Source organism: Loxodonta africana, chromosome 3, assembly GCF_030014295.1.
Source record: "Loxodonta africana isolate mLoxAfr1 chromosome 3, mLoxAfr1.hap2, whole genome shotgun sequence".
Classification (NCBI taxonomy): Eukaryota; Metazoa; Chordata; class Mammalia; order Proboscidea; family Elephantidae; genus Loxodonta; species Loxodonta africana.
The window spans coordinates 191,921,453-191,983,751 of NC_087344.1; the positions used below are offsets into that span (position 1 = coordinate 191,921,453).

The 62,299-nt window shown below is 39.6% G+C and overlaps 1 protein-coding gene across 5 annotated transcripts; it reads right to left on the reverse strand.

The window, feature by feature from the left end:
- Nucleotides 1–25,090: 25,090 nt before the first annotated feature.
- Nucleotides 25,091–58,173, reverse strand: LOC100674167 (Fc receptor-like protein 2). 5 transcript variants are annotated; one of them, XM_023554130.2, is made up of 12 exons: nt 57,887–58,173; nt 56,378–56,398; nt 40,281–40,541; nt 39,748–40,032; nt 38,591–38,875; nt 37,732–38,010; nt 37,164–37,280; nt 29,866–29,893; nt 28,687–28,823; nt 28,374–28,439; nt 26,516–26,547; nt 25,091–26,434 (listed from the first exon to the last, which is right to left on the reverse strand). In XM_023554130.2, the coding sequence occupies exons 1-12, from the start codon at nt 57,915–57,917 to the stop codon at nt 26,396–26,398; spliced, it is 1,581 nt and encodes a 526-aa protein (XP_023409898.2). In that variant the 5' UTR covers nt 57,918–58,173; the 3' UTR covers nt 25,091–26,395. The 5 variants fall into 5 exon arrangements, with proteins under 5 accessions (XP_023409898.2, XP_023409900.2, XP_023409897.2 ...); XM_023554132.2 differs by having other exon boundaries at nt 25,092–26,434; nt 28,687–28,835; nt 38,660–38,875; nt 57,887–58,171; XM_023554129.2 differs by having other exon boundaries at nt 25,092–26,434; nt 28,687–28,835; nt 57,887–58,166.
- Nucleotides 58,174–62,299: the final 4,126 nt, after the last annotated feature.

Sequence of the window (62,299 nt, forward strand, 5' to 3'; positions counted from 1 at the left end):
TTACAGAGTTTGTTTTATGTATTTTGGAGCCCTGTCATTGGGTGCATAGATATTTATTAAGGTATGTCTTCTTGGTGGATTATCCCTTTAATCCTTGTATAATGTCATTCCTTGTCTTTTATGGTGGATTTTGCCTTAAAATCTATTTTATCTGAGATTCATATTGCCATTCCCACTCTTTCTCAGTTGCTGTTTGCTTGATATATTTTTCCATCCTTTCATTTTTAATATTTTTATGTCTTTGTGTCTAAGTAGTATCTCTTGTAGACAACATATTGATGGTCTTTTCTTTTTTTTTTTAATCCATTCTGCCACTCTTTGTCTCTTTACAGGTGTATTTAAGCCATTTACATTCAGCGTGATTATCAGTAAGTGTGAGCTTCTTGCTGTCATTTTGTTGTGCTGACCTTTTCTTAGTTCCTGTTATTTTCCTGTGCTAAGTTCCTTTTGTTTGTGTGATTTCTTTCATTATTATAGCTTTTGTGTTTAGTGAGTCTTTATGTTTTTCTTTTTTTATATATTTTGGTGAGTAGGTTTGTTAATTATCTTTGTGGTTAGCTTGAAATTTTGCCTTTATCTTTATAAATTTAAACCAGATTTTCATTACTTGATATTGCCTTGACTTCCTCTCCATTTGAGAGTGCTATAGGGTTGCTGTGAGTCAGAACTGACTCAATGGCAACAGGTTTTGGTAGCATAGTAGTTAAGAGCTACAGCTGCTAACCAAAAAGCCGGCAGTTCAAATCCACCACGTGCTCCTTGGAAACTCTATGGGGGCAGTTCTATTCTGTCCTATAGGGTTGCTATGAGCTGGAATAGACTCGACGGCAGCAGGTTTGGGTTATTTTAGTTTTTACACTGCTTCTTCACCTCTTGACATTGTCGTCATTTACAGATTGATGCCTCTGGTTCCCTGTTTTAAATCTTTCAGCTTTATTTTATTCTTGAGAGTTCTTTACCTAGGTTGGTATCTGGCTGATGTCCTGTGACCTAGACTCCAGTTGTTGTCTGATTGTTTTTGATTCTCTCACCAAAGGACTCCCTTTACTATTTCTTGTAAGTTTGGCTTGGTTTCTACAAATTCCCTCAATTTCTGTTTATCTGAAAATGTCCTAATTTCACCATTGTATTTTTTTATTTGAGACAGAGTTCTGCAGGATATATTATTCTTGGTTGGCAGGGTTTTTGTTTGTTTTTCTTTTGAGTTTTATATATGCCGTCCCATTGCTTTCTTGCCTGCATACTTTCTGTGGAGTAATAAGAGTTTAGTCTTATTGTTTTCCCTTTTTCAGTTTTCTTGAGCTGCTCTCAGGATTCTTTCTTTGTGTTTGGGTTTGGCAAGTATAATTATGGTATGTCTTGTTGACTTTCTTTTGGGGTCTATCCTCTATGGGTTTAGTTGAGCTCCTTGGATCATCAGCTTTTTGTCTTTCATGATATTAGGGAAGTTTTCTGCCATCAAATCTTCAACAATCCTCTTTGTGCTTTCCATTTTCTCCCCCTGTTCTAGAACTCTGATCACATGCAAATTTTTGCCCTTGATTTTTTTTTACATAATTCTTAGGTTTTCTTCGTTCTTTTTTCTGGTTTTTCCTCAAACAAAATGGTGTTAATGGATTTGCCTACAATTTCACTGAGTCTGTCGTAAATTTGTCCCTAAAACCTTCTATTGAGTTATTCATTTTCGTTCATTTTTGTTTATCTTTTGGATTTCTAGTTGTTTCTGTATGATTTCTAATTATTTATTTTGATGTTTTGTTCTTGTATTATTTTCCTAAATTCTTCTATTGCTTTGTGTTTTCCTTGATTTTGGCTATGTTTTTGTTGATTTTGTCAATGTTTTCTATGATTTTGTCTATTTTTTCCTTAGTTTTGTCTGTGATTTCCTCGATCTCTTCCCTAATCTCTTGGGTAGCCCTGAATATGAGACTTTTGAATTCCATATCAAGTTGTCCCAAGGCCTTTTCTTCTTCTGGAAAGTTATCTGATCATTTTGGTCACTTTCTGGAGTCATCTTGTCCTGCTTTTTTATGTTTTGATATTGTCTGCTATCTTTGAGACATTCAGATATTATTTTCTTTATTTATTGATTGTATATTTCATTCAGCTTTTTTGTTTTGTTTTGCTATGTCAGGGCAGCAGGCCAGGCATGCTTTGTTGCTTGCTCATGATGATGGCTCTCACCACCGTGTCTTGATATATTGCCTAGATGGACAAAGCAGCAGCAAACAGTACAGTGGTTTGCCAAGGTGGCTGAGGGTGGACTGGGTGGGCAATGTCTGCCTCCTGGTGTTCGTCCAGCGGTATGGGAGTCTTCACAGCCCCTTGCCAGATGGGCAGGGGTGTTGAACAGGGAGTGGTACAGGCTCCCTTCCCTCCATTCGGTAGCTGGCTTGGGTGACAGGAAGGGAGGGGCAGTGCAGGCCTGGTGCAGCAGTGATCCAGTGGGAAGGTTGGGAAAGCATGTTTCTCTGGTTGCCGGGTGCTCTGTCTCTCGGTGGGAGCTCTATGAAGTTGCCTTCCTGTATTCCCTGTCTGGGATTGGTGCTGTCTCTGTTTCAGGATGACCATGGAAGGGCAAGGCTGGCAGGAAGCGAGAGGCTCAGCATCCAGTTGCTTAGCTGCGGCACAGTTGGGCAAGGCCAGTAGGAAGGGAAAGGCACAGGTTTGGTTGTGCAGCTGCAGCACAGCTTGACAGGGCCAGCAGGAAGAGAGGGGCATGGGGGCAGGTCACTAGGCAGTAGCACAACACTACAGGGCTGGTAAGGAGGGCAAGATGTGAGGCTGGGTCACTCAGCTGCAGCTCAGTGGAGTGGAAGTGGTGTGGGTCATTCAGCTGTGACACAGCTTGACTGACAAGTGGGTGAGAGGGTGGTGTGGCCAGGTTGCTCAGCTGCAGCACTGTGTGGTGGAGCCAGTGGGGAAGGAAAGGACAGGGCTGGGTTGCTCAGCTGTGGTGCAGCTAAGAAGAGCCAGTAAGAAGGGAGGGGACATGGGGCCAGTTCACTCAACTGTGGCACAGCTGGACAAGGCTGGCAGGGAGAGAGGGTCATGGGACTGGGTCACTCCGCTGTGATGCAGTGGAACAGGGCCAGTGGGAATGGAGAGGCATGGGGTGATTCTCTCAGCTGCAGTGCAATGCAGCTGGCAGGAAGAGAGAGGAGTCGGGTGGGGGTGGGGGACGGCAGGGTTAGATAGGGGAGAAAATGGGGGGGGGTTGTGTGATCCCTAGCAGTCAGGACTGATGGTATGGGGTTGTTCATGCCACTACTTGCCAGAAGAGTGGGGGTTGGAGGAGAATGCTCCTCTGGTTATTTGGTAATATTGTCTGGGCACTTCCTTGAGCTTCAGCCAGCAAAGGGACCTCACTTTGCTCTGGGTGTGTCCACACTGTTCTTCTATCTCCTGTTGAGAGTTCTGTGAAGGTGTCTTTCTGTACTCTTTGTGTAAGATTTTTGGCTTTATCTCAAGATGGCCGAGTTGTGCCATACCAGTTGACAGAGAACCTCTGCTCCATATTTCTACTCATTGGCTGTTTTTGGTCAGTTTCTTCTTTTCAGTGGCTTCTGATCTAATATTTTATCACATCATTTAAAGTTCAGGTTTCCAGGACTGACCTCCGTATCTGTTCTACTTGGTTTTTCAGGAGTTTGTTGCAGAGAGACGGCTTGGTACAACTGACTAGTCTGCTATCTTGGCTCTGCCTTCCCACTGTTTAGCTTCTTGTGGCCACACTACCATGTTGCAAAGGCTACGTTATCTCTGTCCAATGCTGGGACCTTGAAAATATTTTCTTTATTAAGATTTAAGGCTTAAAGGGAAGTAGCTTTTCTTATTCTCAGGATAAGGTCAGTCTCTGAGTTCTTTTATCCTGCCCCAAGTCTGACCTTTTTACAGGATGATTACAATGCTGACATTAATTTCTTCATAGGAAACTGAATACCGACTAACATGGGTGTGATCTTGCCTTTGGTTTTAAAAGTATGTCTGAATCCAGTAGCCCACCTTTAGCAAAATTCTGAGACAATTTGGTCTTACATTTATAGTATGTGAGACATTAATAGTCTTATGTAAACTTCCAAGTTATGTTCCTTTTTATCTTTTTCTTCCACGAAAATTGATTAGGCTTGCAATCCATCCAGGACTCCAGGCTCCTGATTCCTAGTATTTTATAGGCAACTGATTAAAAAATGACACAAACTAATGTCCCAACAACAAGCAGGCATAGTGTAGATCTACAGTTGTTGTTACCACCATTGAGTCAGCTCCAACTCATGGCTACCTTATGTATAACAGAATAAAACATTGCCCCATCCACAATTAAGAAAAGTATTTCTTCAAAAAAGGCAACACAATATTCTGAGTTGCAACTCTTCCCATCAAAGTAAAGCTGTTTATACTGATCTGAAGAGTAATTTAGCTTCTTACGGCCACAACCTCTAAAATCTCTCCATTCCAAATGATGGTTATATTTTCAAAAGTCCAATGAGATGTTCTTAGAACAAACTGATGGTTTGAGCAAAAAATAAGGTCAACATAACATGGGGGCTATAGGCACAAAGTCTAAATCTATTTCCAGGGCCACTTCATTCCTCATGGTAGGAAATGCTTCAGGTGTCTCAAATCTCAGAGCCTGTGACAAACTTCCAGAAAGGGGAAAGAAAATGAGTCCTCGTTTTCTGTCTCAGGACTGTTCTCTTTCCAGATTGATTTATAGTAGGCATATCTATATCTTTCAGTATTTTTATCATATCCTATTTAGCCTTACTAAATCATCCAAAATCAATGTATTTCCTTGAAAAGGCTCAGTTAAACATCACACACAAGCATCAATAGCCCAATCAAAACTGGACTGCACCAAGCTTCATCCAATTCTTCTTGTCTCTTCATGACAAAGGTTGGGGTTTAGTCCAGCCAACAGCTTTATTTATATTTGCTGTGAAAGCTTGAAAGGCATAACTACTCTTCTTCAGTTGGCTTGACTGTCCCCATCTGAAACCTATGGAGATAGTGCTCGGCTTCACTCAGCCTGCTAAGCGTAGCTGAGCACCATGTCCATGCCCTTCATGTCTTGATACTTGAGGCTTCTCTTAGGCTTAACTGTCTATTTGACAGGAATGCCATCCTGCCAGTGGTCTCCGAAACCCTCTAAATCTTCCAAGCTCAGAGCTTAGTGGTGGAGATTTTATATATATATATATATATTCAGGTTTTTCCTGGGCAGTGTTGACCTTCCTTTACTTGCTAGTGGAATGTCTCTCTATATGACCCCATTTGCATTGTGTTATGCAGAAATTCCTCCTTGTCTGCAGCTTCTTTATTTTTTTTACCTCCTTAGTTTTACTGTGATGAGGTGGATTTTTCCTATTTCTGTGCTTCTTTGGTCATACTCTCCAGGAAACACATATTAGAACATTCATTGAAACATCATTCATTGTAACAAAGAACTGGAAACAACACGTTGTTGTTGTTGTGTGCCTTCGAGTTGATCCCGACTCATAGTGACCCTATAGGACAGAGTAGGACTGCCCCATAGGGTTTCCAAGGAGTGGCTGGTAGATTTGAATCGCTGGCCTTTTGGTTAGCAGCCTGAGCTCTTAACCACTTTGCCATCAGGGCCCCAGAAACAAAACTACCATCTACAAAAAGTAAAGAGGACAAAAGTGGTGACCTATCCATACATGGAACACTAGATAGAAGTGGAAAAAATGAACCGTGGTTTCATAAAGAGCATACGGATATCTCAAAAAATAAGTCTGGACAGTAAAAGCAGTTTCAGATGCATATATACTGTATGATTTCATTTATATAAGATAAACAATAGCAAAATAAGGTTTTATTTAAGGATATAGAAGTGATACAGCTATAAAGAATATCAAGGCAAGAATTAAAAACTCAGAATAAGAAACTACCTTTAGCAGGAGAGAGATGGGTGTAATTAGAGAGGAGCATATGAGGGATTTCAGGTTACTCATAATGTTCTATTTTTAAGCTTCTGTTCATTTTTATCAGTATTCTTTAAACTGTTTTATACTTTTACATACATTCATAGCAGCATTTTAAAAAGAAGCATTTCTTTCCTGTTTCTTCTGTCCATCAGAATTATTCTCTACGGTTCACGAAAACTTCATTTCTGTATAAACTGTTGCTGTTGTGTGCTGTAGAGTCTATTCTGGCTCGTAGTGACCCTATAGGACAGAGTAGAGCTACCCCATAGGGTTCCTGGGCTGGAATCTTTACAGTAGCAGATTGCTAGGTCTTTTCTCCCATGGAGCAGCTGGTGGGTTTCAACTACCAGCCTTTTGGTTAGCAGCTGAGCGCTTAACCATTACACCACTGGGACACCTTCCGTGTAAATTAGTGGCAGGATACAAGGCTATCGTCATCTGTGACTGCTGCCCAGTGAGTCATCATTGGAAGAAAGGAGCTCACGCAAACTGCCACCCAGGAGTAATCTGTGGATTGTCAGTGACCACTTGTTGATATTGGTTGTTCACAGCTATTTGAAATGTCTGAGGCATAAGTTTTAAAGAGAGAAATTTTAGATTGATAGTTACATATAAATTAACTTCCCACAGTAGTGCAAATTCCTTGATCATTTAATTAAAGTCATGGAAGGTTCTAGAGGCTGCAGTAAAAAATGTTTGAGGTGTTCCAACCAGGGAGATTTTGAGGTTTGAACTTAAAGTTCTTAATTTAATAAAATTGGGGAAGAGCTTTTCTATTAGAACTGAGAACTGTAAGGCTGTGAGCATAAAATGTATTGCAAGGATTGTCTCAGGATATTTTTATAATTTTTTCTCAATGTTACAAGTTGGTACTCTTGACATTAAAATACACAGGAACAAAACCTGGTCGGTAACACAATGTACAGGGTAAGTTGAAAGTAGAGGTTTCTGGGTTGTTTGAGAAGTGAAAGCGCATCAGAAGCTTTCACTTTAAAGGTCAGCATTAGATAAAATAATCAAGTCAGCCCTCTCTCCAGAACGTTCCTCATATTTGGTGACATTAGGTTGGTATAGCCTCAAGATCTTCCATTCCTCCATTCCTGGGAGCCCGAAGCCACTGATTCCTTTGAGTACCCCTTGGTCAAAAGAAAGGGGAGAAGGTCTGCCTCTGTGCACGGACTCCCAAGGGGACACGCAGAATGAGGCTCAGGCCCAGCCCTCTCATCCAAGTTCAATCTCTGGCTCTCCTGGCGAAGGTCTCCAAGAACTTTGCTTGCTTCACTTCAAAAGAAGATGGGAGGACTTTGTATTGTTTACTGTTCTATGCTTCCCCTCTCCCCCATCACCCAGTGCCCAGCACTGTTCCTGGGACATGATAATCAATCGACCAACCAAGCAACCTTACCAATGAACCAGTTGCCATTGAGTTGATTACTCATGGCGACCCTGTGTGTGGCAGAGTAGAACTGTGCTCTGTAGGGTTTTCAATGGCTGAGTTTTTGGAAGTAGATCACCTTTCTTCTGAGGTGCCTCTCGATGGACTGGAACCTCCAGCCTTTTAATTAGAAGTCAAGTACATTAACTATTTGCGTCACTCAGGAAAATGGTAAGTCGAAAACACTGAATGAGGAGCCTAAGGAGGGAAAGCATATGGATAAGTATGGCAGAAAATGAGTGACCAGTTGGGTCCCCCAGGGTTCATTCAGGGGCTCTGGGTCTTGCCATTCTATGACGATGGGACATTCTCATAATTTTCTCTTTCTGCATGTTCAGGATGAGTTGGCTTTCTCACTGTGTCATACAGCAGGTTACTTTTCTTCACCTTTGAATAGATGACCAGGGAGTCCTAGAGAGACACATAAGGGCAAAGATCTACGAAATGAAGTGCAAAAGCATGGAGTATTGGTATTGTAGGAAGTCATCTCATAAAGTATAACTTACCTTATCTTTCTTCAGTGTTCCTTGAGAGTTTGTTGTGGGAGAAAGGAAATCGTTGAGTTATGGGCAATAATGGGTCAACACCCTAGATATCATTCCTCAGGGCCCAGAACAATTGAGCCATCTGTATAGATTTTCATCTTCCTTTTACATTGTTCTGTATTACCTAGCCTTTCAAAATTCCATTTCAGAAATCTCTCAAGGTCTCCATGAAACCATAAATCTTTCCCACGAGTACTCACCAACAAAAATCCTTTTCCTTCCCGATGTTCTGACTATTACAACTCTCTGAAAAGACCAGCTACTCTGATGCTATGCTACTCTCTGGTGTTCACCTCACATTACACAGGGAAATTGGGAAAATGGAGAGAGAGTAGATAGTCTTACAGAGTCTTACAGAGCAATTTTCCACAGAGAAGCTCCTCAGAAGTGTCTTCCGATTTCTTTCTTCCTCAGATGGGCCTAGTAGGGCAGAACCCAGCCTTTCTTGGGAGGTACCTCTGGGTGGAACAGAACTACCAACCTTTTGATTAGCAGCCAAGTGCTTAACCACTGTACCACCAGGGCTCCAAAGTACAGGTAGTTCCTGATTTACTAAGTATTTGAGTTACAACATCTTTTTTTTTTTTTTTTTATAACTTATCATTAATAGTGTGTGTTACATACAGTGTTGCAATGTGGAATTTGCTGATGTTATCATTCACTCACAGATGTTTAATTTTATGATTTATTATTTAAAGCACTGCCTTATAGGTTTAGTTTTCGAAACTAATTCAGGGGCTTCAGATGCTTGCAAACATGGACCCAAACACTGATTGCTTTGCTAAAGTTGGTAGGCAGATTTGTGAAGCAGAGAGGTGGTGCCAGGAAATATATGAAGAAAAAAAGAAAAGAGATCACACAGGCAACTCTCACTGACTTTCTGACTAGAAATGCCATCCCCATTCCCAGGGATAATCCAGATGATCCAGAGCCTTCCACAAGTGGAGTTATTACCACAACTGACAAAATGCCAACATTATCCAAGTCTTCATCATTGGAGGAAATTTTTTATGGTTTATGTATTTTTTTATTTATGTATGTAGTAAAATATATCTGTAAGTTTATATGTAATGTTTCCAACCTCAACGACAACTAGAGATTGGATTTATAAAGATATTGATAATAAAAGGCAGTAATAGTGAAAACTTAAAAAAAAATGAAGTATTCAACCTACATCAGGACCGACTTTCAGCGGGGTTGTCAGAATGGAATCCTGTCATAAATCGGAAATTACCCGTAGAAAGAAGGAACAAGAAAGACAAAAGTAGAAATAATAATTTTTAAAAAGCTATGGTAAGCAGAATAATGATCCCCCCAAAGATGTCCATGTCCTAATCCTCAGAATTTCTGAATACATTATGCTACATGGCAAACAGGCATTGAAATGCAACTAAGGCTGCTAATCTGTAGACCCTCAACTGGGAAAACTATTCTGGATTGTTTGAATGGGCCCAGTGTAATCACAAAGGTTCTTAAAAGTTGAGAACCTCTCCTGACTGTGGAAGAGGAAGATATGACCACTAAAGTAAGGTCACAAAACTGCAGCACTACACGCTTTGAAAATGGAGGGAGAAGTCCTCTAGAAGCTGGAAAAGGCAAGGAAACAGATTATCTCTGAGAGCTTCCAGGAAGGAATGAAGCTCTGCTGACACCTTGATTTTAGCCCAGTGAGACCCATGTCAGATGCCTGATGTACAGAGTTTAAGTTAATACAGTTGTGCTGTTTTAAGCCACTAAATTTGTGTTAACCTGTTACGGCAGCAGTAGATAACTAATGCAAAAGGTAGACCAGTAAAAACGAAAGTTGGTTCTTTAAAAAAAAACAAAAAAAACTAATAACATAGACTAGCTTCTGATAAGGCTGACTGAGTTAAAGAAAGAGTTGAAAGCATCAATAAACAATATTAAAAACGAAAACTGAGATATAGCTACGGATGGAGTAGAAATATAAAAATAAAAAGGTAATGCTAATGTTTGTTAATAAACTGGAAAACTTAGGTAAAATATACAGTAGAAGCATATAACTTACCAAATTGACACCAAAATAATTGTAAATCCTGAACAGACATACAATTGTTAAAAGTTATGTTGAAGAACACAAAATTCTTACACTATATCAGAAACATTTTTTTTTTCCTTGCCTGCTCAGAACTTCTCTGTGGTGAAACTTTGAGGCTATATTGTTATGTGAGTATATGATTGCATGTTATATGCTCTTGATTTCTTGGTTTTTTAACCAATATTTATTTGAAATATGAGTTTTTTCTTTATCTTCAACTTCTCTGATTAGTTTTAAATGTTAAAAGAACAGTTTTGACTAGACATCATGATTCAATTGCTATGAAATTCCAAAATGAGATGACAAATAATCATATGTAACAAAGAAAATTCTAAGAATTTATTCCATGAGTCTTGAACTCTCTCATTCACTTGAGGAATGTAAAAGGGTTAGGAGAGAGTAAAGAAGAATATATTGGTGAATATATTTCTTTGAAAAGAGTTGTTGTGCTGGATTCCTCTCCCTACTTCCGCTGTGGAAGAACTGTGGGGTTTGGGTGGATGTCTCCTTTGCCTTGGGCTTGATGAGCGAGAGCTTTTTGAGATGACTCAAATAACTTTTGTATTATGTTCACTGTATTCAGAGGGGCACACTAGACTGATTTGACTCCTGCCTGAGAAATACAGAGGGGAGGGCAGAGAAGTGCTTTGGTGGTGGCCTTGGGAAAGAGCTTTCTCAGTCAGCATTTGCTGGCATCGGATGGGTGAGTTTTTCAGAAGGTAGCCTCACAGGAGAGGGAAAGAGACAGAGAAACCCTGTGTGTAATCATCTTAGATTCCGTCCAGTAGGGCCGCCTAGAGGTGTGGAGACACCCTAGCAGTAAGAAGGTGCAGAAGGGCTGGAGAAGAAGTCACAAGTAACCGCTGAGACTAGAGATGCATTTGTGTGCATTTAAGCATTTCAGGAAACCCCTGAAAACCTGAGAATCACCACCACCTCCCCACAAAGGGAACAAAAATAGCTTTAAACACCTGAATGCCTCGACGGTTGGAAGCCTGCCCTTTTCTAATCTTGCCGTCCATGCCCAAAGTTGTTGATGTCACTTGGAGAGACAAAATGGAGAAAATGAGATGAAACTAACTATATTCCATCCTCCATCTCACTGTAAAGTCTCAGCGTGAAATACGCCCACACTGAGAGAAGGCAGATGATTTGATCCTAACTCCAGTTTTAAATTTTGATTAGTACCTAGGACTGAAACATTCTAATTAAAAAAATTGAGAACTAAATATGCAATATCTCTATTACTTAAGAGTGAGAAGAAAAACCATGGCACCTACGTGAATTTTCTCCTAGGACAAGGAGAATTTATAACCACAAAATATATATTAATGATAAAATGGGAAACAATAATTGTTTTATTTTGAATTAAGTATTATTTGTGTTTGTTTTTACTTACTGAGCTATAAATACATTTCTGAAGTATTATTCGGTCTTAAAAGAAAAAACCCGATCTGAGAATTCATGCTTTTTGATGTTAAATTACCTCATTCACAATTATTTTAATACTGTCCCGATGGAACCTAATTTCTGATGCTTTGCTTTTTTTGCCTTTTATGCTCACCCACACATTTTTTTTTCCTTGCCTATCACTTTTTATTATAGAGGTTCAATTTTCTTATGCTGTTCTGAAAGTTATACATTCTGTTTTTATTTTCTGGTGGCAATTTCTAGTTTTACTAAGATGAGCAATAGCATTCATTTCCATTCCTTTGCAACAACTCTTTCCCCACTCCTTAATGTTATCAGACTCTTGAGCTTATATTAGTAATAGAATTTTACTGGTAACAGAATTTTACAAACTTATTTTATTTTCCATCTTTTGTCCCTTCTTATTTAAACAGCAAAATCTTACTATTATATTTATTCGGTCTCACTTTCTATATCTTTGGCATATTTCTGCATATATTTTTCTTCTCAGTAGGGCAATTTCTCTCAGAGTTTTTTAGACAGTTCTCTGTGTGTGTGTGTATTAAAGTTTTGAGGACTGTTATAGCAGAGATATCTTTATTCACCATTCCTGGTATATGAAAGTTTGTATAGATATAAAATTATAGATTTGTTTTTTTTCCTTGAACACTTTGAAAATATTACTTTCCATTAAATTCTTGCATTTAGCATTATTGTTAAGAAGTCTGAGTTTAATCTAATTCCTGTGTCTCATAGACAATACCTTTATTTCAGAATTTTTCCTTGGTGAATATTCTTAATTTTTACTTTAGTGTTTCCATGTATGGGATTTGCCCTATTTTTTTATCCAGCTTAGCAAAATATGACACTTTCAATCTTTCATCTTTCTCAGATTCTGTGAAGTTTTTTCCACAAGTGTTTTCCTCTACTTTTATCTCTAAGACATCCATTATGCAAATGTTGTCATTTCCTCTTCCATCCTCCATCTCCCTTAATTCTTATGTTTTCCATCCTTTATTCTTTCACGAAATTTTTAGGAGAGTTTCTCCTGATCTTTCATGTCACTCTTTTCCATTTTGCTCTTTTGGTTAATCAATCCAGATGTGAGCTATTTATTTTCGATGATTATGATTTTCACATGTATTATCTCTAGTTCGCTGTTCTTTAACTTACACAATTGGATGTGTTTAGGGAATGGTGAGGAGTGTGTCTTAGGCAGAGAACCTCTAGTACTCTAACTGGACACGATTCCCTATTTGCCTACCCCGGAGGATTTCTCTGTGCTTCTACCCTGGCTATTGATCTTTTCCAAGAGTTTCTTTTTTTTTTTTTTTTTTTTGCCTCTTTCAATGATAATCGCCTAGTCCTTGGGGTATGGACAGCAGTGGAGACACAAGAATTCTCAAGAGCCAAACAGTACATCTGTACCTATTATTTGCTTCCCATGTGGCTGAGTTCCAGTGCTGCCATGATAATTACTCCACTGCTACTATCTGGTGGAAGTATCGCCCTGCTGGGGTGGGCAAAGATCAGTTCAGAGCCATATGGGGCAGAGAAAGCCTTCATCCAGAAAGCAGTCCCTCACTTCCAGTCTGCCTCTTCCTCACCATAGCTTTTGCTTCCCTATATTTCTGTCTCCCTATGCGTTAATTATAGTTTTCACATTAGTTTTGACAGGCACCAATCTTCCTCTCATCTATGTGGCATCTCCAAGGTAAAGCTTAGGAGGAAGAGCCTAAAGCCATCTTTTCCATAAATGTAAGGTGATTAATTAGAAAAAGAAGAAAAGGCAAAACAAAACAGATCTGTTGGATAGACAGGTCACAGACCACCAGTTCTGAGCATCTGATATAAAGAAAAAGAACCAAAAAGATTGAAAGGCTCAGGGAGCATCTGCCCTCCCAGCAAAACATGGATATTTTCAGAGCGGAGGTCAGGTGAAGAGAGTACAGGGCGAGGCTGAGGAAACCACTGAGCATTTGCATATCTAACAACACTCATGGGTCTGAGACTGCTTTCACAGGCTTCATGAGCTGATCAGAAGGATGGTGTTATGGACTGAATTGTGTGTATGGATGGAAATGTGCAAGTCCTAATACCCTGCACCTGTAAATAGGACCCTGTTTGGAAACAGGGGGTTTCTTTTGTTAGGTTAACGGGCCATGCTAGAGTAGCATGGGTCTGAGACCTAATCACTTCTGAGTGGTGTCCTATAAAAACAGCAAAATAGACTCCGAGACACACATAGGGAAAGATACCATGGGGAGATGGGGCAGGTAAAAGCCTGAGCACACTGGGACTACTGACAAGGAAGCACTCTTCCCTAGAGCTGATGTCCTGATTAGAACTTCTAGCATCCTGAATGGTGTGACAGTGAATTGCTGTTCTTTAAAGGAACCCACATGTGGTTTTTTTGTTTTGTTTTTGTTATGGCAGCACTAGCAACCTAAAACAGACAGAATTACTCAAAATCTCTGAGGTTGGAAAAACAGAAAAACTTACCAAAGTGTTCACTGACTGAAGCTGCAAGAAGAATGAGAAATGAGCAAAAAGAAATAGTCTCATCTTTTTCAATCCATAATTCTGAGGATTTTATGAACATCAACCTACCCTACTTCTCTTTTTCCCTTATTTCTTCTCCCATATTCTGTATCTTCTCAAAAGCCATACCATCCCAACAACACTTCATTCCATACTTCATTTTACACACACAAAGGAAATGCCCACACGTGCATTGCCGGTTGCCAAAAAGTGTTCCTTTTTTCAAGATGTGTGGTATCTATAGTTTCCATTCTTTTCACTATTTCCCCTTTTTCAGAACCCATCTATAACCTGAGACATAGAGCTAAGGAATGAACATCAAGAAGAAGAGAGTTTCTTCCATTTTTTTGTGTCATGTGCAACTCCCCTTTTCCCAACTTCAGGTCAAGTTTTGGCTTAAGAGCCCACCCATTCATTCTAAAATTATATACAGAGTGCCTATTAAGTACAGAGAAAGGAATATTGTTTCCTAGCAGTTCTTACCTTCCCCTTGTCCAGAACTAAGTGGGTTGGGAAAGGGCCTGACCCAGTGGAGGTTGCCCCTCTCATTGATAACTAACCCCAGAGATGGAGGAGGAGTTTTGTCTCCTGTGAGTCCTCCTTGTTGACTTTCATAAATTTTAATCTGTTATCTACGTTTTTTTTTTTTTTTTCAAGTATGGAAGAAAGGAGTGGATCATTAGGGTTTAGTGTTGGAAAAAAATCTCAATTACATCATTTATAAAATATCCTACGAGGTTAGGGCATAAATTCATGACAAAGAATAAGCTCTTTTTTTTCTTTTTTTTTTCTCCCTACTATAATTGGAAACTGAAATTCACCACCTTTTAGGTTTTCTTGGAAATTTAGGCCTGTTTATTTCCTCAATTCCCAGGTATTTCTGGGAAGTGGAATGGAAGGGGAGACTCAGCCTCCTTCTAGGTGCTGGCCAGAGACAGAGACTCTGAGAAAGCCCCAAGGATCTCTAGATAACTATCTCCATCTTCTAGGTGCCCTAGATCTTGCTTCAACTCACCGAAGGCCCGCGGTAATGACCACAGTAGCATAGGGAACTCCTCACTCAGCTTTTTGAGAGGAGACTATCTCAGCAACTGGCCTGCATAAGAAGCTGGAACAAGAGTAGACGCTTCAGAATATTTTATAGGAACAGAAAGCAAGGAGATAAGAGACTCCTCCAGTGTTTCAACCCTATTTCCTCATACAGAATGTGAGAAAATGAACGTTGCACTTTTCCATAAGGTTGTTTCAATTCTTTATCTTGATACTAGTGTATCGTAAGCTGGTAAGCCCTTCACACGATCTCCCAAGATGCCTCAGGGAAAATGCTGCCAAGTATTGCCTGTCTCTGTATAGAATAACAGGCTTTTGTTTCTCTAAAATAGTAATACTTTCAAAATTTTGACTTAGATAAAAGGATGCTCATTATAGCATTGTTTAGAATATTGAGTATTTGTCAATACTATAAAACCAGTTGCCATCAAGTCCATTCCAACTGATGGTAACCCAATGTGCGCAGACTAGAACTGTGCTCCACGGGGTTTTCAAGGCTGTGACCTTTTGAAAGCAGACCACAAGGCCTTTCTTCTGAGGCACCTGTAGGTATGCTTAAACTGCCAACTTTTTGGTTAGTATGCACTTAACAATTTGTGTCACCCAAGGACTCCATATGCCCTAAAATAAGTAATTTATAAGACAAGTTACTATATATTTAAACATACAAGGTGACACTACAAATGATATCTTAGAAAAACATTCAATGGCATGAGCATATAACTGTGAATATGTGACCCTAATATCTCTCAGCATGTTTTCTCCTTTTCAAAATGGGCGACTGAGAGCTTGGCATAACTAATAACATGACGATACTGTAAAGAACCTCTAAGTGTTTTTTGCTTGGTGTTCTGTACACTCACTTTCAATGTCTTCTTTATTACACCAGCCACACTGGTCTCTTACCAAAGGTGTGTGGGGCCTTCTTGGCTCTTGCAGCCTTGGTCTCCCTCCTTTTTATTGTTTTCTTGGGGGATGGCCTTCAGCCTGCAAGACAGCGGCTAGGAAGGCTGCCGAGTGCTTTTGGTCTGTAACTTTCTTCTTGCTTCTTATCTCAGTTAGAGTGCACTTGGTAGACTATTTCCACTAGCCGAGTCCAGATGCATGCTTTTAGTCTGATGAAGAGTTTCTTGTAAGTGTCTTGTGATGTATACGCATCCAACCATCTGCGGGCTACGTGCCTGAAGACACTATATAATCCTTGCAAAAATTATATATAAGCTCTGACATAAAAAATTGCTTTTCAGGACCCCATGAAGGCAGCCACTGTTGCTGTCAGGTGTCCCATTGGTGTTACTTCCTTATAAACTTTCTCTGTCTTTCTGACTTGGAGTATGTTTCATTGGCTTGACTGCTCCGGGGCACGGACCCTAATCAGGAAACAAATAGGAGAGAAATTTCTTGGACACCAACTGAAAGGACAACCCTAACCATAAGAATCAGCACCAAACTGGTTTCTTTGAAGCGGAGGTGAAATATACACCCATTCTCCAACTTCTCCACCATTTCTGACCTCAGCTGTTCTCCCCACAACATTCTTTCTCTATTGGGTTTGATAATTCATTGGAACAGTCACAGAGAACTCATGGAAACAACATAACTGCAACAACAACCTTAATAACAGAAAAGGATACAAACAGAAATGAAGATATACGGAAGTCAGGGTTTGGGAGGGTCCCACCATGGGACCTCAGTGTCTAAAAGGAGACCTGCTTACTTCGCAAAATGATTACTGTTGGTGAGAACCACTGTTCATTCTCACCCATCGGGAAACTTTCACCCAGGAAGCTCAATGACATCACTTCTCGGGGTCTGCTATTGGTTGCTCCTCTCAGCTCTTGGGTGGGGTTCAGTCTTTACACTGCTGACACCACCTGGATTTGTTCATTGTCTCCACTTCTTCTGGTACTGTTGCAGCTACTTCCTCCATCACCATCTCAGGTTTACTTGGTCTGGGAGGGCCATAGCTTAGGACTCCTGTGTCCCGCACTCCTGACTCAGGTCCATCAGGAAGCCCCACCTGTGCTTTCATGTTCTAGGATTTTTATCAGTTACCGGGCAGGCCCCCCTGCCCCACACTCCCAGCTAATCCATGCAAAGGCCAACTACTGCATGGGGCTTTGGAACCGGGACTAAAGGGTCAAATTGCATTTTTTTTTAGTAAAGTGATTCTATGCCATGCAATAACAAAAATATTGAAAAAGAAAAAGCAAGGTATAGGTGTCATTTCATTTAGAATCATGAATTTATGTATATATGAGCACATACATAAGAAATAGTTTGACCAGTGGATACTGAGATATTATAACAGTTGTCACAGAGTGATGGAAGCATGAGTGATTTTAATAGTTATCCTTTTTATTGACAAGTATGCAATCCATGCCCTGGGCCTTCCCAGCTGCTGCTTTCTTGGCTTCAGCCTCTTTTTTCCCTGCCCTGTTTTCTGGGCATTTTCTTTCATTATCAAGATTGTCACTGTTTAAATATCTCTAGAGCCAGTGTTCTGTGGCTGACAGAGAACATCTCTCCACAGGGTGAAAGAATCAACCCTCTGCAACCTACCCACCCATACTGGGGCAACAATTTGACTGGATATAGCATTCTAGGTTAAAAGCCTGTTTCTCTCAGATATGGGTAGGTATTGCTTCCTTACCCCAATAGCAAATTAAACCAAAATGGAATCAAATCAATGACCTGGAAGATTAAATAAGGAAATCTTCCTGGGATCTAAAGAATGAAGACAAAGGATATAAAATCTTAAAGAAAAGAACTAACAATTGAGGAGATACACTGTCTAAAAGAAGGAGGAAGAAGAGAAAGAGAAAGGGGAAAGGAAGGAGAAATGAATTCCAGAACTTAAAAAAAGAGTAGAGAAGGAAAACAGGGGAAAAGTAATTTAAAAATATAACAATAACAAGAAAATTCCTCTGAGCTGAAGAAATATTTATATCTTCAGAATTAAAGTGCCTTTTTTTTTTTACCCCAACCTTGTAGTCATATTCTAGTAAGTCATAATTTTTATTATGATAGGACAAGATTAAAATATGTCTGGAAACAAAAAGATGCAGAAAGCATGTCATCCGAACATTTTTATTGCAAATAAAAAAAGACAAACCTCACAGATATGCTTCAGCAACCCCAGAAAATAAAATTCAAAAAAAAGAAAGACAAAGGACACAGAAATCAATATAACTTTTTAGAAAGTTCAAATAATTATTGATAATGCAGGTAAGAAGTTTTTTTTTTTTTTCAATTGTGCTTTAAGTGAAAGCTTACAAATCAAGTCAGTCTCTCATAAAAAAACTTATATACACCTTGCTATGTGCTCCTTTTATGTACTCCTAGTTGCTCTCCCCCTAATGGGACCGTGCATTCCTCTTCACCCTGCACTCCCCATGTCTATTCAGTCAGCTCCTGTTCCCCTCTGCTTTCTCATCTTGCCTCCAGATAGGAGCTGCCCACATAGTATCATGTGTGTACTTACGCCAAGAAACTCACTCCTCACCAGTATCATTTTCTGTCTTATAGTCCAGTCCAATCCCTGTCTGAAGAGTTGGCTTTGGGAATGGGTCCAATCTTGGGCTAATAGAAGGTCCAGGGACCAGAACCTCTGGGGTCCTTCTAGTCTCAGTTAGACAATTAAGTCTGGTCTTTTTATGAGAATTTGAAGTCTGCATCCCTCTGTTCTCCTGCTCCATCAGGGATTCTCTCTTGTATTCCCTGTCAGGGCAGTCATCGGTTGTAGCTGGGCAGCATCTAGTTCTTCTGGCCTCAGGCTGATGCAGTCTCTGGTTTATGTGGCCCTTTTTGTTTCTTGGGCTCATAATTACCTTGTGTCTTTGGTGTTCTTCATTCTCCTTTGGTCCAGGTGGGTTGAGACCAATTGATGCATCTTAGGTGGTCACTTGCTAGCACGTAAGACCCCAGTTGCCACTCAACAGGCAAGAAGTTTAACGCAAATGATAAGGAAAATATTTTAGAAATAGAAGACAGATAATGTTTAAGAGAAATTTAAAAAATAGTATGGAACTAAACTTTATACCCCTTGTGAGATATAGAGGTGAGGGGAATAAAAGCTACAAAGGCATTCCTTTCTGAAGGAAGATTACAGGTATTGATTAATTCTCGATATTGACAGAATTGTATGTATTTTTTAAAAAATAGAAAGAAGACATAGAATTTTCAATTACTAGGCAAAACCAAAATAGAATAAAACATTAAATTGATCAGGTAAAATTCAGAAATTTTTAAAACAGAAGAAAGCACGGTGAATAGAAATAACAAAATAGTACGACAGAAATAAGAACAAACACATCATTACTGACAATTCGTCTCAGGTAAATGCGTCTATAAATTGAAATTCTTGGTTTAAAACACACATCCAAACCGGTTGCCATCAAGTCGATTCCTACTCATAGTGACTGTATAGGACAGAGTACAACTGCCGCATAGGGTTTCCAAGGAGCGGCTGGTGGATTCGAACTGCCAACCTTTTGGTAGCAGCTAAGCTCTTAACCACTGCACCACCAGGACTCCAAAACACACACAGACACACGAAATACTTCATCAAAATTTAAAATTTGGGGCATCAAAAGACTTTATCAACAAATGGAGAGATAGCCTACAGAAAGGGAGAAAATATTTAGAAACTACATATCTGAAAAGTGTTTAATAACCAGAATACAGAAAAAACTCCTACAACTCAACATAAAAAGACAACCTAATTAAAAAATGGGCCAAAGACTAAAATAGACTAAAGAAAATATACAAATGGCCAATAAGCAGATGAAAAGATGATCAATGTCATTAGGCATTAGGCAACTGCAAATCCAAACCACAATGACATACCACTTCATCTCCCCACTAACCCACTGCTGTTGAGTCATGGCCCCACTAAGATGGCTATTATCAGAAAAACAGAAAATAGCAAATTGGAACCCTTATCCATTAAAAAAAAAAAAAAAAAAATTTTTTTTTTTCCCCTTATCCATTGCCGGTGGGTTATAAAATGGTGGAGCCGCTGTGGACAAGAGAATGGTGGTTCTTCAAAAAGTTAAAAATAGACTACTATAATACAAAGCCAGTTGCTGTTGAGTTGGTTTAGCCTCGTGATGACCCCATGTGTGTCAGAATACAACTGTGCCCTGTAGGGCTCTCAGTGCTCATTTACAAAAGTAGATCTTCAGACCTTTCTTCCAAGGCACTTCTGGGTGGACTCAAACCGCCGAACTCTTGGTTAGCAGCAATCATGTCAACCATTTGTATGACCCACGGACTCCAGAACTACCATAAAAAAAATACGATTCAGCAATTTCACTCTTAGGTGTATACCCAAAAGAACTGAGAACAGAGACTCAAACAGGTACTTGTACACCAATGTTTACTGCAACGTTATTTACAATCGCCAAAAGGTAAAAACAACCCAGGTGTCCATCAACAGGTGAATGGATAAGCAGAATGCAGTGTATCCGTACAATGGGATATTATTCAGCCATAAAGAGAAATGAAGTTCTGATACATGCTATGCTATAGATGACCCTTGAAAACATGATGCAGAGTGAAATCAGCCAGACGCAAAAGGACAAATATGGTATCATCCCATTTATATGAAATTTCCAGAATGGACAAACGCACAGAGAAAGGAACTGGATTAGTGTTTACCATGGGCTGGGGAAAGGGACTGTGAAATAAATTATAAGTTTTGTTTTATGAAAACAGAATTCTCTTGCCCATGACACTGAAAGTATCTCATTAAGTGTTAGAAACCTATTTGCTGTATAATCATATATATATATATGCTATTTAACCATATATATATATAATTTTTAAGTCTTATAGTCATGCCTTAAACTGTAACTATCCTTTAGAAGCAGCTTTTCTAGTTTCACGTAATTCCATTTAGATGATCAGCCCACTGAAACTCACTTGAAACTTGTCCTTTCAAAAACAATTGAAGATTAATGAGCATGTCCTGCTTCTAAGACTCCAGAGGTCTTACAGTCATGGCTCACTGATTTTGCAATTGTCTTAGCAAGATTGCTGTTTTTCTATTATTTATAATGTTTGAGCACATCTGCTCTTTTAAGATTTATATATTCTGATATAATTGTCAGCCAATCAAACATTTTTTGCTCAAAGTTTCTGATGAAATCATGTATGTTGTTGTTAGGTGCTGTTGAGTCAGTTCATACTCCCAGCGACTGTACGCATATCAGAATGCAACACTGCCCGGTCCTGTGCCATCTTCACAATCATTATTGTACTTGAGCCCATTGTGGCACCCACTGTGTCAATCCATCTCATCGAGGGCCTTCCTTTTTTTCCCTGAGAAACATATAAGTACCCTGAAAATCGTAATTACTTGGGGGCACTGATTTACTGGGTAATGATATGCCATTCAACATTAAAGTTGTCTATTAAACCTGCATGTTGTTGTTCTTATGTGCCATCGAGTCGGTTCCAATCCATAGCGACCCTATAGAACGAAGTAGAACTGCCCCAGAGGGTTTCCCGGGAGCAGCTGGTAGGTTTGAAGTGTTGACCTTTTGGTTAGCACCAAGCTTCTAAGCACTACGCCATCAGTGCTGTTAGTAGTGTTCTGAGTTGTTCGTTTTTGATAGGATGAATTGAGAGTTATTGCTTAATGGGTACAGAGTTTCTGTTGGTGGTGATGAAAAAGTCTTGAAAACACATGTAGAAAGTGAACTAGTGTTTGTTCTGCTGTTTATGTTTTCATCAGCATCAACGAAAGATAGATAAATAATTTTAAAAAATTAAAAAGAAACAGGATTAGGAAAAAGTACTGGGGAAAAAAATCAAATTAAAGTGTTGGAAACTTATTTAAAAAACAAAAGTTTTGCACAGCATTGTGAATGTTCTCAATGCCACTAGGGTCACTATGAGTCAGAATCGACTCGACGGCAATGCCTTTTCTTTTTTTGAGATTGTATTCAAAATGGTTAAAATGGCAAGTTTTATGTTATATACATATTTGCCACAATAAAAAACAAGGATTGATAAAGTCTAGTGACTCTTGATGTCTTTTTGAACTTTATATTTTGTATAACATATATATACAAATAATATATGCGCAAATCATAATATCCAGCTCAATGAATTCCACAAAGTGTGAATATATGCATGATCACCCACATAAAGAGCTGGAATTAGTGGCCCCCAGAAGACCCCTCCCATCCCCGTGTCCAGAACTAACCCCCCGAGAGTAACCAGTATCTTCATTTCTAATGCAATAGGCTTGTTTTCCTTGGTTTTGAATTTTATAAAATTGGAATCACAGAGTATGAACTCCTTGTGTGGAACATCTTTTGCACAGTATTAATTATATGTTGTCGCTTGTGGTTCTGGTTCCTTCATTCTTATTGCTATATAGTATTTTATTGTATAATTTTCTCCCAATTTATTTATCTGCTCTACTGTCGATTGGCATTTGGGGAATTTCCAGTTTGGGGTTGCTAGGAACTTTGTTGTATTTTTCTTCTGGTGAATTGAGTTATGTGATTGGCTGTTAATAAAAAGGCTGGAGCTTCGAGTCCACCCAGAGATGGCTCAGAAGAAATGCCTGGCAAACTACTTTCTGAAAAATCAGCCATTAAAAACCTTATGGAACACAGTTCTACTCTGACACACGTTGGGTCACCATGAGTTGGAGTTGACAGTGGCTGGTTATACACCTAGGGTTGGAATTGGTGGGCCATACGGTTTACATGGACACCCTGGTGGCATAGTGGTTAAGAGCTATGGCTGCTAACCAAAAGGTTGGCAGTTCGAATCCACAAGGTGTTCCTTGGAAACCCCATAGGGCAGTTCTACTCCGTCTTGCAGTGTTGCTCTGAGTTGGAATCGACTTGATGGCAATGGATTTTTTAATGTGGTATGGTAAACATAAGAAGCCCTGGTGTCACAGTGGTTAAACACTCAGCTGCTAACTGAAAAGTTGGTGGTTCAAACTAGCCAGCTGCTTCTCCAGAGAAAGATGTGGCAGTCTGCTTCCATAAAGATTACAGCCTTGAAAACCTTATGGAGCAATTCTGCTCTGTGCTATGGGATCACTGTGAGTAGGAATTGACTCGTCAGCAATGGGTTTGGTATGGTGTTTTAGTCATCTAAAACATCTAGTGCTGCTGTCATAGAAATATCACAAGTGGATGGCTTTAACAAACAAAAATTTATTCTCTCAGAGTCTTGGAGGCTAGAAGTATGAATTCAGGGTGCCAGCTCCAGGGCAAGGCTTTCTCTCTCTGTTGACTCTGGGGGAAGGTCCTTGTCATCATTCTTCCCCTGGTAAAGGAGCTTCTCAGCGCAGGGACCCTGTTCTCCTGGCTCTTGTTTCTTGGTGGTATGAGGTTCTGCAGTCTCCCTGCTTGCTTCTCTCTTTTGTATCTCAAAAGAGATTGACTTAAGACACAACCTGGTCTTGTAGATTGAGTCCTGCCTCATTAACATAACTGCCCCTAATGGTGCTTCATTAACATTATAGAGGAAGGATTTACAACGCATAGGAAAATCACATCAGACGACAAAATGGTGGACAATCACACAATACTGGGAATTATGGCCTAGCCAATGTGACAGATATTTTGGAGGGACACAATTCAATCCATAACATATGGTATACATATTTGCATTTAAATAAGATCCAGCTAAAATTTTCCAGTTTATACTCCCACCAGCAACATATGAGATTTCTGGTGTTTCCACATCTTAAAAGCGAGACCTCAGGACTAGGAAGAAAATTTCCTTCTTCAACATCCTGAAGCCTTTCTTCCTGTTCTCGGATTGACCTCTTTTTAGCGTGATTGATCACAGGCATGCCTGTATCCTTCAGTGGAAACCCTATCTTCACTCAGAGGTGCTGGTCTTGGCACATGACTCTACCAAATCACATAATTGATTGGTATCTCTGCCTATCTCAAAGTTGGGGTTATATCACCTCAAGTGGTCATCACTACTTCAGCTAAAGCAGGTCCACACAAGTTCAGTGGAATTTCTTTTTGATCTCTGCGTATCATAAGTTCCAAAATACTCAGAGCTAATTCCTCTCAAGGGCTCACTTACATATGTAGTTATAGATGTTTGCTTAGGGCATTGCCTCCACACTCCAATCTTCTTGAAGTTCAGGTAGACAGTGGTCTGCTCTATCTGACCATTGGGACTGCCTAGTACTGACAGTGGGTAGGCACACTGACCATGCCGTTCATATTCTGACACCTGCTGTGTCTCCCAGGGTTAATTAATTTTGTAGTTGAGATTACCCTCATCTTGTGGTTAACTCCGTGGGGCACCCTAATTGTCAGTCCCTGATGCTTGGAGCTGGAGCCCTGGTGATGCAGTGGTAAACAGCATGGTTACTAATCAAAAAAGATCAGCAGTTTGAATCCACCAGCCACTCCTTGGAAACCCTATGGGGGAGTTCTACTCTGTTCTATAGGTCACTATGAGTTAGAATTGACTCAACTGCAAAGGGTTTGATTTTTGGATGCTCAGAGCTTAGAAGTTAGGAGGTCATGACAAGGATGCTGTTCACTTAGTTACACTTGGTCTTAGCCAAAAGGCTGAGAAGCAATGTGTCTGCTTACTTCCTAGGCAGGTCTTTCCAATGCACATTCAAAGGTATTTCCATTTATTTGGTTCCATCCACATAGTATCTCATAGAACTCCTGTTTCGTGTGTGTATGTGCTGATGCAGATTTTCTCCCCAATTTTTGTGTTTTTTTTTTTTTTTGTCATTTTAATGGTGATATGAGCAGAAATGAAATTTAGCATGAGGGTAAAAAAATCACCGTCTTGATTTGTGAATACTATCTCTCTATGAAAGGTGCACAAATGTCACTGCTGTTTTTCTTCTCAACTGCAATTCTGTTCTACTATTTTGGTCTGGAATTCCTGGGTGGTACAAACAACCAATGCACTTGATTGCTAACAAAAAGTTTAGAAGTTCCATTCCTCCCAGAGGTGCCTGGGAAGACATGGATGGTGATCTACTTTCAAAAAATCAGCCATTGAAAACCCTATGGAGCATAATTCTACTGTGACACATGTGGGGCCACCATGAGTTGGAGTCAACTTGAAGGCAATTGGTGTGGTGTATATTTTGGTCTATCTAGTCTTGGAAACCCTGGTGGCTTATGGTTATGTGCTATGGCTGCTAAGAGGTTGGCAGTTTAAATCCACCAGGTGCTCCTTGGAAACTCTATGGGGTAGTTCTACTCTGTCCTATAGGGTCGCTATGAGTTGGAATCGACGCGAGAGCAGTGGGTTTATTCTTGGCCACTGGAGTCACTGGGTAGTGCAAATGGTTACCCCACTCAGCTGCTAACCAAAAGCTTAGAAGTTCAAGTCCATTCAGAGATGTCTCAGAAGAAAGGCCTGGCAATCTACTTCTGAGAGATCACAGCCTTGAAAACTCTATGGAGTACAGTTCTACTGTGCCATACATGGGGTTACCATGAATCAGAACCAACTCAATAGCAACTGGTTACTTGTTTATTGGCCATTTTCATGCAAATTTCATTTTTAGATTTCAAAAAATGTTACTATATTATTACTATTTGATAGTTAAAGCAATTCTGAGAAAAAAGAATAAAGTGGGAGGTTTTATTCTTCCTGATGGCAAGGATTACTATGTAGCTACAGTAATTAAGACAGTGCATGACTGGTGGAGGAATAGACACACAGCTAACGCAGTAGAGATGGGACGCCAGCCCAGGCAGCTGTCTCTAAAGGCTGGGTTCTTGATCTCTCAACTAAACTGCCGATCCACAGGAGAACACTTTCCATTAAAAAAAAAACAAAAAACCATAAAATCCCTTGTTAATTTGTTTAAGTTGATGTAAAGTTGAACATTCTAGTGCCTGGACAATACGGCAAGCTAACTCAGGCTCCTGTTTCCTCTTTCAAACCCAACTCAAAAAATCTTTCAAAAGTAAGAGGGGATTCAATTCATTTCCGAAGATAATTTTATAACTTTGAGGTCCCTGGGAAGACAAAAGATGACTGGGTCCTCCTGTGGGAGGGAAATAGCCCAGAAATGGATTCTGTTGTCATCTCTTCAAAGTAGGCCAAGATGAGAACTTGTCTCTCTGGTTCGTTCTTCTTTCCTTGGCTCTTTGTGCGTTGATAGCTTAAGAGAGGATAGCAGAAATAATTTCTTACACAGTGTCCGGGAAACAGTAGCAGTTCAAATAAATATTTGATGAATAAAAGAAGATATTGGGGAAGGAACTTGGTGAGAAAAGAAATGATGACACAAGGTGGCTTGCCTAGAGTCCCTGAAGCACATCTGGCTATAATGGTTATGAACATCCTGAATGTTTTCATAAAGTTTTATGGCAATCTTTATTGCTACTCTATCCTTGTTGCTGCTTTTCCCGTCTGATTCCTCCAAGTGTTATGTCTTCCTCACATTAGCGTAGGTGACTGAAGAGTCCTGGGGGAGACACACAAGTGAGCAAGAAAAGAATATGGTGAAGGGAAGCGAGATGACGAGCTTCCAAGAAGTCTAGCTCACCTTGGTCTCCGGAAATGTCCCTCTGGTGTTTGCTGTGGAGAGAAAAAAAGAAAAAAGTACCGTGCTATTAGCTCCTACTTAGACACTACTCCCAGACTTTATTCCCTAGGGCACAGAACTATTATGTTTAATATATAGATTTCCATCTTCTCCTGTTGCTCTTCTGTGAAATCCATCCTTTAATGCTGCTCACCATGAAGTTCCTCTAAGATTCCATCTACCCTCTTAGACCTCCATGAACCCTTATTAATAAAGCCCTTCCTCTCTCTGATGCTGTTTCCATGGATTATTTTCCCTTTTTTTTTTTTCTTTTGCCTTCTCTAACCAACACAATAGTTTTTAGTATTGGTCCTCTAACCAATATAGTATTTCTCCAGGGATCACTTTCCTGTCATTCCTTTACGTTCCTTAGACCACCATCCATGGGTGGCTCACCTTACTATATAGAAGGAAACTGGAGGCACAGGCAAGGGTGGACAAACCCTGAGTCACACACAGGATTCTCACAGAATGAGTCTGGCAGTAGGTGCTGCTCAGTGATGTCTGCTTCTTTCTCCCTTCTTTCTAGATGGGCATTTACCCACTGCCATTAAGTCAATTTCTACTCACAGCAATCCTATAGGGCAGAATAGAACTGGCCCTCAGGTTTTTCAGGGCTGTAAATCTTTTCAGAAGTAGACTACCTCATCTTTCTCCCTCCGAGTGGCTGGTGGGCTCTAACCACCGACCTTTCGATTGGAAGATGAGCACTTTAACCACTGCTCCAGCAGGGCTCCCTTAGGTGGGCTTAGTAGGACTAAATCTCCTACCCTCTTCCTAACTACAGATCACTACCTAGAGGGCCTGGAAGATGTGCATCTGCTGGCACAGTGGGGCTGATTGTGTCTTTCAATTCTGCTGGGCTAGCTGCAGACAGAGGAGAGCAACAGGGTAACCAACTCATACATAAAGCTGCAGCAGCACAACTCTGAGCAGAGCTGGCAGAGGACCCAACTACAGAGACTGAGAGGAGAGTAGGTGGCTGACTATTGACCAGGAAATTGGCTGAATTGCAAGCAGCTATTGGCTGTATTGGAGGCAGCTGGGAGCACAGATTAAAAGGCTGGTATTCGTGTTGCAGCTTCAAGGTTACTGGGCAGCAACTTCAACGACATGGCTCTTCACTGCTACAGAACCTTTGTCTCAGTTCTTGCAAAGTTACATGTCAAAGTGAAAATCCTCTGGATGCCTCTAGATGCATTCAGTGACTCCTCCCATCACACTCCAAGAAGTCAGGTTCCTCTTCAACTCAGGGAATTTCTCCTGGCTGAACACTCCTCCCTCAACTGGAGATATTCTCTCTCTTGCCTGATTTTGTTCATTTTGTCTTGTATCCCAGGTTCTCCCTGATTGCCTAGTCCCATCAAAATAAAGACTCAACACCTGCCCAAAAGCAAGATGAGAGGGTGAGAAAGGACAGGAAAACTGGATGAATGGACACAGAGAACCTGGGGTGGAAAGGGAAAGAGGGAGAGTGATGACACGATGCGGGGATTGCAACCAATGTCAAAAACAATTTGTGTATAAGTTTTTTGAACGAAAAACTAACCTGCACTGTAAACTTTCACCTAAAGCACAATAAAATTTTTTTTTAAAAATGGAGACTCAATGGACCATCTGCCTTTTTTTCTTTTTCTTTTCTAATTCAGCTTCTCTACAAGAACCTTCCTCTAGAAATCTCCTGTTTCCATTTAGACCCACAGATTTCACATCAAGGGCAAGTGATGTGATGAAGTCTTTATTGCACACACAGCACCACAAAACAGCCCCACTTCTGTGGGAAGAGGCATCTGACAAGAACGACTTTGCAGTTTCTCACCTGCGCCTTCTGTCTGTTGGATGCTCCACACCTGGGAATAAACTACATCCTTATCTGCAGCACCATCTAGAAGGAGAAGACAAGAGTTCACAGATGTCATGGCCAGTGGCTCAAACTCTAAACATGTCTATCCAGTCCCCTGTTCCTTAATTAACTTTCCAATCCCAACATGATCCTGAGGAATTAACTAGTACTCCTGAGGGTTGGGTACCTAGGAAAACAGTCTAGGCCATATTAACTTTATGGTCTTTTCCCTCGCTCCCTCTTTCCTCCCTGGTTCAGCCCCAGAGCCCCTTCCAAGGAAGAAACTCACCATTTGCATAGTCTGGCTGCCCTTTCTCTGTCACTGTGAGTGTGTTGGAGTAGATGGTCTCACAATTGGCATACAGGGGCTGCAGCTCCCCCACTGCTGGGAGTGGGCTGGAATGGGTGGACTCTTGAGAGCCTGAGCTGGAAGGACCTCTGTGAGAAAATGAACTGACTACATGATAATCCCAAGAACAGTGAGTGAGAAAAGAAATGAGAGAATCTTGGGAGAGAGGGTGTAAGAAGCCAGGCAGGTGTCACCGTCCTTGGGTGATATTATGGGCCTTTGTATAGACTATCTGTGTGTGGTCTCTCAAGGTGTCCCAAGATGAAACCAGATTGTCACTGCAGGTGAGCTTCCAGAGACAGGGCCAGAGATACATTACTTAATCACAATTTTTTTTTTCTAGTATAGCTGTTTTTTAAGTTCATATTCATTGCCTTTGTTTCATTGTTGTTGAAGAAAGTATTTTTGTAATAGGTTAGCTACACTGGTTTGGCAGAAATTTTCTATTTCTTCTCTTTGTCCTTTTCAAATGTTATGAAGAAAACCAAACCTACTGCCGTCAAGTCGATTCTGACTCATAGTGACCCTATAGGACAGAGTAGAACTGCCCGGTAGAGTTTCCAAGGAGTGCCTAGTGGATTTGAACTGCCAGCTTCTGGATTAGCAGCCGTAGTGCTTACCCACTACCGCACCAGGGTTTCCAGAGTCATAAATAAGACAATGATATTACCCCAGAGTTAATTTTTTTCTTCTAATAAACACTCATAGGACTTTACCTGCATATTACTCACTACTTTTTCTTTCTTTCTCATACTCTGTACATGTCTTACGTCTCCTTTAATAAAGTATGTCCCTTGAGGAAGGAAATAAACTCCATAGTATGCATATTTCATCCTTTTGACATCTAACAAGAACTCATACATTACAGGTACCCAAAAAATAATCTTGAATATACAAATTAGGAAATTAATTTTAAAATATCTAATTCTATCCAAGAACACACCCAGGATCATGTGGGCCATCCTCAGACAATGCCCTGAAGCATAAATATAATGAAGTAGAGAATTGAGGAATTATTATGGCCTTGAAATCTATGTACAAACAGAGTAATAACAAGTGTTTAAAACTGCAAGTAAGGAGATCACTAGAGTTGCAATTTTGAATAGGAAGAGTTCTCACCTGGGTACATTAGAGGCAGAACTTCCTCCTGAAAAGCAGATAAAGAAACATTTATTTCAGCAGAGGGAGCTTTATCTCTCAAAGCTTTTGCATGACTTAACTGTGTATAATCAGCCTGGAAAATACATGATATAGAATAGGAATTCAATTGTATTTCTTCCAAATGGCTATTTATTCCAATACTATCAGTTGAATAATCCATCCTTTTTCCCCAGTGCTTTGAAATGTCACTTCAAATGGCAAACCTCACAGACATTTGCCTGGGTTTCTGGATATTCTATTTTGTTCTGTTTTTTCCTTGTCTAATCACATACCTAAAACAATGTTTTAATTATTGTAAAATATGATATATTTTACGGTTTAATATGCTATCATCTCAGCATGTGTTTCCACAATCAACTGGCACATGGAATTAGGGCATGGAAGGTCAATCTTTGACTCCTAAAAGCTCCCATCAGGAATGACACACACCACTTCTGTCATTTCACTGGTCATACATAACTTCAAGGAGTCAGGGAAATGCAAAATTCCCATTTCCCCAGAAGTAAAGGAAAACTGGATGTTGTTGAATATTAACATCTTTTGCAAGATTAATTACAAGAATATAAATAAAGACATTTGTCCAAGGTCTAACCCTCCAAAAGCACAATAGGCACAGACCATTTAACGGGAATGCTCCATAAAACCTTGAAAGAATAGGCAATTTTTTTGCTATATAAACTGTTTCAAAACATATAAAAGAAAAGAAAACTTTGAACTTCCTTTTGTGAAGATAAAATAACATTGAGTACTGTTAAAGGGAAAAAAAAAAATCTCTGAACCTGCTAAGGTTAAAAGCGAAGAGTTTTATTAAGAGATGTACAATTCACAAATTAGACAGCATTCAGTAAGAAAATGCTCTAAAGTCTGAAAGGGGATTTTTGTATATGAGGGTGGGGGGTTACGTATATATCACAAGTAAACTTCTCATAATGTCAGTCAATCTAATTTCCATCACAGACTTTCTGGGGACAACCTGTGTAAGTGTTCTCCCTATAACATTCTGCATAAACATTTTCTCCTGAGAACAGAGCATTTTTGTCATGCTGTTCCTGGAACACTTTTTTCATAAATTTAAGCAAGCATAACCACATAATTATTCACCCGGAAGGAAGAGGAGTGCACGTATTCTGAAAGCAGGAGCAAGGATCTGGGGAAAAGGGGAATTTGATTTTAGACCTGTGTCAGCAACCTTAGTCAAGCCAAACACCTCAGTTTTAAAATGCTCTTATACACTCCTCCCTTCTGATCATGAATTTCTGTAGACATTCCTTGATCACTACTATAAGAGTGCTTTCTTCTGCATGGATTTTTTAGGTTGTTTTATTAAATTTCAGACCTAGTTTTCATTTTCCAGTATTCAGCTATTAATTTCTTCACCATGCCACAGCTTAGACACTCTGCTTCTGTGATTCTCTGGTTGGGACATGTGTACAGCAAGGCCACATTTGGAGTCTAAAAGACTAACTTAAGGTGTAAACTGGAGTTCTTTAAAAATACATAATTCTATGCATTGTCAGGGAAATAGTGTCCTGATTACAAATGTTAGAGAAACAATTCATATAATATTTGATTAACCCCAAAATAATGATTACAATAACTAAGATAATCAATCTAGTCTGGAATAAAAATGTAACTAAGAGCCAATACTATTAGGTAACCAGTTAAAAATATCAAGAAAAGGAGTATTAGGTATAGGAGGTATTGAATGAGGCTAAGAAGCTTTTTTGTGTGTGTGTGAGTTTTTATGATATTTTGTCCTATTTCTCTTGTAGTACTTACTCAGGCATAAAGAGAAGCATTAGCAATTAAGCAGAAAAAAAGTTTATTTGGACTTTCATATTAGAGAGAATTTCTAAGAAATAAGACCACAGGAGTATAGTAAGGTTATTAATACAAGAAAAGTTACAATCACTAAGCAAAGTCCACAAATCTTAGTAACTTGCATGATATCTTGTTCCATGATCTTGGGATTAGCTGTCTGCTTCTGCTGTCATTTGCTTCTGGCCATGAAGGGGTGTAAAGAGAATTTTTAGGTCACCGAAGGGCTGACAAGTCTAAGGAGATGCCTTAGACAAATGGATCTAAGGTTTAACTTCTAATTTTGTGACACAGGGATTGTTGAGAAGAACTAGGTATGGTCCTTTTTATAAGTCCAATATAGCCTATTTTTGCTGAAATATTTTGGTCAAATGTTTTCCATGAATTTGCAAATTAAAACTTACCTACAGATGACAAGCAAAAATGGCTGTGGTTGACTTACAATAATAATAATTCTTAAAAGTAAAAAACCTGATGGGAATTAATTACATAGCTAATGTAAAGCTAAATGAAGTCAATTCAAAATTTTTAAAAGGGTTTCAGATATAACATGTAATAATCTTAAGACATACTACTGAATAGTCAGGATATACAAAGAATATTTAATGTTAGGCAAAGTAGCATTAGAACATACCAGGGACAGAGAGAATAGTGACAAATCTCTAGGAACTTATACAATTTCTGAAATGTATTAATAATATTCAACCTAAATGTAAGTATATCTTCTGACCTGATAACATTTCTTACGCGATTTACAACATATTAAATATCCCAATTTTTTAAAATAAAACTTTCATCTTCCTCCTATCAACTTTGTTCATATCCTCCCAGTCTAACATTAGTCCTGCTAAGATTTCAGCAACCATTTCAGGCATCCCATTATGTCCATTTATATGTAAATGGAACCCCATCAATGTCTACTTTAGTCGTCTTATTTTTTAATATCCTTCTCAAGATTTCTATTCTGCTGGGAGGGGTCCTTTGACTCTTTCCTTTGTCTTCTTTGTATTCTCTTGGCAATAAGTTTAGCCTTCTTCTGTCATTTTACATCTTTTCATTAAGAACAACCCAGTAACAGAAAAATTTAACTGACAGAAAACTAAATTTTAACAATCCTGTAAATAAACCCATCAAATCCTAAACTTCTACTTAACCTTCTTCTTCCTTCTACTACTTTCCATATTCATTCAAATTCTTTTTCTGTGCTCTCCTCTTTCTCATCTTGGTATCAACATCATTTTAGGACAAACATTACTATCTTTTAAACTTTAGAATATATTCCATATACTCAGGCTAGCCCAAAAACCAAAACCAAACCCACTGTTGTTGAGTCGATTCCGACTCATAGCGACCCTATAGGACAGAGTAGAACCCTCTCTTAGAGCTTCCAAGGAGCACCTGGTGGATTCGAACTGCCGACATTATGGTTAGCAGCTGTAGCACTTAACCACTACGCCACCAGGGTTTCCCAAGTTACTTATAAAGATCTTGGAAACTGTTTTGAAGTTGACATATCACAAAACAAAAAGTTTTCTCAGAACAACTTCATTTTCATTGTTTTCTGGGACTGTTACCATTGCCGTTGAGTTGATTCTGACTCCTAGAGACCCTGTAGGACAGAGTGGCTGCCCCATAGAGTTTCCAAGGAGCTCCTAGTGGATTTGAACTGCCAATGTTTTGGTTAGCAGCCAAAGCACTTAATCACTATGCCACCAGGGTTTTCTCTGGGACTATTAGGACTATTCAATTTATATAAGTGATTATTTATTATTAAACTAGTCAGAGTAGGTCCTTTAAAGAAATATAAGCTAATTTAATAATACCACCTGGAGGTAGGAAATTATTATATTTTCATAAGCCTTTCTTTTGAATGCATTATAGGATCTTTTAGAGAACAGGTTTAGAATAATTTGTCTCTTTTAACAGCCTTAACATACTAATCAAAATAAATGTCTTCTTCCAATGTACTTTTCAAACAGACTGAATTTTATCAAAATTTCTCAGAATAGTTATTAAAAGCCTAGGTGAAAGAAGGAGTTTTTCTTGGAAGAGAAAAGAACTGAGATTTTAGATAGCCCTGTGAAAAACTCTACCTATGGCCTTCAATATGATACAGGAACTTAGAAATAACATTCTGAAACAGAAAAACAATTTAAATGTGTCTGTCTATGAGGCCAGCTCAGAAACTATGCTTATATAATACCATATAATACAAACAACCTAGTTTATTCTAGGGATATAAGATCAACTCAATATTTGATAATCAATGTAATTCACCACGTTAGGAGAAAAAAGGTGAAAAATCATATGACCATCTTAATAGATTCAGAAAAGGATTTGATAAAACTTAGCACCCACTCATGTAAAACTGCTTAGCAAACCAGGAATAGAATAGCAAAAACATCTGATAAAGTATCTATCAAAATCTTACGGTTTGTTTTTGTTGCTGTTAGTTGACTTGAAGTCAAATTTCATCTCATCCACACCGAAACCCAAACCTGTTGCCATTGAGTCGATTCGGACTCACAGTGACCCAAGCCCTGCTGGTGCAGTGGTTAAGTGCTCAGCTGCTAACCGAAGGTCAGCTGTTCAAACCCACCAGCCACTCTGTGGGAAAATGTGTGGCAGTCTGCTTCCATACAGATTACAGCCTTAGAAACCCTGTGGGGGGCAGTTCTACCCTGTCCTATAGTGTTGCTAGGAAGTGCTATGAGTTATGACTTATAGAGACGCCATATGACAGAGCAGAACTCTCCCATAGGGTTTTTTTGACTATAATCTTTACGATAGCAGATTACGAGGTCTTTCTCCTGCAGAGCGGCTGGTGCGTTGAAACTGCCAACCTTTCAGTTAGCAGGTGAGCACTTAACTGTTTGTGACGCCAGAAAAAAAAAAAAAATGCCAGAGTTCCCAAAATTATGAAATATTTAATGCTTTTTGCCTGAAGCTCTCTTGAATAGAGGTAGTGATAAAACACTGAGCTGTGCATTTTTGTTTTGTGCTTTTCTGCATGTGTGAGGTATTTGACAATAAAATGTGTTAAAAAGCACAGAAGTATTTTTAATGACGTGTCAAGTGCAGGCACATAAGAAAAAGAGAATTGAAATGATGAGTAAGAAGCATACATTTAACTTATAATAGCAATAGAAATATTTCATATGGGTTGGCTTTAGGAAGATTTTCTTCAATGTAGTCCTCATACTTTAAATTGTGGCTCCATTGTTTTTCTTTTCCCTTCTTTCTTTCTTCTTTTTTTTTTTTTTGAATGATGATAAAAAATGAAGATTAAAATTTTCTTTGAATGGAGGTCAGTTAGGTTTTTCCTAACCAAAAAGATTTATATTCATTAAGCAGCAATAAAGCTCTCATGAAAGGATACAAAAACTATTAAAAGTTTTTAAAAAAAATTCAGAAATAGCAACTTTAAAAGCTTTGTGTGACACATTGAATTTTTGCCCCTCATTCTTCTCCACTCCTTGTATCCTTGGCATTAGCCGTGTGGCTTTGTGGTTTCTCCAGCTGTAGGTGAATGCAGCGCAGGGAATTACTTAATAGGGCCCTTCTTTTTTTTTCTAGCCACGTGTGGTCTACTGCCTCCCACAAGATGACTGGGTGGGACTACGCAAATAAGGTGCTGTGGCCCACCAAGGGAACTGGACAGCCTTCTAAAATGGCAAATAAGGTGCCTGGAATACTTGAAAGCGTGAAAGTATTCAAATAAGGTACACCAAACCCAGTGCCGTCGAGTTGATTCCGACTCATAGTGACCCTATAGGACAGAGTAGAACTGCCCCATAGAGTTTCCAAGGAGCACCTGGCAGATTTGAACTGCCGACCCTTTGGTTAGCAGCCGTAGCACTTAACCACTACACCACCAGGGTTTCACCTTAACCAGGGGCAAGGAGGATGCTGATGCTACTGTACAGTTCTTCCCTACATCACCTAAAATTGCTTTTTTCCTGCCAGACACTGCAGTCCCAGGGCCAGTAGTGCAGCTGTGGGTGCTGAAAGCAGGAGTGATCCCTAAGCAAGAGACTCGAACTATACCCCTGGACCTGTGTGCCAGAATTCCTAAGGGCCTGATGTACCTTTCCCCCATCTGGCAAAATTGGAGGTGACAGTGAATACGGCCATATTGCCTAGTGGTGGAGATAGCCTACCAGTGTTATACCTGTGTAACCCAAAGATGGGAGGGAGTGTACTGAGGGGACAGGGAGTAGTTGATGTTAGAGACGATGGAGTGGTACAATAGTTTGGAGAAGTTGGAGGTTTGGAAAACTTTTAACCTCTGTCTCATAAGAACCTGCTTTGTGCTGATCCTTATAAAAGAAATTACTAATTTAGTGGAGTATGCTTCTTCATGTATTCATTTTGGTCTCAGGCAACGGAATTTGGGCAGAGGTGACAATGTGACAACATACCAGTTCTGTGCCTAGGCTTTAAGAGATATCAGACAATTTTTCTCACTCCTGTCTTCCATGGCTATAAGGAAATGATGACCCAGCCAGCCCAGCAGTTCAAGAAGGATGAAAGACCTGAGACCAATCTGCAATAGGAAGTAAGCCCAGCCAGACTGCAATTTGGAGCCAAACTCCCCAGCCGAGTCCGGGCTAGATCAGCCAGTCCTCAACCAACTGCATACGTGTGAACAAGAAAAAATGGTTTAAGTGACTTTGGCCACTGAGCTTTGGGGTGGCTCATTAAACAGCAATTTTGACTAAAATGTAGACTAAAAGGAAGGAGCTAATAATACTCAGAATCTTTTGGATTAATTAAAATTACATATGTAAGTTATACATTTATAATCCATGTATACATATATTGGATCTAGTAATTGAAAGAGGACTCATGAGAAAAGTAACCAATAAGAAATAGGTAAATAAAAGAAAAACGTTTATGGCAAAATTATTTTAATTCTTTTAAATCTAGCTTCTTGTTACATGTGGGAACCCTGGTGATGCAGTGGTTAAGAATTTGGATGCTAACTGAAAAGGTCAACAGTTCAAATCTACCAGCTACTCGTTGGAAACCCTATGAGGCAGTTTTACTCTGTTATAGGGTCACTCTGAGTCAGAATGGACTTGATGGCAACAGGTTTGGTTTTTTGGTTTGTTACATTTTATTCCATTGCATATAAGCTAGTTATACTTATTGAAAGTTATTAACTCATGTTTAATAGTTAGACTTTTTATTTAAAAGTCAAGCATGGAGGAATATGTTAATGGCTTTTAATCTCAAGCCACTAGACGCAGGAGAAAATACATACTGTAAAATTAGTAGTATTGTAACATCGCTCAGGAGGTGGAAAGTCGTAGAATTGTGAAACATAGGAAGAAATTATCAGATTTTGGAAGGTTTTCTTTGCAAATTCAATCTATACCAGTAATGGATAAGGTCATAGCAACAAAGAGGAAATAAAACAAATAGTAGATACAAACCTGATGTCTCTTGGTACCAGTAATAAAATGGTAGGGCAACAGCAACAAAACCAAGAACACCAAAGAGTCCCCCGAGAGTTCCGGCTATGACAAGGTCTTTTCTGTAGCCCTCAGGTCCTGAGGAAAGAAACCAGTGCCTCAGCCTCAGAGGGTAAAGAGTAAACTTTTAAAGGTAAATGTTGTACCCTGGAATCCTTATAGGGGATGTGGGAATAGTAAATAGAAATTCGTGTAAGAAGCCACTAAGTATAGTCCATATTTTCAGGTTAGTGTGAGGAGAAGATAACCAGACACTGAGGTCGCCTTCTCTACCTCTCCACATGCAGTAGACATCACACAGGACACCACTCATCTTCTGAAACCGTAAAAGTTATCAATAAAGAATTTGGCTGTGTTGTGTAAGAATGTAGAGGTCAATCACATAAGAGATGCGATGCCTCATAAAATAGCACTGCAGAGCCAGAGGGTAGAGGCTTGTGGAATTTGGAACTATAATTTGTGGGAAAATGATAGTTTGCTAATTATAATATTGATCATAATTCCCCTACATCCAGTACCACCAACCTACCTGTGACATTGAGTGTCACCACCTCACTACGCTGGGCCCTGAGGCCATTGTCGGCCTCACAAGAGTAGTTCTCAGAGTGCTCTGAGGTCAGAGAGAGGTTGAAGGATGCTCCTCCTCCAAAGGATGCCGAGCTGTTCCCCAGGATGACATCCTTTTGATAGAACTGGTACAGGATAGGGTGAGTGCCTCTCTGGACCTCACAGTGAAGCTCCACCACGTCCCCGACCATAGCCGGGGCCCCAGAAACCCTGATGGTAAGGGCAGGGCGAGACACTGGAACTAACAGAGAAAAAGGGGCTGTCAGAGAGGATTTTTGATGCTGCAGTAAACTTACGAACCCCCATGATGGAGTCTTAGCAAAGGGCCTGGCCCTTTGTCGTGCTGTATTACTTCCATTCTCACATGCCCCCTAGAATAATCAGAGGTAATTTTCTCAAAGCTGTATTCAGGAACTTAGGGGAATACCAAATCTGAGCTACTGCTTGGGCATGGTCATTTCTTGTTACTTTTTTCTTATGCCAGCCCAGACTTCTTTATGTTACACAAAAAGAAAGACATCAGCAATTTAACTTGTAAGGGTTCTCCTCCCCTCGCCCCCCAAAAAAACCAAACCCAGCTCCATCGAGTCTATTCCGACTCATAGCGACCCTATAGGACAGAGTAGAAACTGCCCCACAGAGTTTCCAAGGAGCACCTGGCGGATTTGAACTGTGGACCCTTTGGGGTTACCCATCCTCAAATTGCTATTTGTTCTCCACAGCACTGATCCCTGGGGCCTCCTGGAATTTTCTCATGACTCCTATGTACCATGACTTCAGTTTTGGAATTCCTACCTGAGACGAATGAAAGTGGGACTCACTTCTCACAGTGATGTTCACCTCACTCAGGACGGGCCGGTAACCATTGTCAGCTCTGCAGTAATACTTGCCAGCATCACTGTCCTTCACAGCCAGGATCTCCAGCTCTGCTGACAGGGAACGCTGGGTCTTGTTTCCCAGACTGGTTTCTGTGGTCTCTCTGTGCCAGGAGAATGTGATGTTTCCTGTGCCCTCAGACACCGAGCAGAGGAGGACCAACTTCTCTCCTTCAATCACCTGGCCGCCAGGGGGCTGGGTTTCTAAGCTCACGTTAGCGACGGGTACTCCTGAGTGGGTATAAGATAACATGTGAGAACCCTGACTATAGAAAACCCTGAGACCGGGACAAAGACAGATTCCATCCCCTTGGGAATATAGGGATTTACATGTAATCCATTATAAGCATGCCTTCAGATGTATGGACTCCATTACACTTAGCCTTGAAGAATGTGGATACAGATATTTGCATATCCCAACCCTGATTCTGGCTAATTTCATGGCAGCAATCACTACAGAATTTGTAATGAACCATCTGCTCCATGACGCAGGGAACGCTTTTTGGTTGAGCCACCGTGCAGGTAGATGTCCTTTACACAGAATGAAGACGGACACTGGCAGCATCAGCCCTACCTTAGAAAAGGCGTTGTCACTAATAACGATCTAAATGACAATTCTTCCTTTGTTTCCAATTTCAAGGCCTGAACCAAATCGCAACCCTTCTGTCCCAAAGCATCCTCTGACCACTCAGATTCACTCTAGCTTCTGCTTTTTCTGAGGCTTTCTTTAGTCCCATACAATGCAGCACTAAATTGCCTTCTAATAAGTCAAGACGTGTTGCAATCCCAGCAGATCAGCCATTTGGAGGCAGCAACCTTGGCTTTTAAAGTCGCTGGCCCACTGCTAAGTGCCACACACACAGTCAGTGGTCGATGAATGTCTGATTATTTGACTAATAAAGAAGAGACAGATTATAGGGAGCTTAATCCATTCCTGATTCTTACAAACAGAGATGTCAAGAGCAAATTGGAAAGTTTCTCTAGCCTAGTTCCTGCTTTACACAAGGACAGGATTTGCACAAAGAAACAAAAGAACTAGCAGTCCCCCTGAAGCCAGAGCACGCCTTTCTTTTCTTTGCAGGCTCAGCCCTACCAATACTTACTCTGCACATGAATCTGAGATTTGAGGCTCTGCTTTTTGACCCTGGGAGTCACTGTTTGTGCCTCGCACCAGTAAGACCCTGAGTCTTGGCTCCATATAGTAGGGATATGGAGCTCTGGGGACTTGCTCCAGCCTGGCCCCAGGCCCTGGCCTTCTCTGAAGAAGCAGAATTGAAGCTCGGTGCCTGATTTCTCAGGAGGGAGCCAGGTCTCACAGGTCAGGGTCACTGGAGTCCCCTCCGTGGGCTGAGAGGAGCTGGCCGTCAGCACAGGAGGTGGAAACAGCTCTAGAGAGAAGGATCACAACAGTACCCAGAGCAGTGAGATTCAGAGTTCCTGCTGAAAAGCGCCTGGTGAGAAGCAACCCCAGCAAACAGGACACTCAGAGCCAGACACATCTTCCTTGCACGGTCAAACCACAAGCATTCCAGCTCATGCTTGGCACACGACAAGCTTTCCCCTGCCAGGTATTCACGCTGCTCTGCTGCCACAGCCTCCTGCCCAGCCCCAGCTCACACAAGAGTGAGGATTTTACCTTGGACTTTGAGCTTTACTGCTTTTGAAGTTGTTTCCCGATTCCAAAGAAGTTTTCCAGAAATGGCACAGTGGTACTGGCCACTGTCATTAAAAGCTGCACTTTGGATAGAGAAGGTTGAGACTTTATTTGACGAAAGTAACTGTCTTCCATCCTTGTGGTAAGACATAGTTTTTATTCCTCCAGTCCATTTTGCCTGGCATTTCAGAACCACACTGTCTCCTTCCAAGACAGAAGAGGGGGCCAGAAGGGTCACCCAGTCTGCAAGAGAGAGGTAGAGAAATTGGATTTACCTTTTCTGCAGAGAACTCAAGTGCCTGACCTACTCCCTTGCTGTTGGGCAGTGAGATGGTGTTAGGAATTGTCTCTATAACTTTAGACAAGGTAGAGGTTCTAACTCATGCCTTAATTACTCAAGGCTATACCCCATTTTTCCCAAGGGGAAGGAGGATGCCAAGGGAGCTGCAACTTTTTACATAGATGGAAGAATGTTCTGCTAGATCTCCTTTCCTTAGCTCTCTCCACTAGTGATATCACACAGGAGACCACCATCCCCAGGGAGGACATTACTTTTCCACCCCCCATGCATTCATCCAAGAGTTGGAATCACACTAGACAGCAACTAACAACCACCACAATAACATGCATTCATCAACCGAAATAATGGGTTTCAAGTCTGTGAGATGGGTGGACTTGGGGAACGAGAAGGCATGATACTGAAGTCAAAACCCCTGAGCAGAATGTCCTAGTAAGTGAGCATAAGCTGGTTCACAGCTTCTTCCAGGAAGCTACAAAGAGTCAGGCTATGTGTCATTGTGATAAAGGTCAGACACCTCCAGGGTTGTAATCTGTGTACCAGAAACCAGTTGCTGTCAAGTGTGTCAGAGTAGAACTGTGCTCCATAGAATTTTTAAATGGCTGATTTTTCAGACATAGATCGCCAGGTCTTTCTTCCAAGATGGCTCTGGGTGGACTCAAACCTCCAACTTTTCAGTTAGTAGTTGAGCATATTAACTGCACCATCCAGAGGCTCCATTTTGTGTTCATTACCTCTTAATCTTGTGAAAAGAGTCAGGGGTCCTAGCAGGGCAAGGGGAAGAAACCCTAATGCTGGCTCATTTATCCTTAAACCCAAAAAACCAAACCCATCGCCATCGAGTTGACTCAGGCTATCCTCAGGGAGTTCCAAATCCTCTAGCAACCAGCCTTGATCGATAGGAGCCAAACAGGCACAGTCAGGCTGAGGCAGGCACCTACAAAGGTGCCCAATAGGGGTGCCTCTGATCTAGGAGAATAAAGAAGAGAATTGTATTGAGGCGACAACGGTAAGAAACAGGGAGAATGTTAGTTGTGAATGGAGGACTTTGATTTAGGAAATAATATTGGAGTTGTTATTCCCTGTCCTTGAGCATAGAGAATGTGACCCAGATGGAGTTGAACTCACAAGGACTCACAAGGACACATCAACTGGGCTCTGAGGTATAAAGACAATAGCTAAAACAATCTTGGAAAGTATCTTTCAGGGAATCTTTAACATAAGCCAATCAAACAGAACCCAAAAGATTTACCACTCTTATCTTTTTCTGTTAGCATTTAGTGAGTAGAAAATTTGTTGGACCCATGAAGACCCTCCTGACTGTTGTTATCAATGAGATGGTTAAGAAAGACAATTCAAATTGTAGGATTACAGTGATTTAGTACTTTCTAGACAATCTATGAAAAGATGAAGCTTTCAATGGTTTTGCTCATTTGTAATGTTAATATATACTGATGACTCTATTACATCCCTTAGACTTGAGCAGACATGGCTCTAGCACCATGCTTGTCTGTTTTCCCATTATTGCCTGTTCTGTAATATTCCTTGAACTTGGACAGATATGGCTGTGGCAGCATGCTGGTCTGTTTTCCCATTCTTGCCTATTCTGTAATGTTTCCTTGGGCTCAGGCAGACACGGCCCTGGCAGCATGCTTGTCTGCTTCCCACTTTTGCCTTTTTGAACATATACCAAGTATAACTTTCTGCTTTAGTAAACTTTGTGATGTTTTTACCCAATAACAGTTAATGGCACAGTGGTCAAAGATTTCTGAAGCTATAAATCCAGTCAAACTCAAGGAGAACTGGACTGTGGAGAAAAAGCTGGCAAAAGGAGTTCTATCTTCTGGACCCACGTGTTCCCATTCCATGTCGCTTTGACAAGGACAGAATAAGTGCTCTTGGAAAGCGAGCCTTTGCTTATTCTTTTTTGTTCTCTTTATCATGTGTTCTTAAGTTTTGTTTGGCATATTTGTTTGAAGAACTGGTTGTTTGACTAAGGAGAATCTTTCTTAGATTTTTGCTTGACCATTTGGTTAAGGGTGATATCTAGTTAACTCTTTCGATGAGCTGCAATTTAGGTCTGGATTCGGGCATTTGAAATTTTAAAGAGGTAATTCTATTTTCGAAGAGCTCTGAGGCACCATAAGCCACAAAAATTTGGGAACGAGTCAACCAGTAAAAGCCATCAGGGCAGTCATCAGCGCTCATCACAAGCTTTAAAGTCTCCTGTGACAAGACATCGTAATCAAGAGACAGGCTAGAGCACTAGCATGCCGGCCACCCCCAAGAAAACTCTCACGCAATGAAGGTACACGTTGGTCTAAGCAAAACACTGTCTAAACTCTGTGGTGTTCCTCGTCAGGTTTCTTTTTGTGGCTCAGAGAAATCCTTGAAAATAGTGCTGTCTTTTACCAAATTTGCAGGGGGAGGTGACAGCTCCTGACCTGTGTTATGAAATTTGAAGGGAGAGGTGATAGTTCCATACCTGTTTTATGGTCTAGTTTCCCAATGAAGAATCACAATGTTAAAATTAAAATCATCGGTAGCTTTAAAGTACTTTCCAATTGAAGGGACTAGTATATTTAAGGTCTAAAATAAGAGACTAGGTCTATGGCCAACAGAATGAGTTAAATTCAAAAAGAAGGAAACCAAAAGCTTGAACCTTAGAGCTTAACATATTTGATAAATAAGCCTGGATTTCCCTCCTACTGCTGAGACACCGGTTTGTGGTTCACATCTAAAAAACACTGTAAACTGAAAATACTAGAAGTAATTTGGAATTTCAGTGACCACTTTGGGAAGCTCTCATTTCTGTTGTCTTTTCTTTTTGGGGAACGCTTGCTTGATGCTCAGGTTTTGTCAAAAGTTCTAATATTGCTCCATTTGAGACTCTGGCAAATTAACAAGTTTTATCTAGAACTTGTTTTTTTCCTTTGAATTCAGTCTATTAAATTCCAAAAATTGCTATATACATTTTAAGAAACTGGAATTCCCATACTCTTGTTTTGTGTGGTATTTTTCAGTGAGTTTATGTGGTTTTTCTGTCTCCTTTGGTTCTAAGAGCTTGCTTCTGGTTTAGAGTGTTATGTCTAAGTTTCTGTACTGTGTTAGGCTGGAGGTTATGGTTGAGAATTGCTGTTTTTTTTTTTTATAAGGCTGTCTTAGAACCTCAGTTGTTTCTTCATCCAGAAAAACTGTCTTGTGTCTGTCTTATAATTTAGAATTTTAATAGCTACTTCCAGAGACTTTGATGTAAATCGGTCTATTTCAAAAGTACATCAAGATCTTTATGTTCTATACTATGTCAATCTTAAAAGCAAAACCTTTCTAAGTAACTTAAGCTTGGGAAAAATATGGGAAAGTGTAAAAGTTGAATGAAAACTTGGAATACTTTTTAAAAAATACTTTATTTCAACACCTATGTTTTATGGTATAAAGGCTTAAAATAATTTCTAAGACCTTTTAGGTAACCTATTGATGTTAAATTGAGTTAATAGATATGTAACTTAATTTAAGTTTATATAATTTTACTTTTTGTGCAACAAGAGAAAGAATACATAAATATACGTATATTTAGGTCTGCTAATGAATGTGTTCATTTTTGCTCCTTTAAAGTTATATACTAGAAGAGATATGCAACAAAGACAACATTTACGAGGTTTATTGAAAAAGAAATTTATTTGATATGGTCCAAAGTTTTATCTGTCTGACTGAAGTTTAGTGGTTTAATTCATGAGATTTTTAGGAGCTTTAATGTTAAATAGCATATAAAACAAAGAATTAGGTTTCTCGCTGCTAAAATAACTAAATTTTCTTTGGTTTCTGAGTTAAAAGGTTAATTTATTTGTGTAGTTTAAGATGAAGGTTTGCCCTGTCATTAGAATAAGATTTCTGAGTCAAAAACCAAGCCACATGGCTTCAGGAAAAAAAGCTAAGATTTTTACTTTAAAATCTTTGGTTAAATAACTTAAGTATTGTTTCTCAATGACATATAATCAACTCCTGATAACTCTGAAACTTCATGGAAAGCCATAAAAAATTTTATAAAGGAAAAGTGTTAAAAACATTTATTTAATATGTTATCAATTACATGGAACATGTTGTCAAAATTGAGAAATGCCTGATTCTTTTTGGGTTAAAATTTGTCTGTTAGTATTTCCTCTTATGTTTTTGCCTAGTATTAGACAACAAATACATAATATTATGTCATAATTTTATTTTTCTTAATTGCTAACTTGGTTGCAACTTTATTTCTTTTGAGTCTAGTATCATAAAAGCCAATAGTTTGATTGGGAAATTCACATCACAAAAAAAAAAAATTTTTTTTGTTTTGTTTGGTTACCTATGAATTTATTGCTACTTGGGTAGAGACTTGTATATTTGTGGTATATCCTGACTATATGGTATTATGCCTCAAGATTATTATTAATATCTTATATCTTAAGTTCTTTAAAAATATGATTAATGATTATATTTAAAAATATTTTTTATCTTAAGTTTTTTTTAACTGATTTTATTGACCTTGGTGGTGTAGTGGTTAAGTGTTATGGCTGCCAACCAAAAGGCAGGCAGTTCGAATCTAACGGGAACTTCTTGGAAACTCTGTGGGGCAGTTCTACTCTGTCCTGTAGGGTTACGATGAGTCAGAATTGATTCAACGGTAACAGGTTTTACATTGTGCTTGTAATTAATTTCTATCTGGTCTTTCACTATTAAGAGTATTATTTTTATAAATTAATCATGGCCATATTAAGTTTTGTCATCTGCAGATAAGTTTTTACTTTGCTGACTTGCTGATAATATTTGATCAAAATATCTTAACAAAAAGATGGACTATATTGGACTTATGAAAAAGACTACCTAGACTGAATCAAGATTTCCAGAACTCTTGCACAGAAGCTGATGGGATCACAGACTGTGGCAGATCCAGAATCAGGTGGGAAAGAAATTAACTACATAAGACTGAGTAAACTAAAGGAAACTAGGGTTTTTACACGGGAATATTGCTGACGTTTTAAGGTCCTACTTTCTGGATATAAGAAATCATTTTCCTTTCTCCTAAATTATCTAGCTAATGGGTTTAGATATTGTAACACTTGAATTAGAAGCTCCTGTTGGTAAACTTAGAAAAGTTGTAAATATCATCACCAGAGAAGCATCTGAAATTTGAGCTATGATTTTACAAAATAGAACAGCATTAGATTTTCTATTAGTTCTTTCAAGGAACAGTTTGTGCCTTAATAGATGAATGTTGCTGAGTTTATATTAATACTCAGTCTGAGGTTTTGTAGAATATAGTTGCTGTTGAGCCATGTAAAAAGCAGTTACCGAAGCTGCTTATCTATTAAAAAACACCTCATGAGATTTGTTTCCTTGGTTCGAAGACTTTAGGGTCATGGTTTCATCACTATTTTAGACAATTGGCTTAATACTATTGTTAGTGTTTCTTTTCTACTTCCTAGTTTGCTGTATGATTCCTGGGATCTTAAAAACCAGATGGTGCCCAATTACCATTTATTGAGCATTTTTGATCAAAGATTCCATAGCAAGATCATGGTCGAAAGGAGGGAAACATGAAAGAGCTGTAATTCTCCTGGAATCCAGATTTCTGGCTTTCATGAAGGCTCTAAGGCAACCCACACAGGCCTTTGGATGTCCTTTTGAACCTCGAGTTTTGAGGAAAAAAAAAAAAAAAACTGGTTCCTGAAGCCACTCAGAGTCAAAAAATGGTCCAGATAAACTAGTAAGACCATTTTGCTCTGGACTTTTTTTTTTTTTTTTTTTTTAAGGATTCTGTGTATTTTGGGAAACTGACTCCAAAGATTGGACTGAGAGCTATGTTCAGAGTAAATCAGTAATCAGTTTATTTAGTCTTCAAGACAGTGTCATGAAATACTTGTCTAATATTTGTAATCAAACTCTCACCCTCTTATTATGCAGAAATTTATGTATCTTAAAGAAACCAAGTTCTCAGAGAAGATCAACCTCATGGCTCAGACTCCCCTTTGTCTTTCATTCTACTTCTGCTTCTTAGAAAGTGACCCATGACTTAACGGGTAAGCCAAGGAGGGGCAACTTGCCCTTGGGAAGAATACTTAGTATGTTTTAAACAGATTAACTGGATACTTCCAACAGAAGTCCATCCTATATCATCTTGCTAATCAAGAATTTTCTAGTGGAAACTTATTTGTCACATGTAAATTTTTCTATACCTTCTGTTTCCCCTAGCCAAACTTTCTGTACTCCTTATGGATGTATGTTTTTGTGTGATAGATCCAACTATACTAGTTTAGAGGATCCCTTTCCAACTGATAGTGAATTTATGTGGGCAAACTCTTGTTTAGATTCCTGTCAAATGCATGGGCAATGCCCTTTAGGAACTTTAAGATTACCTTTAGATAGTCATAGTAATGCTGCTAGTAAATATTGGAAAGTTAATGTTAAATTATAACACATTGTAAAATGAAAGTCAGAAGAAAACTCATTGGTCCGACTCTCAGAGTATGGTTGGTAGATTAATTCCTACTTATGGCATAGTTGAATTAGGGAAATCTTTAAGAAATTTATCAATCGCTATGGGACAAATAGCAGGCAAAATTGCTGATGGGATGGAAACACAACAGTGACGTCTGATCTCATAAGCCAAGGTGACACAAGATAACAGAATAGACTTAGATTTTTTTATTAGTCCAAGAAAGTAGTCTGTGCTGTAGAATTAGACAGCAAGTTACTTGATTACACATTGTAACACTCTTACAAACACCAGATTTGTTTGGTTGGTTACCATCAAGAATAAGTACATGGGCTAGATCACTACTGCAAGGGATAGTAATATTCTTAGTATACATCCTGATAGTATTAAAAAAAAAATTTATCTCCTGTCTTCTGGTCTTACACACTTAAAAGGCAAAAGAAAAACCTTGGGCTGAAATGTTGGCATACATTGTCTCTGCTCACTTAGAGATGAGAACATCAGTCTTACTGAAGACCCTGGTGAAGAACCAGATGGTATCTGGTAGAAAACCAGCACCATGAGTTTAAAGAGCCTGCAATGGCCACTGTCTAGAAGCTCAACTAAGTCCAGGCATTGATCACCAATGTGTTATCTCCAATTTCCATTCAACAAGAGGGAATGATTTTAGGAAACAATACTGCAGTCATTATTCCCTGTCCTTAAGCATAGAGAATGTGACCCAGCTGGAGCAGGACTCACAAGGACACATCAAGCAGGCCCTTAAATATAAAGATAATAGCTAAAACAATCTTAGAAAGTGTCTTTTTGGGAACCTTTGGGAACCTTTCATGCAAGCCAATCAAACAGAACAAAAGATTTTCCACTCTTATCTTTTTCTATTAGCATTTAGTGAATAGAAAATTTGTTGGACCAATGAAGACTTGTTGAAGATTTGTTGGCAGAAAACTTGCCCTGACATTGAGAAAGATGAAAGGATAACTATCTAAGATGCTCATCGAACTCCACAGAAGGTAGATACTAAAAGAAAGTCACCAAGACATATTATAATCAAACTTGACAAAACCAAAGATAAAGAGAAAATTTTAAGAGCGGCCAGGGATAAGTGAAAATCACCTACAAAGGAGAATCAATGAGCATAATTTCAGACTACTCGGCAGAAACCACGCAGGCAAGAAGGCAATGGGATGACATATGTAAAGCATTGAAGGAGAAAAATTGCCAGCTAAGAATCATAAAAAATATATCTAGCAAAATTGTCTCTCAAACATGAAGGCAAAATTAGAACATTTCCAGAGAAACAGAAGCTTAGGGGATTTGCAAAAACCAAACCAAAATTACAAGAAATACTAAAGGGAATTGTCTAGTTAGAAAATCAGTGATATCACATACCAACCCAACACTAGAACACAGGACAAAGCAACCAGGTATCAACCCAGGTAGGGAAATCACAAAAATAAATCAAGATTTAAAAATGCTCAAAACAGGGAATCAGCAATGTCATTATATCAAAGATGACAACATTAAATCAATGAAGAGGGACTAAGAAAGTAGCCATACATCTTCCATATGGAGAGGAAAATAAGGCAATATAGGGAGACACAAGTTAGGTTTAAACTTAGAAAAATAGGGGTAAATATTAAGGTAATCACAAAGAAGACTAACATCAAAATAAAAAACAAGAAAAACATAAAGACTCAGCAAAAACAAAATCAACAACAATGAAAAAGAAGAACACACAATTTACAAAAACTACTCAGCGCAAGAAAATAAGTGGAAAAATGAAATTGTCAACAACACACAAAAAAAGACATCAAAATGATAACACTAAACTCCTACCTATCTGTAATTACACTGAATGTAAATGGACTAAATGCACCAATAAAGAGACAGAGAGTTGCCAAATAGATTAAAAAAAAACCACGATCCGTCTATATGCTGCCTACAAGAGACACACCTTAGACTTAAAGACACAAACAAAGTAAAGCTCAAAGGAGGGGAAAAAAATATATCAAGCAAACAACACTCAAAAAAGAGCAAGGGTGGCTACACTAATTTCTGAGAAAACAAATTTAAACCTACCACAAAGGACAAGGAAGGACACTATACAATGATTAAAAGGAAAATACAGCAGGAGGATATTACCATATTAAACATTTATGCACCCAATGACAGGGCTTCAAGATACATAAAACAAACTCTAACAGCATTGAAAAGTGAGATAGACAGCTCCAAAATAATAGTAGGAGACTTCAACACATCATTGTTAGTGAAAGACAGAAGATCCAGAAAGAAGCTCAATAAAGACACGGAAGAGTTAAATGCCACAATTAACCAACTTGACCTCATAGACATATACAGAACACTCCATTCAACAACATCCAAGTGTACTTTCTTTTCCAACTAATATGGAACATTCTCTAGAATAGACCACATATTAGGCCATAAAGTGAAACTTAACAGAATCCAAAACAATGAAATATTACAAAGCATCTTCTCTGACCATTAAGCCATAAAACTAGAAGGCAATAACAGAAAATCAGGGAAAAGAAATCAAACACATGGAAACTGAACAACACTTTGCTCAAAAATGATTGGATTATAGAAGAAATAAAGGACAGAATAAAGAGATGCATAGAATCCAACAGGAATGAAAACACTTCCTATCAGAACCTTTCGGACACAGCTAAAGTAGTGCTCAGAGGTGAATTTATAGCAATAAATGCACATGCCCCAAAAGAAGAAAGGTCCAAAATCAAAGAATTATCCCTACAACTTGAACAAATAGAAAGAAAGCAACAAAAGAAACCCTCAGGCACCAGAAGACAACAAATAATAAAAACTAGAGCAGAATTAAATGAAACAGAGAACAGAAAAACAACTGAAAGAGTTGATAAATGAAAAGCTGGTTCTTTGAAAAGGTTAACAAAATTGATAAGCCATTGGCCAGACAACAAAAGGAAAACAAGAGACAAAGCAAATAACCCCAATAAGAAATGAGATGGGCGATATCACAAGTGGTCCAACTGAAATTAAAAGAATCGTAACAGAGTACTATGAAAAATTATGCTCTAACAAATTCGAAAACCTAGAGGAAATGGACAAATTTCTAGAAACACACTGCCTATCTAAACTAACACAGAGGTAAAACCCACCCAATGCCGTCGACCCAGAGGTAGAACAACTAAATAAACCCCTAACAAAGGAAGAGATTGAAAAAGTAATTCAAAATCTCCCAACAAAGAAAACCCCTGGCCCTGACAGCTTCACTGGAGAATTCTTCCAAGCTTTCAGAGAAGATTTAGCACCACTACTGCTAAAGGTATTTCAGAGCATAGAAAAGGATGGAATACTCCCAAACTCATTCTATGAAGCCAGCATAACCCTGATACCAAAACCAGGTAAAGACTCCACAAGAAAAGAAAATTACAGACCAACATCCCTCATGAACTTAGACACAAAAATCCTCAACACAAATCTAGCCAATAGAATTCAACAACATATCAAACAAATAATTCACCACAAACAAGTGGGATTCAGAGATAGTTATGCAGAGATAGTTCAACATTAGAAAAACAATCAAAGTAATCCATCACATAAATAAAAGACAAGAACCACATGATCTTATCAATTGATGCAGAAGAGGCATCTGACAAAGTTCAACAGCCATTCATTATAAAAACTCTTAGCAAAATGGGAATAGAAGGAAAATGTCTGAACACTATAAAGAGCATTTATACAAAGCCAACAGCCAACATCATCCTAAATGGAGAGAGACTAAAAGCATTCCCCTTGAGAACAGGAACCAGACAAGGATGCCCTTTGTCACCACTCTTATTCAACATTGTGCTGGAGGTCCTAGCCAGAGTTATTAGGCTAGATAAAGAAATAAAAGGCATCCAAATCCAGAGACAAAGCAAATAACCCGAATAAGAAATGAGATGGGCGATATCACAAGTGGTCCAACTGAAATTAAAAGAATCGTAACAGAGTACTATGAAAAATTATGCTCTAACAAATTCGAAAACCTAGAGGAAATGGACAAATTTGCAAAGAAAAAGTAAAAGTGTCTCTGTTTGCAGATGACATGATCTTATACACAGAAAACCCTAAGGAATCCTCAAGAAAACTACTGAAACTTATAGAAGAGTTTAGCAGAGTATCAGGCTACAAGGTAAATATACATAAATCAGTTGAATTCCTCCACACCAACAAAGAGAACGTTGAACAGGAAATCACCAAGTCAATACCATTTACAATAGCCCTTAAGAAGATAAAATACTTAGAAATAAATCTAACTAGAGACGTAAAAGACCTATACAAAGAAAACTATAAGACACTACTGCAAGAAACCAAAGGAGACCTACATAAGTGGAAAAACATACCTTGCTCGTGGACAGGAAGACTCAACATTGTAAAAATGTTTATTCTGCCCAAAGTGATCTACAGATACAACGCAATCCCGATCCAAATACCAGTGACATTTTTTAATGAGATGGAGAAACAAATCACCAACTTCATACAGAAGGGAAAAAGGCCCTAGATAAGTAAAGCATTACTGAAAAAGAAGAACAAAGACAGAGGCTTCCCACTACTCGATTTTAGAACCTATCATACCACCACAGTAGTCAAAAGAGCCTGGTACTGGTACAACAACAGACACATAGACCAATGGAACAGAATTGAGAATCCAGACATTAGTCCATCCACATATGAGCAGCTGATATTTGACAAAGGCCCAAAGTCAGTTAAATGTGGAAAAGACAGTCTCAACAAATGGTGCTGGCATAACTGGATATCTAGCTGCAAAAAAATGAAACAAGACCCATACCTCACACCATGCACAAAAACTAACTCAAAATGGATCAAAGACCTAAATATAAAATCCAAAATGATAAAGATCATGGAAGAAAAAATAGGGGCAATGCTACGAGCCCTAATATATGGTATAAACTGTACAAAAAACATTATTAAAAATATACAAACACCAGAAGAGAAATTAGATAACTGGGAGCTCCTAAAATTCAAACACCTATGCTCATCCAAAGACTTCACCAAAAGAGCAAAAAGATTACCTACAGATTGGGAAAAAGTTTTTAGCTATGACATTTCCGGTCAGTGTCTGATCTCGAAAATCTATATGATACGGCAAAAACTCAACAACAAAAAGACAAATAACCCAGTTAAAAGACGGGCAAAGGATTTGAACAGGCACTTCAGTAAAGAAGACATTCAGGGAGCTAAGAGATAGATACATGAGGAAATGCTCACAATCATTAGCCATTAGAGAAATGCAAATCAAAACTACAATGAGATTCCATCTCACCCCAACAAGGTTAGCATTAATCCAAAAAACACAAAATAATAAATGTTGGAGAGGTTGTGGAGAGACTGGAACACTTACACACTGCTGGTGGGGATGTAAAATGGTACAACACTTCGGAAATCGATTTGGCGCTTCCTTAAAAAGCTAGAAACAGAAATACCGTAAGATCCAGCAATTCCACTCTTTCGAATATATCCTAGAGAAATGAGAACCCTCACATGAATAGATATATGCACACCGATGTTCATTGCAGCACTGTTTATAACAACAAAAAGATTAAAACAACCTAGGTGCCCATCAGTAGATGAATGGATAAAAAAATTATGGTATATTCACACAATGTAATACTATGCAACAATTGAGAGCAACGATGAATCAGTAATTCTAGTAAAAAAAACCAGGCTTAGTGGTCTGACTGAGACCAGAGGGACCCTGATGGTTATGGTCCCCAGACCCTTGATGGCCCAAGATTGGAACAATTCCCGAAACCAACTCTACAGACAGGGATTGGGGATTGGCCTGGACTATAAAATAGACAATGATGCTGGTCAGGAGTGAACTTTGTGACTCAAGTAGCCACATGAGGCTTTGTGGGCGACTCCTGTCTGGTGGCGAGATGAGAAGGAAGAGGGGGACAGGAGCTGGTTGAATGGACATGGGGAATACAGGGTGGAGAGGAGGAATGTGCTGTCTCATTAAGGGGAGAGCAGCTGGGAGTGCAGGGTGGGGTGTGTATGGCTTTTTGTATGAGAGACTGACTTGATTTGTAAACTTTCACCTAAAGTGCAATAAATAAATTTTTTTAAAAAAAGTAGGATTACAGAGATTTAGCAATTTCTAGACAATCTGGAAAAAGTTGAAGCTTTCAATAGTTTTACCCATTTGTAATATTAACATATACTGATGACTCTGTCACATTCCTCAAACTTGGGCAGCATGCTAGTCCATTTTCCCACTTTTGTCTGTTCTGTAATATTTCCTCAGACTCAGGCAGACACGGCTCTGGCAGCATGCTTGTCTGCTTCCCACTCTTGCCTTTTTGAATATATGCCCGATAAAATTTCCTTTCTGCTTTACTAAATTTTGTGATTTTTTTACCCTACAACAACCTCTGGGGTGGGGCATATAAGCAGGACCACAAAGATTAAATTCAGGGCAAGATACACAGGTATGAAATTTTTTTTCCCACGAATAATGTTTTTAACGGAACAGCAACAAGAGTAGAAGGCAAACCATGTTTCTCAGGCGTTTGCGTGCAGTGGAAGGTCAGCCAGGGTGAGGGCAATGCGTGGGTGGGGCTAGGAGGAGACACAGGAGAGAAGACTGGCCTGAGGGAAAGGGTGGGGAGAGAAAGATATTACCAGCTGTTACACTGGAGTGGAATCCTCTGCATACGAGACTTTCCACTGGAGATGAGACTGAGGTTCAGAGAGGCCACCTGACTGCTCAGGCTACACAGCTGGTATATGGCAAAGGCATGATTTAAATCTAGTCTTTCAGCCTGTATAGCTACTCCTGAGTCCCTGGGTGGTGCTTACTTACCAACCGAAAGTCGGAGGTTGAAGTCCACCCAGAGGTGTCTCAGAAAAATAGGCCTAATGATCTACTTCCAAAAAATCAGCCTCAGAAAACTCTATGGAATCCAGTTCTACTCAGATACACAGAGTCCCCGGGAGTTGGAGCCAACTCAACGGCAACTGTTCTTTTTTTTTTTTTTTTTACTACATCATGCTGAGTAAGGCTCCCTTTTATTCTTTTCTGGAAACCCTGGTGGCACAGTGGTTAAGAGCTACAACTGCTAACTAAAAGCTTGGCAGTTTGAGTCTACCACCACTCCTTGGAAATCCTCTGGGGCAGTTTTACCCTGTCCTACAGGGTGGCTAGAAGTCAGAATTGACTCGAAGGCAAAGGTTTTATTCTTTTTTGAAGGGAAAGATCTCAAAGTCCTGAGGAGCCTTTCAGCTTTCTGAGAAGCTCTTGCGCAGGGAGAGAAAAGAGAATAAAGTGCCTGTTGCCTGTTCTCTGATTAGTCACCGGTGAGCCACTGCAGAGACTGTGTGCGCCTGCTATTGATATAGATAAGGTTAACTGTGCTGGCAGAACAAAGGAGCTGCTAAAAGATTACCATCTAGAAGCTGGGTAAACAAGAACCACAACCTGTCAATGTGAGATGGGGCTGAAACAACCCGTGAATTCCTATATCCTTCTTAGTGTTTTTTTCTAGTCCCTTCCCCCTTTACAGGCTCCTGCATGCATAGAAGAACAAAGTGTGACTGCTGTTTAACCTTCCTTAGCCCTCTGAAGATGGTGATGGAGTGCCAAAGGTCAGTGCGGTTGCGTTATATCCCATAATACGTGATGCCAAGGGCTGCTGAGAGGACTCCATCTTGAATATCTGTGGGTTCCATCTTGGATTCCAGATGTCGTGCAACCTATTTAACATGCACAGCTGTTCTGAGAAGTACCCACCCCTTGAAAGAAGCCCACTAAATATTGGTTACTCTATTGTCTCCACCGAACCCATATAAGACCCAGCCTTGCTTCCCTTTTCCAGTCAGTCTTTTGGAGAGGTTTAGATCCCCACTGACTCCTTTTGCTTGACTCAAGCAAAATAAAGCTTGCTGAAGATAAAGTTCGTCTTTCGTGTGTATTCTTACTCAGGAAAAGAGAAGGACCCTTTGTGTCAGATTGGCAATTGGTAACAATATCACACTGAGACTGAGCAATAGCATGGATTCTATTTGTGGTCAGAAACCACCTGAGCTTTGACTGAAACCAAAAAACCAAAACCACTGCCATGGAGTCAATTCCTACTCATCCTACAGGACAGAGTAGAACTGCCCCATAGAGTTTCCAAGGAGTGCCTGGTGGATTTGAACTGCTGTAGCACTTAACCACTACACCACCAGGGTTTCCAAGCATTGACTAAGGTTTCCTCTAATTTCTGCCCTGACAGAAGGTGCACTGATGAGTATCACAGGGTAGACTCAGAGGTCTCACATGAACCAGAATAAACACAAGAGATGAGACTTGCTCTAGAACAAGCTCCAGGCCAGGACCTCTGTAGGTGTCCCTGGACATTCTTGGTCCATTAAGGGTGAGACAGGCATCTTCTTATTTCTGTACAGTTCCTTATAGGCCAAAGAGCTCCTTCCCACTTAGCAGTTAGCACTGGATAGACAACAAAACAAGTCTCCCTTTCTTTAGATTTAGTCTTATGTGGAAATTCTGTACGTAGAGTGAAATATTTCCCTCTTTATTTTCTTGGTTGAGTACAGCTTTAAGTCAGGAAGAATGAGATAAATTAGTTTTAACCACACAACTTTAGAAAAGTAGCATAGGAATAAAAATTTTGGAACTAAATAATGGGTCTAGAGCTGGGATTGTCAAACTCTGGCCCACCAGTTGGTCAGTTGTCTGTTTTTGTAAGTAAAGTGCCCTTGGAACACAGCCGTTCATTTACATATGCTCTATAGCAGCTTTCCTGTCTCAACAACAAAGTTGAGTAATTGAGTGGTTACAACAGAAACTAGCAAACCCTAACATATTTACTATTTCGTCTTTTATAGAAAATGTTTGCTGACGATCTAGAGAAACGACAATGCCACACGTTTGTTCTGACTGTGCACCAAGTTTTCATAACTGTGAGGACATATGACCAGACAATATTGAAAGGTTATAGTCCTACTGGCCGGGAAAACAATTCTCCCCAAATTAGCTTTCTGTCCAGTCTGCATGTCCTTTTTCAGATGTTACTTCCCTCCCTGCAGTTAAGGCTTTTAACAAGGAGGGGCACAGAGGATCTGCTTACCCAGGCAAGCATGACCAGAGTGGAGATTTCGTGACCTCAGAACGAGTCAGCCCATGGAAACAGTGACATTTGCACATCTCTGTGAGTCCTTCTAGAACCTACTGTACAGGACCCTATGGTGGCCAGGTGACTGATATACCAGAGACCAAGAACAAAGACAAGTGGGACTCACCTGACTGTTCACTGACTGGAGCTGTGAAGAGGTCAAAAGTCACAGGTTAGCACAGAGCTCATAATTTTGAAATTTGTATTATTCTGATAAATTTCTCAAAAATTCTTTCCATCTTTCTCTTCTTTTCTATTCCCCTACACAGTGGTTAAGAGCTACGGCAAGCTACAGGAAGCTATGGTTGTTAACCAAAAAGAGGTTAGCAGTTCAAATCCACCAGCTACTCCTTGGAAACTCTATGGGGCAGTTCTACTCTATCCTATAGGATCGCCATGTGTTGGAATTGACTCAACGGCAACAGGTTTCTTTTGTTGTTGTTGTTACTCCATTATTTGAGCCCTGGTGGTTCAGTGGTTAAGAGCTTGACTGATAACCAAAATGTTCAAATCCACTCGATGCTCCTTGGAAACCCTATGGGGGTATTTCTACTCTGTCCTATAGGGTTGCTATGATCAGAATCAACTCAAGGGCAATGGGATTTTTTACTCCATTATCACCAACAATTCAACCTTCCTCAAACTTACAACTAACCCTCATTTCATTTTATAATTACAAGGCAAGTTACAAGCCCAGTCTTTGACCAAAGAGATTGCCAGGAACAAGTCCCATGATGTTGGATATTTCGTGATTCTCTCCTTCATTTCATTCTCTTCTTCTGTCCTCACACCCATGCTTTTCAAAGGAGTAAACACTTGATAACGTGGTCACAGAAGGTTCATCAGAAAATGAGCATTGGGATAGTTGGAGAGTTGAACCCACTTTAAATTGATTCCTTTCCTTGCATTATATTTTATGTTAGAGTTCTTTGACTCAGTTAACAAATATTTATTTCTTCCTGCCAAATATACAGAAAGGAATCTTTTTTTCTCCCAGCAGCAGCTCTCTTCTCAGTCATAAAACCAAAAAACCCACTGCCATCGAGCCAATTCCAACACACAGCAACCGTATAAGACAGAGTAGAACTGCCCATAGAATTTCCAAGGAGCACCTGGTGGATTCAAACTGCCAACCTTTTGGTTAGCAGCCATAGCTCTTAACCACTACACCACCAGGTTTTCCATCTCCTTCATAGCCCGCAAATAAATAGAGGAACATTAGTACAGCTTTGCAATGAATCTCCTGAACTCAGATCTTGTAGGTTACTGTTGGACTCATTGTTTTTTTCATGGTGGGGAAGGGAAGTATTAAGTGTAAAAACTATGAAAATTTTATAATGAGAACATCACATTACTCTATAAGATCTTAGAGTTCAAAAAGAAATGTATGACTAAAAAGTAGTAAAGTGGCCCACCTTGAAAATTAAGGATTGGGATGTGTTTCGATTTGATTTTCCTCAGACCCCTGATCCGGCCATCCCCCACTGCTTTGCATCTGCCTCTGAAATTTGGGCTGGAAGCAAAGACCTGAGCATTCCTACTTGTCCCTGGGCTCTGGTTAAACCCCAGACCACTCAGGAGGTGGACACCTCATCCCGTTGGCCACCTCAGTTCCAAATCAAATAATCACACTCACCAAAGATGACCAGCAATGACCACAGCAACATGAGGACCTGGTGCAGCTACTTGAGAAGAGATATTCTTACAGCCACCAACTGGAGCCTTTGAGCAGGGAATGGAGCCTGCTTTTCAGAATAGGTTTTACGTAATTAGCAAAAAAAGGAAGTAGAAGAGACCAGCAAAGTGTTATCTCTATTGTCTGTTCTATAGGCACTAAGAGAGTTAAAGATGATCCTCTCTTATTGGCAGAGAAATTTCACATCTTGCCACCAAGGGTGCTGATTATGACTATATAGGGCTCTTAAAGAGTCAGACACAGTTCTAAGTGCCTTCTCTTCACAAAGTTGTTTAAAGTCCCTGTCAGCTTCTGAATTTGGTACTGTTGTGATCTCCTTTATACAACTGAGGTGAGTAAGCTGACCAAGATCAATGCGGTAGCAGTAGCAGAGCTAGGATTCCAGGAAGCCCAGTCCCACAGCCTGGCTCTTTAGCGCTATGGTATATTAATATGATGTATTGCTTCTCAATGTTCCTTAAGATACCAGAATCATTATCCCAATGGCTCAAATTTCTTACCTGAAATTTTCTTAGTCAATTTCTGTCTAGAATAGGATCTTACTAAAATTCAAAATACTTGCTCTATATCACTGAAAACATGTCCCCTTCCATGTTTCTAATTCACTTTGTTTTTTGTACCCCAGGCTGGTCCTAAAATAGCCACACTCGTCAGTTTTTTTGGTGGGTAGAAATCACGCATCATGCTAGTCCCTGCTGGGACCCTCGTCCTGATTAGATGTGATCCCTATTAATGTTGTATGGTGAAACCTGTGAGAACCAGAAATTGATGGACTGCCTTGTTTTTCCAGGTCTCACAAGTTTTCCACCTTTGACGGGGTGCAATTTCACCACATGTCTATAGCTTGTTTTAGTGGAAAATATTTGTTTTCGTTCACTAACGGGTTTCCACCTTACACAGCTTGTACCTTTCACACTTTTTACTGTGTCTAAAAATGTACTCAGAATCAGGCTGTCCAGGTCTTATGCAGCATGACACTTTAAACCACAAAAGCATAAGCGCTTATAGCTTGGTGACTGACTGATAGGGAAATAATCATAGAGTCAATGCCATCTGTTCAGGTGAATACTTAACATTATCACTCACTATAAATGTCACTCTACTTTGGGATATTCATCAAAGCATTTCTTATAATAGTGAAAAAACAAAATACTAAAATGCCAAAGGAAGATTAAAACATAAATCCACTGTCAAACCGTGGAATAACAAGCAGCTATTAAAATGCTTCTACAGAAGAATATTTCATGGCGAGAAAAGATGTTTATGATATATTGTCAAGGGGAAAGTGAACACAGAATGCAGTTTGTCTCAAATTAGGAGCCCGCTATCCCCAATAAAAAGTGTTTGGGATGATAAGATGCTGCTGTTAGGTGCCGTCAAGTCGGTCCCAACTCATAGCGACCCTGTAGAACAGAGTAGAACTGCCCCATTGTGTTTCCAAGGAGCAGCTCGTGAATTTGAACTGCCGACCTTTTGGTTAGCAACTGAGCTGTTTAACCCCTCCGCCACCAGGGCTCCAATAAAGTGTGAGTGTAATTATATACGAAACATGGAGTTAAAGTGGTTTTCATTTCTCTCATTCTGCTTTTCAGTGTTTTCTAATATTCTTATAATAAACATATGTTATTTATGTATTTTTAAATTAAAGATTCATTTAAAAAAAAAAAGTTCTGGGCTGTATGGCCTCTTTCACCTCAAAGAGAAGCAAGCAATGCTACTCTCACTTTTGTATGCATTTAGAAGAACGACCTATTCTCTCCCTGGAACGAGAAATAGTCACCGAGCTTCTTGTCGAATCCTTGCCCACTGGGAGGGTTTCTAACCAGTCTCCACGGAGTTGATCCTGACTCATGGTGACACCATGTGCGTCAGAGTAGAACTGTATTCCGTAGGGTTTTCAATGGCTGGACTTTCAGAAGCAAATTGCTAGGCCTTTCTTCCAAGATGTATTTGAATGGATGGACTTGTACCTCCAACTTTTTGGCTAGCAGCTGAGTGTGTTAAGCATTTGCACCACCCAGGAACTCAAGAAGGGCTTCTAGATGACCTGTAATTCTTCCTCATCCTAGCCACCCAAGAAGGCATAGGATTCTGGTAGAAGGAAGGGAATTAAGGAAAAAGATAGAGAGGAGGGCATGGAAAAGGTGGTAGAGGAGTTGGTGGTGGGTGCAAGTTTTTCACAGTCATCTAAGAAGATTTTTCAAAATACCCATGACTTTTCATTGATTCTGATCAACGGAAATATAACCACTTCAGTTTAAATTTAGTATTCCCTAAGGCGTTACCAAATGGTGTGGAGCGGAACTCATGGTTGAGGTGAAAGTGGGTGCTGCAGATAGAAAATAATAGAAAGTTGTTGAAGACCAAATCTGTTGTACTGAGGGGCCTGGGCTACAATGATGGCTATAAGTCCTCTAAGATGGTTGATATGATCCACCTAGGCGCTGCTCTGTATCTGACAGATGGTGGACAATTAATTACATGTAGATAAACATAGCCTTGAAGCCTACCTAAACTTGTATGCAAACTAGGGACCACAGCCAGAGATTAGGAATTTTGATCAAGTTTAGGGTTCCAAGGCCACCAAGTCTAAGAATTCTTTTTCAGTGGATATAAATTGCGTATCATTGTAATTGCTGCATAAATGTCTGTAGAAGTAGTCACAGTCATATTATCCCTGTTGTAGTAGCATAGTTGTTATCTTAACAGTTACCACAATTACCTTGAATGACATATGTCTTTGTTGAATGGGGCTTGACCTCAGAATTTCATGTTCAAGGCTATAAATATATACTTTTGCCATTAATGTACAGGTGATACTGTTTGTTCTAGACCTCGTGAAGCAGAATTAGCCCATAGAAATCTGTATGTTGTCTTCATAGACACTTTCCAGGTGTTGTTTAGGTAGATAAGACCCCTCTGCCCAAAAGATTCTCTACAATGCAACTCATTATTTGCTAGAAATCCACTGGGTCTCTCCATAGTCAAATAGCATGACAGGGAACTCAGAATATGTAAGAATGCCTGAAGGCTCTCATCCGTTATCTCTCTGGGAGATCCAAAGATGGAGATGTCCCAGAGATCCAGGATCTAAAAGACATATCTATGTATTTGCTCCAGGGAGTCAGAGAATGGCATAAGCGGGTAGCAGTCTCAGATAAGGTCTGCTCTAGGGGACTGGAGTTTACAGAGCCAAATTTTTCTTCTTCATGAAGAGTACTCATTCCTTCAGTAGCAGTATAAAGTCTGATAAACTCCTGCTATTCCTGTGATACCAAGTGAAGGAAGAACCAGCCTTGAAGTCTGAGGAGAGGCAGAGGCACGGAAATCCATAGTGAGATTCTAGAAAGACATTGGAGAAGCACCTGCAGCAGGTAGAAAGCCTCTCTCTTGTGAAAAGGCCTGGTAGGTGGCCTGGGCTCCCCAATGATGGCAGGTGGGGAGGGCACACCAAAGTCCAAAGACAATCTGAAATTTAATTGTGAGTGTGTGAGTTTTCCAGCAGGTAGATGAGTTATTACTTCCCAGGCAGGAAGTATGACCAAGGAGAACTGTGGATGGTGGGGTTATTGACTGCTGATCCTTAATATAGTCACTTACAGCAGCTTTGTGTAGATGGCCTCATAGCAAATGATCATCAGTTGTGTTGTGGCAGAAGAAAGCCAGGAACCATACACAGAGATTATACTTTCGGCTTTCAGTTTTGATTTTCTCTGAGGTTGTTTGCTTATTCTTCTGACATCCTCTGCTAACAACACCCTCCCTATTCACCTAGGTCTGATTCTAGGCAGGAGAAACATTCATTTAAGGATTCATGCATTCAATACAGTTTTATTCAATGCCCTTCATTTTGGGGGTACAATACATGGAACTCAATACGCATGCATGAAAAAATATGGCTCCTACCCTTTTGGGAATTACTGTCTAGCATCAGGAGACTAACATGAAAAAACAAACACACTCATGTGGTGTGTGCTGTGGTGGGACTCTGTACAGCATATAAAATTGGTACAGCGCTGAGTGAGAAAGGGGAGGAAAGACTTCCAGAAGAATGGAATCCTGAGAGATGGGTAGGTTTTCATCAAACAAATAAGAGGAGAAGGGAGGAACTCCAGGACTACTGACCAGCAAGAGCAAAGTAAGGAACCAGGGGCCAACTACAGCTTCTCAGGGATCCACAGACTTTAGAATGGCAGACACAAGACTTCAAAGAGGAGCATCACAAGATATAATGTCCAAAGATTGGCCAGATAAGATCAGGGATGATGAGTTGTAGAATGACATCAAGGACACCATAAATGAAGAAAGCAAAGCGTCCTTAAAAAGACAGGAAAGAAAGTAAAAACAAAACGA

Coding starts and splice junctions, on each gene's coding strand:
- LOC100674167 (XM_023554129.2), bottom strand. CDS start 57,917: ATGTTGCTGTGGTCATTGCTGGTCATCTTTG. Junction 38,876..39,747: donor ATCTCAGATTCATGTGCAGA/GTAAGTATTGGT, acceptor ATACCCACTCAG/GAGTACCCGTCGCTAACGTG. Junction 29,894..37,163: donor CTGGTACCAAGAGACATCAG/GTTTGTATCTAC, acceptor TCTGCTTTTCAG/GAGGAAGTTCTGCCTCTAAT.